This window comes from Neovison vison, chromosome 11 (assembly GCF_020171115.1).
Source record: "Neovison vison isolate M4711 chromosome 11, ASM_NN_V1, whole genome shotgun sequence".
Lineage (NCBI taxonomy): Eukaryota > Metazoa > Chordata > Mammalia > Carnivora > Mustelidae > Neogale > Neogale vison.
In genome coordinates, this window is record NC_058101.1 from 97,458,934 (window position 1) to 97,531,022 (window position 72,089).

The 72,089-nt window shown below is 37.3% G+C and overlaps 1 protein-coding gene across 1 annotated transcript; it reads right to left on the minus strand.

Moving 5' to 3' along the window:
- Window positions 1-21,681: 21,681 nt before the first annotated feature.
- On the minus strand, window positions 21,682-59,895 carry FAM241A (family with sequence similarity 241 member A). Its single transcript, XM_044224234.1, has 2 exons — window positions 59,564-59,895; window positions 21,682-22,755 (listed from the first exon to the last, which is right to left on the minus strand). The coding sequence occupies exons 1-2, from the start codon at window positions 59,741-59,743 to the stop codon at window positions 22,510-22,512; spliced, it is 426 nt and encodes a 141-aa protein (XP_044080169.1). The 5' UTR covers window positions 59,744-59,895; the 3' UTR covers window positions 21,682-22,509.
- Window positions 59,896-72,089: the final 12,194 nt, after the last annotated feature.

Sequence of the window (72,089 nt, forward strand, 5' to 3'; positions counted from 1 at the left end):
CTCTGTATCCATGAGTGTCACTCCCAATTCTCTCCTCCTCCCAGCTCCTGGCAAACACTAATCCACTTTCTACCACTGGACTTGTCATATAAATGTTATCATGCAGTCATATGTGGTCTTCTGTGTTTGACTTCTTTCACTTAAGCATAATATTTTCAAGGTTCATGGATATTGTAGCATTGATTAGTACTTCATTCCTTTTTATGGTAAATAATATTCTATTGTATGGATATACATTTTGTTTAGTCATTCATCAGCCGATGGACATTTGGGTTGTTTCCACTTTTTGTTTATAGTAATACTGCTATGAACATGTGCAATTTTTTTTGTGTGTGTGGAAATGTGTTTTCATTTCTCTGGTGTTTATATGTAGAAGTGGAACTACTGGGTCATATGGAAATTCTAAATTTAACTTTTTGAGGAACTTCTAAACTGTTTTCCAAAGCAGCTGCACGATTTTACATTTCCATCAACAAGGTATGAGGGTTCCAATTTCTCTACATCCTTGCCAACATGTGTTATTATCTGTTACTGATTATCATCATCCTTGTGGATGAAGTAGGGTCTTCATTTTTATTTTCATTTCCTAATAACTAATGATGTTGAGTATCATTTCAGAACCTATTGTCTGTCCATTTGTATATTCTCTTTGGAGAAATGTCATAATGAAAAAATTTAAAACTTTCTCATGTCGCCTATTAATCCAGACATTAATAGGTATAGGTATAAAAGTTTTAAAGACATTTTATATATGAAAGCTTCACTTATAAATTACCCTTTGTTAGCTGCATCTGCTTCTCTAGGACCAGTCTTGAGTAGGTAATACATAGAAATTAGCCGTGTTCAAGCATGTTTGGACTGCTCCTTATCCAATTTTGTACTTCCCAGACACCTAAATATCCAGGGGCAGGGACCACTCAATTCAAGAATCTATAAGAATACCTGATAAGGTCCTTAAGATGTAGAATTAATGAAGAAAACAAAAGAGGTTAGTTAAAAATGAGTACTGTTTAATGAGAACTATATTTTGTTTTCTATATTGTTAAGTGAAATTATATCCAAGAACTAGTAATGCTATACAGTGGGAATATTGAAATTATTAATTTTATTTATTTGGATTCACTATTTTTCCATGTTTTTAGAAAGATTTAAAAATACATATTTTGTGATTATAAATTAAATACACATATATTGTGTATTTGAATGTGTACACATTTATTGTGTATTTGAAAATTTGAATACTATAAAATACAAAAGAGAAAAGAAAAGCAAACAGTATTAGCATACTGGTAAGAATCCTTTTAGATATTATATATATGCAATTAAAAATTGTTTGCTTTTTTTTTTAAACTACTTAATGCATACACATAGAACAAAATAAAAAGGGCACAAAATAGGGCACACAGTGAAATACTCAATCTCTTTCTTCCCTGTGTTCCAGTTTTTCTACCCAGAAGCAACCTCTATTATCAGTGTCTGGTATAATCTTCTAGAGATATTACATACAAATACATAATACATACACACATAAGTGTTTTAAATTCCCCCTCTTTAAGGTATTGGTGAAAGTTATAAATCATGGATGGTTTAAGACAGTGGTTTCTTTTCCAGTCCAATATGCTTTACTTTTGCTCTTTGCTTGTTCCACTTCTATAAATACTACTCTTTGCCTATTATTTTGCAGGATTATCACTTTGTGTACGTTCCAAATTCACTGTAAGCATTGAATTTTTATAAACGATATTCCTAAGAAAGTTTACTTCTACAGTATGCTCTGTAAAAGCACTAGAAATTCCCCTGCCACCATTTTGTTGATGTCACTTTCCCATACAATAGTATTCTAACTTCATCATATTCAACCACAGAATTGGATTTATAATCTATTTCTATCTCTTGCTGTTGCTATTAAAGCTTTTAGAGTTATTTCTGATATCTTCAGTTCGATTATAAACTGTAATAATAAGTACTAGGGTTTATAATTTGAATTTCTTATAGCATTCAATGTCTGTATTGCTTTGCAGACTGTAGGTGTTTAGTAAGTGTTTGTGGATCAAGTGATTCAAAAGAAAAAGCACACCTCCAAAACCTTCGCAAAAAAAGCAAAGCAAAATAAAACAAAAATCTCAGTATGGAAGCAAATGCCCACTAAAGTTACAAACTGATTCCAAAGAGTTCTCTTCTCTATGCAAATGTCTCGATAACATACAGGTAAGAAATTTTCACTTTGACCATTGTTTTGAGAAAACGTTGAAAGAAGTAATAAAACCTTTTAAAAATCTCTATTTAGATTTGATTTCTATGTTTGCAGTGTTTAAATTATACTTCTACATGAAGGGACAGACGAAAGCCGTGGTAGGGCTTGGCAGATGGACAATTGTCCATAGATCAGCAAATCACTTGTGAGCAGGATCAGATTATTTGGTTTCAGGTCTATGCCTAATTCCCAGGCTCTCCAGATTATGGGAAAGTGGGTCTACAAGATACTTTGGGTATCATAGAAGAAATAATTAAGATTTAAGAAATAAGAATTTCAGGCCTGCTGTTTATTTGATCAGTTATATTAAAATAAGCATTATTGCTGACTTGAGGGTAAAAACAGATGTCTCCAGCAGACAATCCATGGGGGCTTCAAAAGGAACATCTTTCGGCCTTGGTTTGGAATTATTCCTTTCCTTCCTGGCATTCTGTTATGGAAGGAGTGAATAAGCAGCAGAAATAGGGAACTTTATGAAACACGTGTTCAGGGTTCTAGAATTTAATTCCAGGCATGCAAACAGTTGAAGAAATAACTGTAGAAATTAGGTTCAAAGTTGGCAGTAACCAGTTCTCAGTTCAAATGGTTTTCAGTGTTACAACTGACCTTTCCATGACATTAAGTTCATTTTCTCAGCAACCAATTATGCCATCACCTTTGGGGCACTTTGGGCCCCCATAGACCAGGTTCAGTGTAAAGAAAACAGCTCAGCATCTGGCCCTTATTATCTCTTTTGTCATCCAGGCATCACCAAGTGTTCCCATCTGTGTTTAGGCCTGACCACTCATGCAATTTTTATAGTAGCAAGTGAAAATAGTTTGGAAATTTCCAACTTGGAGGCCGACACTTCATGGAAAACTTTGAGAAGCATTTTATTTATTAATAGGAACTCAGTATATTAATATTTTAGTGTATATTTTTGTAACTTTTCTATTTTATTAAATAGATTATCCTTTTAAAAACCACTTTTCTGCTAGGCAGAGAACAGGTAGAAAGTAGAGAAGTTTAATGCACTGAATGCACAAATTAGCATATATGAAAAACAATAACCTTTTCTTATTAGTGTACATATTGTGTAGAATATATATTAAACAAAAAATACTAAATAAAAACACGCCCACCACTCAGAAATCACTATTATTAGCTCCTTACTATACTCCTGGAAAATGTTTATTAAAAAAATAACTATAATAAGCATTCATAATAAATATATAAAAATTTGATATATAAGTATAACCAAGTTAATTTAAATTTAATATTTAACCCAACTCAAGATGTTTTTTAAACCTCATCTGATAATGTTTTCCTCTTTGAGAGTTAGATCAAATTGGCATTTACAAATAAGAAAGACAAGACATAGTCTATTCCTAGAGGGCAGGAGTTAAGAATACATAGAAAGTGCAATTCTTTTTCTCTGTCATGTCACCTGTTCAATGTACAGATAGTCTTCATAATCACATTGGATAGTTGGAGTAGCTGACCTTCAAAATATGGTCAAGAGTATACTGGAGATAGTTAGGCAGAAATGTTTTCAAATTCTCCTAAGCCAGAAGTCTCATAATAAGAAGAAAACAGGTGTTGCTGTCAGCAGCAGTTATCAAATCTGGTAAAATCTTACACTTCAGAGAGTACACAGTACTGGCTATTTCCTCCTGGGAGGCCCTCTCAGTGAGATGCAGATATATTGAGGATGCCCTATGGCTAGGCAGGAGTGCAAATGGGGTTGCCAGGCTCATAGGACCTCTCCCTACATGCTTCCTCTTTGGGGTCCTCCAAGGCCACAGATGTATTTTACATTGATACCAACCCTGGGAAACTGACCTAAAAGACTCTTTAAAATATTTTGGGGCCTCCAAATTCTAGTGAGTAGACTGTCTTTGAGACTGAGACTGTTCTTAGAGTGTCGGGGAGGAAGGGGATGGTGTTCCTGTACAGTATCATCCTGAGCAGAGAATAACTCAACAGTGGTGAGGCTCTTCAGGTCCCCTAAGCTAATTGTCACTGTTCCGGCCTACCCACTTCCAGGGTGTTCTGGAGACACACCCATATCTAGTAGGAACCTATAGAAGTCTGGGAGTATATGTCAAACCCAAAGACTCTATTGGGAGCGAGCTAATTGCTTTTGTATTACAACAAGTAGATTCCTATTATTTCTCTCTCCACTTCACCAGGAAAATTATTAAACATTGATCATATGCTCACATGGAAAATTATAGATCAGTGATTTTACAAAGGAGAGTGAGTTAAGTGAATTTTATATTGTTGCTGTAAAATAATCAATAAAAAGGAGAGTGAAAAAGCAGAAGTCATTAGAAACACATGTTGTCTGATAACACAAATTATGTTTATTGTAAAGGGGATAATATGTATTTACTGACATGACTAAGAGTTCAGTTGAAATCTGTTAAATTACTTTTTTAAAAAATAAACTTTCAATTTTATTATTATCTGTTGTTAAAGACTTTATTTGAGAGAAAGAGAAAGCACAGAGGGGCAGAGGGAGAAGAAGAGGCAGACTCCCTGCTGAGCAGGGAGCCTGATGTGGGGCTCGATTCCAGGACCCTGCAATCATGACCTGAGCCGAAGTCAGATGTTTAACGGACTGAGCCACCCAGGTACCCCTAAACTTTTAATTTTAGAATAGTTTTAGATTTATTGAAAAGTTACAAAGATTATACGTAAAGACATTTTATATCCAGCATTCTGTTTCTCCTATTGTTAACATCTTACATTAATATTTATACTTACAGTATATTACATTTCGCACAACTATTGAACCAATATTGATACACTATTATTAATTAAATCCATATTTTATTCAAAATTCCTTAGTTTTCCCTAATGTCTTTTTTCCGTTCCAGAATCCATTCCAGGATACCACATTACATTTAATCATCATGTGTCCTTAGTCTACACTTGTCTGAGACAGTGTTTCAGACTTTCCTTGTTTTTGATGACCTTGACAGTTTTGAGGAGTACTAGTCAGATATTTTGTAGGATGATCCTCAGTTTGGGCTCATCAGATGTTTTTCTCATAAGCAGCTCAACTCTAGAGTTTCTTGAGTGGAAGACCACAGATGTAAAGTGACATTCTCATCATATCCTATCAAGGGCATATGCTGTCAACATGACTTATCACTGATGGCATTAAGCTTGATGACCTGTTTGAGGTAGTGTTTGTCAGGCTTCTTCGATATAAAGTGACTCCCTCTATTCCCTCCCATACTGTACTCTTTAGAAAGTGAAAGCTCACATTTAAGGGAGTTATGCTCCACTTTCTTTTTTTTTTTTTTTAAAGATTTTATTTATTTATTTGAGAGAGAGAGACAGTGAGAGAGAGCATGAGCGAGGAGAAGGTCAGAGAGCGAAGCAGACTCCCCATGGAGCTGGGAGCCCGATGTGGGACTCGATCCCGGGACTCCAGGATCACGCCCTGAGCCGAAGGCAGTCGTCCAACCAACTGAGCCACCCAGGCGTCCCTATGCTCCACTTTCTTGAAGGGGCATTATCCTCATAAATTATTTGGAATTTTTCTTTGACAGGAGATTTGTCTATTTTTTCCCATTAATTTATTGATGTCATCATTTATTTATAACAGGATGAACTCATGGATATGTATTTTATATTTTGGGTTATAATCCAATCTACTTTATGTATGTTCTTGCTCAAACTGTTCCAGCTTTTGTTATTGGGAACCCTTTCAATAGGCTCTTACAGTGTGTGTGTGTGTGTGTGTGTGTGTGTGTGTGTGTGCGCGCGTGCACTTGTGCACCTTCTTTCTGGCACTTTCTGGCACTACAAGATATCCCAAGCTCATCTTATATATTCCCTGTCCAGCCCTAGAATTGGCCATTTTTCCAGGAACCTTAGATTCCTTTTATTGGACAATAGTATTAGACACAAAGGTCTGGGTGCTGGTGTGCTGGTTACTACCAGGGTGTGTTATTTCTAAGTGATCTCAACTTGGATATACAAGATTGTATATTGTAGGGAAAAGACTATCTACCCTTCTAGGTTTGTTTGGCTGGGTCTACGAAATAAACTGACAGTAGGCAGATCAACAAGAGAAATGGTATATAAATTTGTTATTAGGTGCACAGAAGTATCACAGGAAAAAAAAGTGAATACCCCCCACCCCCCAAATCAGTGAGATTTGAGAACTTTTTTTTTTTTTTTTTTTTTAATTTTTTTTTTTTATTTTTTTTTCCCAATTTATTTATTTTCAGAAAAACAGTATTCATTATTTTTTCACCACACCCAGTGCTCCATGCAAGCTGTGCCCTCTATAATACCCACCACCTGGTACCCCAACCTCCCACCCCCCCGCCACTTCAAACCCCTCAGACTGTTTTTCAGAGTCCATAGTCTCTCATGGTTCACCTCCCCTTCCAATTTACCCAAATTCCCTACTACTCTCTAACACCCCTTGTCCTCCATGCTATTGGTTATGCTCCACAAATGAGTGAAACCATATGATAATTGACTCTCTCTGCTTGACTGATTTCACTCAGCATAATCTCTTCCAGTCCCGTCCATGTTGCTACAAAAGTTGGATATTCGTCCTTTCTGATGGAGGCATAATACTCCATAGTGTATATGGACCACATCTTCCTTATCCATTCATCCGTTGAAGGGCATCTTGGTTCTTTCCATAGTTTGGCGACTGTGGCCATTGCTGCTATAAACATTGGGGTACAGATGGCCCTTCTTTTCACTCCATCTGTATCTTTGGGGTAAATACCCAGGAGTGCAATTGCAGGGTCGTAGGGAAGCTCTATTTTTAATTTCTTGAGGAATCTCCACACTGTTCTCCAAAGAGGCTGCACCAACTTGCATTCCCACCAACAGTGGAAGAGGGTTCCCCTTTCTCCACATCCTCTCCAACACCTGTTGTTTCCTGTTTTGTTAATTTTGGCCATTCTAACTGGTGTAAGGTGATATCTCAATGTGGTTTTAATTTGAATCTCCCTGAGGGCTAATGATGATGAGCATTTTTTCATGTGTCTGATAGCCATTTGTATTTCTTGATTGGAGAAGTGTCTGTTCATATCTTCTGCCCATTTTTTGATGTGTTTGTCTGTTTCGTGTGGGTTGAGTTTGAGGAGTTCATTATAGATCCTGGATATCAACCTTTTGTCTGTACTGTCATTTGCAAATATCTTCTCCCATTCCGTGGGTTGCCTCTTTGTTTTTTTGACTGTTTCCTTTGCTGTGCAGAAGCTTTTGATTTTGATGAAGTCCCAGAAGTCTATTTTCGCTTTTGTTTCCTTTGCCTTTGGAGACGTATCTTGAAAGAAGTTGCTGTGGCTGATATCGAAGAGATTACTGCCTATGTTCTCCTCTAAGATTCTGATAGATTCCTGTCTCACGTTGAGGTCTTTTATCCATTTTGAGTTGATCTTTGTGTACGGTGTAAGAGAATGGTCGAGTTTCATTCTTCTACATATAGCTGTCCAGCTTTCCCAGCACCATTTATTGAAGAGACTGTCTTTTTTCCACTGTATATTTTTTCCTGTTTTGTCGAAGATTAATTGACCATAGAGTTGAGGGTCCATATCAGGGCTCTCTACTCTGTTCCACTGGTCTATGTGTCTGTTTTTATGCCAGTACCATGCTGTCTTGGTGATCACAGCTTTGTAATAAAGCTTGAAATCAGGTAAGGTGATGCCGCCAGCTTTATTTTTGTTTTTCAACGTTTCCTTAGCGATTCGGGGTCTCTTCTGATTCCATACAAATTTTTGGATTATTTGCTCCAGCTCTTTGAAGAATGCCGGTGGAATTTTGATCGGAATGGCATTAAAAGTATAGATTGCTCTAGGCAGTATAGACATTTTAACGATGTTTATTCTTCCGATCCAAGAGCATGGAATGGTCTTCCATCTTTTTGTGTCTTCTTCAATTTCTTTCATGAGTGTTCTATAGTTCCTCAAGTATAGATCCTTTACCTCTTTAGTTAGGTTTATTCCCAGGTATCTTATGGTTCTTGGTGCTATAGTAAATGGAATCGATTCTCTAATTTCCCTTTCTGTATTTTCCTTGTTAGTGTATAAGAAAGCCACTGATTTCTGCACATTGACTTTGTATCCTGCCACGCTGCTGAATTGCTGTATGAGTTCTAGTAGTTTGGGGGTGGAGTCTTTTGGGTTTTCCATATAAAGAATCATGTCATCTGCGAAGAGAGAGAGTTTGACTTCTTCATTACCAATTTGGATACCTTTTATTTCTCTCTGTTGTCTGATTGCTGTTGCTAGGACTTCTAATACTATGTTGAACAAGTGTGGTGAAAGTGGGCATCCTTGTCTTGTTCCTGATCTCAACGGGAAGGCTGCAAGCTTTTTCCCATTGAGGATGATATTTGCTGTGGGTCTTTCATAGATAGATTTGATGAGGTTCAGGAATGTTCCCTCTATCCCTATACTTTGAAGCGTTTTAATCAGGAACGGATGTTGGATTTTGTCAAATGCTTTTTCTGCATCAATTGAGAGGACCATGTGGTTCTTCTCTCTTCTCATATTAATTTGTTGTATCACATTGATTGATTTACGAATGTTGAACCATCCTTGTAGCCCAGGGATGAATCCCACCTGATCATGGTGGATAATCTTTTTAATGTGTTGTTGGATCCTGTTGGCTAGGATCTTGTTGAGAATCTTAGCATCCATATTCATCAGTGATATTGGTCTGAAATTCTCCTTTTTGGTATGGTCCTTGCCTGGTTTGGGGATCAGGGTAATGCTGGCTTCATAGAAAGAGTCTGGAAGTTTTCCTTCTGCTTCAATTTTTTGAAACAGCTTCAGGAGAATAGGTGTTATTTCTTCTTGGAAGGTTTGGTAGAATTCCCCAGGGAATCCGTCAGGTCCTGGGCTCTTGTTTTTTGGGAGATTTTTGATCACTGCTTCAATCTCGTTATTAGATATCGGTCTATTCAGGTTGTCGATTTCTTCCTGGTTCAATTTTGGTAGTTTATATTTTTCCAGGAATGCATCCATTTCATCTAGGTTGCTAAGCTTATTGGCATATAACTGTTCGTAGTAACTTCTGATGATTGTTTCTACTTCCTTGGTGTTAGTTGTGATCTCTCCCCTTTCATTCATAATTTTATGAATTTGGGATTTCTCTCTTTTCTTTTGGATTAGTGTAGCCAGTGGCTTATCGATCTTATTGATTCTTTCAAAAAACCAGCTTCTAGTTTCATTGATACGTTCTACTGTATCTCTGGTTTCTCCCTCATTGATCTCAGCTCTAATCTTGATGATTTCCCTTCTTATGTGTGGAGTTGGTTTGATTTGTTGTTGATCCTCCAGTTCTTTAAGGTGTAGAGACAGCTGGTGTGTTCTGGATTTTTCAATTTTTTTGAGCAAGGCTTGGATGGCTATATATTTTCCCCTTAGGACCGCCTTTGCTGTATCCCATAGGTTTTGGACCGAAGTGTCTTCATTCTCATTGGTTTCCATGAATTGTTTCAGTTCTTCTTTGATCTCCTGGTTGATCCAAGCATTCTTAAGCAAGGTGGTCTTTAGCTTCCAGGTGTTTGAGTTCCTTCGGAACTTTTCCTTGTGATTGAGCTCCAGTTTCAAAGCATTGTGATCTGATAATATGCAGGGAATAATCTCAGTCTTTTGGTATCGGCTGAGTCCTGATTTGTGACCCAGTATGTGGTCTATTCTGGAGAAGGTTCCGTGTGCACTTGAGAAGAATGAGTATTCTGCTGTTTTAGGGTGGAATGTTCTGTATATATCTATGAGGTCCATCTGGTCCAATGTGTCGTTCAATGCTCTTGTTTCTTTATTGATTTTCTGCTTCGATGATCTGTCTAATTCTGAAAGAGGCGTGTTAAGATCACCTACGATTAGTGTATTCATATCAATATGACTCTTTATCTTGATTAACAGTTTTCTTAAGTAATTGGCTGCTCCCATATTGGGAGCATAGATATTTACAATTGTTAGATCATCTTGGTGGATAGTCCCTTTAAGGATTATGTAGTGTCCTTCTGTATCTCTGACTACAGTCTTTAGTTTGAAGTCTAATTTATCTGATATGAGAATCGCTACCCCAGCCTTCTTTTGAGTCCCATTGGCATGAAAGATGCTTCTCCACCCCTTCACTTTCAGTCTGCGTGTATCTTTAGGTTCAAAATGGGTCTCTTGTAGACAGCATATGGATGGGTCCTGTCGTTTTATCCAATCTGCAACCCTGTGCCGTTTTATGGGTGCATTTAGGCCATTCACATTTAGAGTGATTATTGATAGATACGTTTTTATTGACATCGAGTTACCTTTGAAGTCTTTCTTTCTGTAGACTGTCTCTATATTTCTGTTCAATGCTATTCTTGGGATTTTTCCTCTTTTATAGAACCCCCCTTAATATTTCCTGCAGTATCGGCTTGGTGGTTGCATAGTCTTTTAAGTCTTGCCGGTCTTGGAAACTCTTTATCTCTCCATCCATTTTGAATGTCAGTCTTGCTGGATAAAGTATTCTTGGCTGCATGTTCTTCTCATTTAGTGCCCTGAATATATCTTGCCAGCCTCTTCTGGCTTGCCAGGTCTCTGTGGACAGGTCTGACGTTATTCTGATGGGCTTCCCTCTGTAAGTAAGGAGCCTCTTTGCCCTGGCAGCTTTCAAGAGATTATACCTACAATTATAATTTCTCAATTTGACTATCAGGTGTCGTGATGTTTTTTTGGAGTGTATAATCTTGGGTGGAGACCGTTCAGCCTCTAGTACATGAACGCTGGTTTCATTCGCGAGATTCGGAAAGTTTTCATGAAGGACTTGTTCCACGACATCTTCTAGACTTCTTTCTTTCTCCTCCCCTTCAGGAATTCCAATAATTCTGACGTTGGAACGCTTCATGGCATCACTTATTTCCCTAATTCTGCTTTCGTGGGATCTAAGCTGTTTGTTCCAGGCTTCCTCCTGATCCTTTCTCTCTATCTGTTTGTCTTCCAGATCACTAATTCTATCTTCTGTCTCAGTTACCCTAGCTTTGAGAGAGTTTAGATTGGATTGGAACTCATTGAGAGCATTGTGGACCTCCTCCCTGGTAGCTTTAAGCTCCGCCCTAACATTGTGAACATCCTGTCTGGTCGCTTTCAGTTCGGCTCTAATCAATTCTGTTTGGTCATCCATGGCTTTCTCCAACCTAGCTATTGCCTGGATAATTGTTAGCCTGAATTCTCTTTCCGACATATTGTCTATGTTGATAGCCATTAGCTCTGTTGCGGAAGGTCCATCCTCTGTATTTTTCTTCTGTTGGGCATTCCTCCTCCTAGTCATTTTGGTGGGAGAAGACTGAACAGATGTAGCTGGATGTATCAACTCTGGTGCAGTCAAGGTGCACCCTGGAACACTTCCTGATCTCCGTCTCAGAGAGAAGCCTCAGTCTGGGTGCAGAAGCTGAATAAATTCCCCCTTGGACGCTGGCAGTGCAGGTTCCAAGTTAAAGACCCTGGGGGTGCAGGATCTTTTGCTCGTCCCCAAAGCCAAGGCAGTGGCGGCTGTCTGGGAGCTCCTGACCGCCAGAGAGGTTCCAAGCAGCGATCGCACACTGAGATTTTGCCGCTGGCCGGGGCTGGGAGTGCCCGGCTTGCGCGCACCTCTTTTCAGAGGCGGCTGTGGGTTGGGCGCGCGTCTGGGGCACTGAGAACGGGGCGCTGGTCCGTAAGCCTCAGGCTGGGCTTTTGCGCGCCTCTGTCCGGGGAAGAGTTTCGTGGGCGCGCGGCTTAGACTTTGAAACAATGGCCCAGGTCAAGAAGCGCCCCAGGGCCTTAGAAACCCAGGAGAGCTGGAGCGACGTGCACGCGCATCTCAAGCTTTGTGGTAGTCCTAGCGCGCGTTCTGCAGACCGGCTCCCATCCCCTCACAGGAGCCGGAACCCCCGCGCTCTGGGGCGCGCTGGCGGCTTAGGGACCAGGAGCCGGTTTCTCCGCCGCACTCTCTCTGCCTCCGCGCCGGGGAGGCCGTCTGGGACCGGGGACTCAAGCCCCTGTCTCTAGCCGCCCCGATTCCCACAATTTGCCCCCGCGATCCTTTGCTCTTTTGGAGTGCTTTCAACCAGTCTCCGAGTTAATGCTGGTCCCCAGACGCAGGGCACTCTCGCTCGTATCGGGGTATTACTTTTGCACCGGTCGCCTCTGGTGGCTCCCTCCCCCTTTTGTTTATCTTCCGATATCAGTCCGCTGTTCCCATTCCGCTTTACCTGCTCACTGGCGTCTTCTACCCCTGTAGAGATCCAGACGTGTATAATTCTGATCTCAGGCTGATTTCATGGGTGATCAGAGTTCTTTGGTAGGTAATCAGCTCACTTTGGGGTACCAGCTGAAAAGACGCCTCTTCCTAGTACCCCGCCATCTTGTCCCCCCCGAGATTTGAGAACTTTTATATTATTTTGAGAGAGGAAGGGAGTGGGAATGGAGGATTTAGGAGGCAATATATGATCTTTAGGGGAGATGAATGGACTCTTTGAAGAATAGATAGGAGGGAGGTATGGTGTTTTATGACAGAATTTGGGTGTGGTGTCGACTTCCATTCTCCTCTCTTGTGATAAGAATTAATGTTCCCTGGTTGGTGAAACTCGCAGGCAGGTTATGACAATGAGCTCCTTTTGGAACATCTTTCTTTAGGCCCATAAGGAGAGCTCAGAAAAAGCCTTTTCCTGCATTTGCTATTTTTCAAGTGCCTTCAGTTCAAAATAATCAATGTACCAAAGTGGCATATTTTGGGATGGCATGTCATGAACTCATTCAATAAAAATGACATATATATATATATATATATATATATATATATATCCTGTACTTATTTCCATATCTTTTATCTGTATCTATATTAAACTGAATATGAGTTCATACTGATGTCCCTTGTTCTGTATTTAAGGGGAAAAGTTGGCAACAGATGGTGTCTCACAGCAAGTTTTATTTCAGTCCTGCTCTGATCGTATGTGCCAAATCTACTCAAAAAATCATTGTCCATTCTCTGGGCCTCCTCTAAAGATCAGATTGCATTGAAAAATCACGCTTCTGCTGGGAAGAAAGCACTGCATCAGACTGGAAGTGAAGTAGACGTTAGGGGAAATACAAGAAGCAGGCAAAGGGTGCAACAATTTTGCTCTTTGACTAGATGCCAATGGAGATATGAAATATCAAATATGGATATACTTTGAGGCATCAGCATTATTGTTTCTCCGGGTATGAACATTTCTGACAGTCACTGATGAAGAGAAGTGACTCACCCGGTCGAGGTAGTTTGTCTTACTTGACTTGGCAGAGATGAAGCAGGAGCACCTAGCACTAGTAAATGGTATCAGTAAGGTGCCTGTAATTTAAAACAAGTATGAAAGCTGAGGTCTTTTTGTGTCTGAATCATTCTGCATTGCAAAAATAATGTCTTCTTTGTTAGTCTAGGGCCTTTGCAAGCCAACTTAGTGGAAAAAAAGCCCATGCCATCAAACTTGGGTGTCAGTGATAGGGGGAGGGAAGGAAAAGCACAGTATATTTCCATTACAGCAGGAGGCGATTGCGATGATAGGGTAGCTGGGCAAGGAGCTCTCAAGATACGTTTCTTACAACTTGAAAAAGGGAGAATACCTGGGGAGAACTGTATTTGGCCAGCATCAGCTCTCTCTGAGCATCTTATTAAAATATCTGAAAGCATAAATTGACAGGTAAGGAAAATGTGGGAGAACCAGTTTTGAAATGCATTAAGAGATGGCACTAAAGATATGCCATGGCTTATTATAAAACATTCATGTCTGTAAACATCTGATTTGAGAAACTTCCACTTTTCAGGTAGGGAGGATTGTTTGAAAGAAAAGGAAATAAGAGGAATGGAGGATAGAACAATGTCAATGAAGACTTGTTAAAACAAAGATTACTTAAGATCATACTATGCTTTTAGCATGTTTTCACAGACTAAAAAGATAACACTATGAACATATTAATATTCTTGTAAGCATTACATGTTAATAGTATTTCTAGCTCATTCTATCTAGCTGTACACAGAATGTATCCAGGATTTTTTGTTAGAGTGTTAATATATAATTATATTTATCTTGGTAAACATTTCTAGTGTGTATTGATAAATACCATAATGTAACAGATCAACAAATTGGTCTCAAATTTACCTTTGAAATCAAAGCAAGATAATATTTGTGATTCTATAAACATAGCTTAATATTCTTGGCCTAATGCAATTGGGGTAAAACAGAAAAGTATTTTTGGAATTGATTTCATTTTGTGAATTGTGTACATGCACAGCAGAATTGCCCATGCATTGGTGAGTGTAATTGTGCACCTAGGTTTATTAAGGCAAAGGAGCAACAGAAAATGCATGGCATTGTAGTATGTAGATGTTTAAAGAAAACACAGTATTTCATTAAAGAAGGTGTGGTTGCATAGAGCACATTTATTTCATTTCTGTTCATCAACTCTTTAGGTTCTTCATTCCTTCTTTTTATGATCATTTTGATTCAGGAAGCACTAATACTTGACAATAATAAGAGAAATCAAAAAGATTTCAGTAATGAGGAATTGGGATCACAGCATAGAATTTGCTTGTATTTATCAGTCTTTTGCCAACAATAAAAAAGATCAGGCCTTTTATGGCTTTCAATGTACAAGCTTTGTGGATAGTGAAAAATGTCCTCTCTTACATGTGGTTATATATATTTAATAATAAGGATCAGTATTTATTGAAAGCTTACTATGTGTAAGGCACAAAAAAGATAGGCAATAATTTAACTAATCATAACAGTTCCCCCATTTTAGAGATGAGGATCTTGGAGTTTAAAGAGATGTGGGTAAGACTTATACAAACTGTACACTTAGTCAATAGCAGAACCAAGTCTTAAATTCAGGTCTGACATAAAGAGATCTTTTAATCTGAAAGCTGATTTGCCTATTGTTCTAATATTTTCATATAACCAAAGGGGGGAATATGCCTAAACACTGCTACAGTTTTAATATGTACTTGGCTTATAGCCACTGTCTTGCTTGATCTTGCTACCTCCTAAGATTCCAGGGATAAAAATAGCAGCTAAAATTATACTTAGCGGCCCCCAAAATATTCTGGACCAAGACTGGAGAAAGCTCTTTTCAAGTGCCTATCAATTACCAATTCCAGTTGCTGAAAACTTTTGTGCTAAAATTAAATAGGAAAGTCATGATTAGGACCAAATCTCCAAGTCATAAATCAGTCGCGATTGTGTGTTGGGGTTGGGGAAGACACAGTTTCTTTACAAGTGAGTTCTGCTCTGCTTTTGAAAATTTTATTTTAAACGTGCTCCAAAAATTTGAGAAGTTAAACTGCTTTGGAACTTGGGAAAGAGGCCAGAAAGCACAAGGCAGACTTACGTATGTCAGGCTTAAACATACCCAACCTCTAAGACACACCCTAATGATGGTTTGTCCTGATGTCTTGCGAGACCCTATCTCAGGGATTTATTAGCTTATAGTTGATCTAAGCAGGTTACATATACAAAAATCTCATGGATTTCCTACTCCTAGTTTTAAGTAATGGGCTTTTTTGTCAATCATTTTTTTCACCTGTTCCTAGTAGCTTCAAGCCTTTGCTGAATCCTGGGTATAATGTTTAGTCAACTAAAATGTTATCAAAGCCGAAGACTTGCATCTCACAGTAGCAGCAGGCAATATAGAAGACTAAAGGCTCTACCACTACTTTTTAAAAAATCCATCTTGACCAAACCAATGAGTTTATGATTTAAATTAGTCATCCTCATATTGTATTCTAAAGAGTGGGAGTTTTTGGAAGTGACTCAGGTATCATGGAGGGCAAGGTGAGAACAAGAGTCCATAGTGGATGCTGTGTTGTACGGCTCAGCTCCTCTCCTCAGAGCCAAAGGATTTACTCTGTTAACTGCCGGGAGTGCTGCCAGATGACAAGCCCCAGCTGTCAGCTCTCTCTGGGAATTGCTTTTGGCTGAAGAGCTCCCCTGTCCCAACACAGGTCAATGCTTAAGGGCTGTCTCTGTTTGAGGGCACCCCAAAGAGTCGCTGAGGCCTTGCTGTGACTGTATTGCATGCCTCCCTTTGTCTAATCCTGTTTCTTTTACTTCCTTCACAGTTGCTGATCCCAGAGCACTCCCTAATAAACTTCCTGCATGCTAATTTCTTCTGTTTCCCAGGGAACTGGACCTACAACAAAATCAATTATAGCAGCTCTGCTTTTATTGCTGAAAAATATTGGCTATTCATGTAAGATTTCACTTAGGGCAAACCAAACTAAAACTCTTTGAAAGCCACGGATCTAATTTTAAACAAATGCTTCACCTTATATGAAAAACCATCCTTATAGTTTTGTGCAAGGCCAATTTATTTAAGTTAATCCTTCCAAACCAACAATAAGCAGTGTGTTTTCCTTTTGGGATTGTTTCTTCTTGGGCTTTATTTGTATGTTGCGTTTACATATATACTCCTATGCCTATTAAAGCTGAAAATACACCAAATAATGGAATCATAAATATTTTTGATATTACATATATAAAACCAAGAAACTATACAACAGAAGCAATTTTAGCAGATCAGAGAAGGGCATTCAGTAAATGGCATATATACTCAAATATTGATAGGATTTTTTACATATCCCATCCCTTCCCCTCAAGGAATAACTCTTAAGATTTTGTCTTAAAACAGCTATGGTATAAATAAGGATATTGTATACAGAATTTTCATTCTTCTGTTAAAAAAACTCACATTAAAAAATATACCATCAACTAGCTTCTTATAATAAAGGAGTAAACCAATTAAAAAGAGGCAGGGCCTTATGATAAAATTCATTGTGTTCTGTGGTGGACTGGAAAGTTATCAAAGAAATTTCCAACTAATTAAGTTGTTGGAAGGCTAAATGATAAAATGTTAACTGCTGAAAAGATAACTCAAATTTAATAAGCATGTGTATGATTAAGTTCTGGATCTTAGCAGGTCCTTGCAGAGCTCATTCAATAATTCTAACTTACACAATAGTCAAGACAACAAAGGAGAAAAACAGTTTGGATGCAGAGGCTGATTTTGAGTTAGGTTTTCCTACTACTCTATCGCCTGGGAAGCCATATACACATCAGGCCTTAGCTTTCTGCTGCAGCATTAGGGATGGTTCACTTTCAGGTATGTTGTTGCTTTGGCAATTTCTAAACTTGGTGTGGCAGCAATTAAGTGATATATGGCACATGATATAGAGAGTCAGAAGAGAAACTAAAGATGCAGGGTTGTAAAAGAGTATTATTTATTGGAAAAAATAACAAAGTACTTTATATACATGTTATTTAACATATATGATCTGGGTGACTCGAACATTCTAGTAGTGGATTTATTCTGTAGCCTGAAATACCCAAGCTTAGATACTTGAGAATTCCTGATCGCAACTTCTGAGTTTTTTTTTTTTAATCAAAATTTAGTAGATAAAAGTCTATTGAAAAATACTGGAAAAATATGAAATTTAGGTAGCATCAATGACCACATGTATTCTAAAATATTCTTTTTGGAGAAACAGTGATTTCATCAAGTACAACACTGAAAATACACACAATCTCCTAAAAATATGCAAGTGTAAGATAGTAATCCTGCATATGCAAATAGTAGCAATATTCTTCCATCAAAAGTGAATAAACTTTATAAATATAACATATACATTAATTCACTTTCTTTATGCATTATAAGCATACTTTTGGAGTGAAAGAACTCTAAAATACAACCAGTGCTCAATCTTTGTTAATGCATTATAGGGAGTACATGAGTAAATGAAGTTGATTTATTAATTTGCTAAATATTTTGAGCATTTATTATGTGCCAGGCACTGTGTTAGACAATGCAATTTGTGAACCAGATAGACATGCTCTCTGCCTGCGAAGTTTATTGTCTAAAGGAAGAAGGTGTGAGGGCTGCCTGCATGGCTTTGGTAGGTTGGGTTGTAGACCCTTGGTTTCCACTAACATAGTGATCTTGGGTTGGAAAGATCCAGCCCTGCCTCTGGCTTGTGCTCAGCATGGAGGATGCTTGGGGTTCTTTCTTTCCCTCTCCCTTTGCCCCTCCCCACTTGAGTGGCTGCATGTGCATATGCGTGCTCTCTCAAATAAATGAATAAATTTTTTTTAAGGAAAGGAAGGAGCTGACAAATAAGCTATTACAATATAGCACGACAAGTACTGATAGGGTAAGTGCAGGGTTCTCTGAAAGCACATGAAATAGCAGAAGTGGACTTAACAGAGAAATTTTCCTGGGGGACCTTATGTCTAAAGGTCTTAAAGCTGCGGATGTGTTGGTCAGTTTGGTGGGGAGGGCCTAAAGAGAGAAGCTAAAGCATGTGTAGAGTTCTGGAAGTGAGTAGGCATGTCTCTCACAAGGAACTGAAAAAAAAATTTGGTAAAGTTGAGTGTTGAAAAGGGACAGGAGTAGTGCAGAGAGATTAAGTACACAAGAACCAGCTCTTGAGGGGCCTTGTAAAACATAGTAAGGAGCAAGCACTTTTTCATAATGGCAACAGGAAGCCACTGAAAAGATTCAGGCGCAGGAGATCAGAGTTATGATTTAGGAAGATTACTCTGATTGTAGAGGGAAGAATGAAAGCAGGGGAGACCAAGTAGGATTCTGTGATAGCTGTCTAGGGAGATGATAGGGTATGAACTAAGTTAGTGATACTGGGAATCAAGAGAAGTATAAAGATTAAAGATTTTTTAGGAAGCAAAATAGGGCACGGTGATTGGTTATAAGTGGGCAGTGTGGGAGACAACTGTCATTTGCTGAGACTGGAAACATAGGAAGAAAAAAAAAAAAACGGTTTGTGAGAAGGATGCTGAGTTCCTTTTGATTTGGATATACCGAACCTGAGGTACTAAGGCATAAGCAAGTACTTATGTTGGGCAAGCAACTGAATGTATGGATTTTATATTCTGTACAGTGCTCTGAACTGGAGATATGGACTGCAGAGTTGTTAGTATGAAATGGTAACTGAAACGTGGAGTGGACACATTGTCTGAGGCAATGTGTAGGGTAGGGAGAGAGTAGGTTGTGTTCTTTTTACATCATCCTTGGTCAAGTCTATTACTAGAAGCATTAACAGGTATGAAAGTCTTATTTTTTTCTCTTCTTTGACCTGTTGAAGCCATATATTGACAAGAAAAACATTTAAAATAATCTGAAGTCAGTAAACATTTGTAAAATAACTGTTAAGTATAATCTACAAACCATACAAACAGCCCTCAATTGCTCAATATCTAGTTTTGACCATCTGAGCCTTCTTACTTTACAACAAGTCTATACTTAGGCTGGAATTTGCCTTCCATCAGTTCTGTAACTGTTTATTTCCTGATCATCTGGATCAATGGATATGCAGCTCAGTGACAGCCCAGGGAGATTTTGTCTGATCGAAACATGAGATTACGTAGGGACGTGTTGGTCAGAGGACAACCATAATTCATTATTCCCACATGGAAAAGATAGTTTTGGGTGGGTTGATGGGGATTTGCTTCAATATGCTTCCTTTTCGATCCACAGAAGTCGAGATGGGGCTGTGACCTGTGGGGTGGGTGGCTAATACGTGGCATGCTGCTACTGTTTTAACAACTGGCTTGCCAGGCGAACTGAGCCCTGATTTGTTGTGTTTGCCAATGTTGATAGTCTGAATATTCCCCTCATAGACACTGAAGGTGGGCTGGGGGGATGCCACTGAAGGTGGGCTGGGGGGAAAAAGGTATACAATTGGTTTTTGCAGATCAGTTCAAGCTGGCCCTGGCACAATACTGGACCAAGTATGATGTGACTGGTGGCCCGGAACGGGAAAATACCTTGCATATCACAGCTTAAGATATGAGAGGACTGAATTTTACAAGACACTGAGTTTCCACTTTAAGGAACATTGACTTATTCATCTCTGGCCAGTTTATTTGTATATTTTAACCTTTTCCATTTGAATTGAGAGCTGTGGTATAAATGATGTATATATTAATAATCTAATAACCTTAGTATTGTAACCTCCATGTCTTTATCCATAATCACTAATGGTGTCTAAAATTGGCTTGTATCTGAGATTGAAATGATTGAGAACCATTTTCCATTTAATTCCTTACACTGTGAACAAAAGAAATGACCAGTTTCTTTTCATTTCAGGGTACAAGTATAATCTACAGTCTCATATATTTCACAAAAGAAAATATATTATTTCCATCAAAGAAGCAAAGATTGTTTTTTCCCTATCAAAGCAAACAATTTGATGGTATGTTGCTCTAACCAATAAAAAATTCAGTAAGAATAGCAGCAAAATATCTCTTTATGTGATTTAATATATGTCCTGCTAACAGCAGTGTGCAGATACATAGTATTGACGTATATTTTAAATAATTACTATTCAAACTTACTTTACAAATTTTTTTCAATATTAGCACTGGTGGAATTAGAGCTATTATTGTGCATACTGTATCTTTTTTATATTCCAAAGGAAAATTAAATTTCTTGGTAGCATTAGAAAAGAATGCCCTTTTTAATATTTAATGCAGACATACAAAAATCTCCTGACTTCTATTAAAAACCTCACAATTCTGCTGTGCACAAATGAAGACAAATTTTCAAATAACTTGCCCTTATGCCAAATTCATAAAGGTTTCTATAAAAATATTTCAAACCCACAATGATATAATACAAAGTCTTTTCTTTGTCAAACTTTAAAAGGTCTCTATTTATATAAATCCACAGTACTTTTTAGTGCCCTCTCATTGGTATTTTTGTTCAGGATTATCTGATTTTCGAAATCAAAGTTGAACACTTTTCATCAGTATTCTGCTTCAGCATGGAAGACATTGATAAATTATAGAATAATTTTTTAAAATAGGATTGGGTAAAAACTTTACAAAGCAGAATATTAAACACTTCATATACTTTAGTTACTGCCCTGCTAAAGATAAAAATACCCCATTGTCCCATTTCCCTCTTATTTAACTTGAATTTCTAGATAATTATCTTTAGTGCCCCTCCTTTGTCTGTACAGAGGGTCTTTGAGATGCGAGTATACAAATTTTAGGTTCTTTAACAAAATCCAAAATATCACTAAGCCATTTTCTGTTTTTAAAGTGTATTTAAAGAAATGTTTGTTCAAATATAAAACCCCAAAGTGCTGAATTAAAACACATTAATAACATGACCAGCCAGTTACTGATGTGGCTTTAGCCTTAGAGGAATATTATTAAAATTGGCTGTTAAATTTCAAATTTAAGCATTTGGTTTTATACTGTAATACTGTATTTCCAATACGGATATCAAAGAGACCAAGCTGATTTTTTTTTTCCTTAAAGACATAGTCAAATATTTTAGCCATAATACAAATCAATTTTGGGGGGGGGGACTTCCATGCCAAGATAGGAAATAGATTTTTTAAAATCTTAGAATAATTATTATAAAAGAACTATAAAATGTAAATTTCTGGAAAAAAATACATGGAAAATGTCTCTCTAGAAAAAAAAATACACAACTTGTTAGATACAAGAAAACAACATTACCACGGGGTGCTGCCAGCAATGGACATGGCTTAAGAGTCTTAAAAAATTCACAAAAGGTAATTAGCACCAAAATTGTCTAAAATTTCAAATGATATACTGAAGTGATTCCAGACCCAAATGTTACACGATAAAAAAGTTACATTTAACTTTCATCAGTCATAATAAATATATCCTTTTCAATCTTTAGAAAATGTGCTATCTTTAACTGATTTTCATCACAATATTAAGGTAGTGTATAGTAATTACGTTTATATTGGTTTGGGCTGAGCAGGAACATAGATATCCAAATTATTTCCCAAATAGTAAGGGGTTATTTGGTGGGTATGGGTGGGGACAATTCTCCCATTAAAACTTCGTTTTAGCTCCTTGCTCCATCCTTTTTCTTCTAAAATGTTTTATTGGAATTCTTTACAAGATCTATATTGCCTGGTTTGAATTCCATATCCTGTTATTTTCCCTGCTCACTTTTTGGTGTGTTAAGATTGAGAGTGGGAATAAGGTGGGGTTTTTAAAAGTGGGCACAGATCACAATAATAAAACAAGACTTTTGAATAAGCTACCAAATGTATATTCAACCCTGTGATAATCAAGAGTTGAGTTTAGTTTTAAACAACGTCCACTTAGAAATTTAATTACAAAACAGCACATAATTTGAAACAAGGCAAACTTTTCAGCTTTCATGTAGTGAAATATGTAACTTCACCAATACATATACGGCTACCAAATGTGAAACAACAGCTTATTTGGCCATATTTTACTGTTGCACATAAATAATGACAAGGCAAACAACAGCAACTAGTCCAAGGGCTTGTAAGCCAAGGAACCACAGCATTATCCAAAAGAACATGACTATTACTGGTTCCACAATTCGTTCTCCAAAATACATCCTTGTGAAGCCCATCTCGAGGAGGCTTTTGTTCAGTTCACCAAAAAGTGTTCCCATCTTTTTGTAGTCATCTCCAACAGGTTCGCCAGTGTGATTTTGTGATTCTTCAATATCCTTGAAAACAAAAAGAAAAACAAAAAACCAGAAAATAAAACATAAACATAAAATGAGAAATAGATGAAGGTCCGTAAGAAAAATGAATATCTCACCATTCTCCCAAAATACTGGGTGTAATTCTGATAATCATTCAGTAAATATTTGGGATTATTCCTTTCAATTAACATATAGAATGACTATATCTGTGCCCACCTTTCAAGAATTTGGAAAGCCCTGATTTATTGATTTCTGTAGAACCAACAATGGACCCTCAATATTGATTTATAAGATTACGGAAGGAGATGATTCATTTCCATTCATTTTCTAGTTTCCTGGGATTATAAAAAACAGCTGCTTAAAATGAGGAGTCATGTTTGTATCATTCTTCCCCTTTACCATGATTTCAAAAAACTTTTCTATCAACCTCCTGTTTTGAGGCAGGGACCCAGATTGCTCTGTCTTGTGAAAGTAAGCTTTTTAGTCCATTCCCTTGACACTGAGACTTCAATGAACCTAGCCTGAGCTGACTTGTCAAGTCTTGTTGCTACTATTGAGCATTTCTCAGCCATCACTGCTGTGATCTTTTAGTTTTAGCCCTGGCTAAGGAGATCTCAGTGTAGGCCCTTGCATAGTTTCTTGTCCAGATTCCAGAAATGTCCAAAGTGTGTCTTATTAATCTCATCAGAAGAGAAAAATAGTTTTCAAATAGGAATAATTTTGTACAGTAAGTCCAAAAGTCCACCTAGAAGTCAGCTCCTAAGAAAATGTCCATGTGTACCCAATATACATACCAAAAAATATTTCCAAAAAAAGTTCACTATTTCTATTACCTCCCAGTCTTATTACAAGTAAGGCTTTTATGCCAGTTACTGAGCTACTACTGTCTCTCAGCTTTAAATCAATCCTTGGAATTCTAGAAACATTTTTGGCTTGTTAGTCTCTGCCAATATAGGGACTAATGAAACATTGCACAGCTGGAGAAGGAAAGCAATTTGCTCTCGTTTGCTTCTGAAGGGTTTGTTGGTGCTGTTGGTTTTACTCTAGCAACACTTCTTCAATCTGATAGTAGTAATTTCTTCTAGTAGCAGCCACTGGTTTCAACTTGGGGATTTCCCAACACTTGCAGAACCAATCTCAATGTGCCTTCTTGAGACCAGATCCAACCTGTGGGTGCCTATTCCTCAGCTATCTTGTTCTTAGTTCTATGGGATCCCCCCTCTGAGTGAAGAGACATCAGTACTAGGAGAGCAATGATGGGTTCTTGAAAGTCTGAGTTTCAGCTCCACAGGGCCTTTCCCCAATCTTCTCAGTTTTAGTAAGTCTACCCCTTTTTTTGGCTGCCCCAGGCCAGGCCTAGGAGTAGGGGCTGCTTCCAGGTATTGTTATCTACATGAGTTTTAAATTTTAGCATACTCTGTAATCCCCTGGAGGGTTTGTTACAGCACAGACTGTTGGGCCTATCACCAAGGTTTCTAATTCATAAACTGGGGCTAGGGCTTGGAGTCAGAATTTGCATTTCTAACAAGTTTTCCAGTTGAAGCTTATGATGCCTGTCTGGTGATCATTGTTTGAGAAATCACTTCCTTAGTGTTCTCTTTCTGCCTTTTCCACTCTTCAATGCCTAATTAACAATTCTTTAAATTAAATCATATTTGTTGAAATCATTGATATAATTTCTCCTCACTAGACCCTAATATAGTCACAAAAGAAAAACTATGTCACATAGGTGACATAGTTATCTGATCATAATTTATTAAACCTAATTCCATTTAGGAGTCATGATTCAAATCAGTAATTATATACTGAATACTTACTAGCTCATTGTAGGTACAAGATGGAGAATTATTCATAGAACAAAAAAATCTTTAGGTAAAGGGTTTGACATAATAAAAAGTAAGTATTATTATTATTTTTAAAGATTTTATTTATTTATTTGACAGAGAGAGATTACAAGTAGGCAGAGAGGCAGGTAGAGAGAGAAGGAGGAGGAAGCAGGCTTCCTGCTGCGCAGAGAGCCCGATGCGGGACTCGATCCCAGGACCCCGGGATCACGACCCGAGCCGAAGGCAGCGGCTTAACCCACTGAGTCACCCAGGCGCCCGAAAGTAAGTATTAGATAAGATTAAGTGTGCTGTCTAACCAGAGGAAAGTAAACTTAGAAAACAAAAATCACCTGTGAAAAAGAGCCAATGAATTTGAGCAAGTTTTGAGGCACTTTTCAAATACATGAATCAAACCTTAGATTCCTTTAGTAGAAACCAAAGCTTGATCATTTCAGCCATCTGAAATGATTTATATAAGTAAAATTTATATAAGTAAAAATATTTTTATTTAAAAATGCCTTATTATCTCATCTCTCTCTATATATATACACAATTTAAAGCATATATTTAAGGGAAGAGAGAGTGAAATCTAATTTTTATTTACAATAGCAGAAAATGATGTTCTTTAGGACTTTAAGGTGATCTTTCCCCATATAACAGCAGTTTATATAGAACACAGAATATCACTGATGAAGTAGTAGGAAAATTAAACTTACTGGTTCATCATTGTTAAGTCTATATTTTAAGTTTAAGCCAGAAGTATTTTTGAATTATTATTTTTAAGCCAGAATTATATTTACATATAATTGTAAAATTAGTTTTGGACTTGCATTTCTATCAAAAAAAGAGTGGAAAAAACAAAATGCTGTAGAGGGATTTGAAATCCAGGCTCCAACACTTAAACTGAGTGACCTTGACCAAATCACTTTCACGAGCTTCAGTTTTCTAATCCACAAAATGGATTTACACGATTCCTTTTGATAATGATAATTTTCTCTTGAATTATAATTTACTTGTTAACCTTTCCTTAATTTTTGTGTTTCATTTCTTTTTTTTTTTAAAATATATTATTTATTTATTTGAAAGAGAGAAAGAGAGAGAATCACAAGCAGGCAGAGAGGCCGGCAGGGGGTGGGGAAACAGGCTCCCTGCTGAGCAGAGAGCCCCATATGGAGCTAGATACCAGGACCCTGAGATCATGACCTGAGCCGAAGGCAGAGGCTCAACACACTGAGCCACCCAGATGCCTTGTGTTTCCTTTCTAAACTAGTTTATTTCTCACTGATGTGCTGTGATTGGGTGAATTTTATGTTTCTCAGCTTCTTATACTTTTATGTGTTCCATGATGATATTCTACATTATAAAAGAAAAAAAAAATCTTGTTCTTGCCTGAGATCAAGCCCTTCTTCTCTTTAGGATAGAACTTGAAGACTACTTGATTTAGTTTGTAATTCTTCTGGTGCCTCACCTCTCTCTATTCCACCAGTGTCTTACATTGTTGATAATCATTTCTAGCCTCCTTTTCCTACTTTTTATTAAAGTTTTTTGTTTTCTTTTTTACTTTTTCCAGTTTCTTTTAATCTATGTACTCATTGTACTTTGGGGTTTTCTGTTGTCACCGAAGATTTTTAAACTTTTTTTTTCAACATGTTTGTGGTTGTAGTACAAAGAAAGTACCCCAATCTGATATGGTTTCTTCTGAAGATTCGCTTAAAATTTTTCTACAGACTGCTTGTGGGTTTTTCAGGGAAGAAGTCAGTGTTGCAAGGAAATCAAAAGAATCAAAACAAGGAATTAGCTAACTCCTAGAGGCCAAGAGAGCAGGCCGCAACGGATCACATCATCTCAAATCCTGAGAATACCTGCTGGGATTGAGACTGTAAGTAGAAGACCCAGTAAGGATCGGTCTTGGCAAGATGTGGGTGCTACAGCCGGTTTTGTTTTTTAATATGAAAAATTTCAAGCAGGGCACCTGGGTGGCTCAGTGGGTTAAAGTCTCTGCCTTCAGCTCAGCTCATGATCCCAGGGTCCTGGGATGGAGCCCCCGCACTGGGCTCTCTGCTCAGTGGGGAGCCTGCTTCTTCCTCTCTCTCTGCCTGCCTCTCTGCCTACTTGTGATCTGTCTGTCAAATAAATAAATAAAAATCTTTGAAAAAAGAAAAAAAGAAGAAAAATTTCAAGCAAACACGAAATTAGAGAAAAATAGTACAGTGGTCCCCTGTACACCTATAATCAACAATTACTAAAAGTTTGCCACTTTACAGCAGCAATTCTTAATCTGGACAACCTAAAGGAGAGGTAAAAGTAAAAATCATTAGAAGAATGCTTAAAAGTGGCATATCTTCACAAATGAAGTCCTGTGGAAACATCCAAAATATCCATCAAAGAATTAGATAGGTTTCAAACAATCCTAAAGGAAAGATATTTAAGAACATGGAAAAAAGCAAATAGGCAGCATTTTAAAATCAGTGAGATTATAGTTAATTTCATTCCAGTATTTTCTATACCCAGAATATCCACCACAAATACATTATCCTAAAAGGTACAAACATTGGTGCACTGCTAAATGTTTAGCAGTAGCCTTTGTCTGGTGTGGGAGTTGGGTGGATCTCTGACTGGAATTGTTTGCCAGTTCCTTAGCTTTTTCCAGTTTCTGTAGCTGGTCCTCCCGCTGTGGTCCATTTCAAGCTACTTACACCTAGCTTGCAAGTTTCCTGAAAATTTAACAATTGGCTCTTGAGGTCTGGTGGGAGCTGCCATCAGTACTCCACTGTAGGTACAGTAGTTGAGATAAAGGCCCACATGGTTATAATTGATTAGTTTGATCGCGCCCTTCTTTCCATTGATTAGTGCATTTAATGCAAATTTGAGTTTACAAAGTTGCTAGGCTAGGATAGATAAATAGAATTACTGCAATACAACATATTGAAATTAGGAAAATTGTATTAAATGTATTATGATTTGAGTAGTAGATAGGGTAGATAAAATGAAATACATGTAATGCTACAAAACTACCGCAATTAACAGAATTTTGCTTTTTCTGGTCTGTGTCATACTGATATCAAGAGTTCATTCAATTCTTTTTATAAATTCTTATTTACAATAAAATTTAAAAAGCCTGGATGGTGTGTGAGGAAGTAGTGCTCCTTCAGTGCTCTCAGACTGCATGAAGGACACCTCCATCCATATGCCAGATCCAAGGGCCTTCTTGACTCCTCCTACTTCCCTCCCCTTTACATCTAGCTCATCAACATATCCTCTTTATTTTACCTTCTAGATATTTCCTTATTGTGTATATTGCTGTTCCCTCTGCTGCTGTAATCTCAAAATAATCGATGAACATCTCTTGTCTTGACTATTCCAGTAGTTTCCTAGCTGCTCTTGCATATATTCCTTGGCTCCCCTATAAGTTATTTACCACACTGTAGCCAAAGTGATCCTTTTAAATGCAGATCCAATCACTCCCCCCTGCTTTTAGCCCACATTTTTAATGTGATCTATGAGGCCCTGCTTAGTCTGGTTTCTGTCTGGGTCTCTGGCCTCATCCTGTCATCAGCTTCCCTTTGTCTTTTCCTGTTTCAGCCACTTTAACTTTAACTTCTTTAACTTCTTGAACAGGCCATGCTTTTGCCTGCCACAGATTTACACCTGCTATTTTCTCTGCCTATCACGCTCTCCTCCCTCCCTTGCTCAGTTAATGCCCGCTCCTCATTTAGCCTCGGCCTAAGACTCGACTCAGTCTCAGAGCACCTTATAATTCTCCTTCAGTGTATTCTAAATCAGTGTAGATGTATGTGTGATTATTTGGTGAATGCTTCTATCACTGTACATGAGGATATGGGACAATATTTATTTTTGCTGACCATTTATCCTCTAGTATCAGTGTATAGCAGGAGCTGTGTTGGGAATAGCAGCACATAGAAGGAGCTCAATAAATATTTGTTGAATAAATAGAGAAAATTTATCATGTGTCTGGCAAGCATTGGAGCAATAGCTTGATAGATTTTCCATTGCTCACTTCTTGCCAAACAAAAGATGATTTTTTTTTTCCAAAGCAAATATTTCTGTTTGGAAAATTATTAAGCATCCATTCCCTCTTTCTTCTCAGAACCTATTCCAGCCCACATTCCTCAGGTGAGGCAGACCCTACCTACAGGTCCAGAGAGGACAAGTCTTAAGAGTAATAAACTTCTCTTTACCAGAAGTTGACTTTGGAAAGTGCATGTGATCCACTTTGGAACAATGACTTTTGTGGGTCTTCTTGGAAAAAAGTCTTCCTAACCCTTCTGACACAACTTTGGAAAGTGATCCTTATCTTCTTCTATTTCTCCACATATAATCCTTTAAGTAAAGACAACTTATTGTATTTTTTATCAGTTTTCTATTCCTGCTGTAATAAATTACTATAAATGAAGTGGCTAAAAACAACAAGAGTTATCACCTTATTGTTCTGTAAGTTAGAAGTCATGTCAGCAGGATTGCAGAGAATCTGCCTACCTTTACTAGTTCCTACTGGCTGTCTATATTCCTTGGCTCCTGGCCCCCTTCCTCCATCTTCAAAGCCAGCAATGTTGCAGCTCTTCTGACCATTCTTCTGTTGTTAACTTTTCTCTCTGACTATAGCAGGCAAAGGTTCTCTGCTGTTAAGGACCCACATCATTAGGTCTAGCCTAATGGGCTAATTCAGGATAATCCCCCATCTCAAAGTCCTTAAATTTAATCCCATCTGCAAAATCTCTTTTGCCATGTAAGGTATCACATTCACAAATTCTAAGGATTAAAATATGGATATCTCTGGGGAGGCATTGTTCTGCTTACTGCAATATTTTATTATAAAAATTATTTCTTTATATATCTATTTCCTGTCACTAGCTTTGATAGGAAGGGTAAGCCATTAAGGGCAAGAAATATGTCTGATAAATTTCACTTAGTACTTAGTATGTTGCACTGTGCCTGGCCTATTGTAGGCTCATAATAAGTATTTGTTGAATGAGCAATAGTACTTTACAATAACAACATGTTAGGCAACGAAACAAAACAAAAAACCCACAAAAAATAAACAAAAGTTAAATATAACATCAAATATTTTATTCCTCTATGAGTACAGATATGAATTTGTTCAAATATTTATAAATAAATTCTATTAGATTACAAGTTATGGTAGATGCTAGCTAAAATTTACATGCTTGGGGGCACCTGGGTGGCTCAGTTTATTAAGTGTCTGACTCATGGTTTTGGCTCAGGTCAAGATCTCAGGGTTGTGAGATCAAGCCTGCCCCCCACATCCATGCTGGGCATCGAGCCTCCTTGGATTATCTCTTCCTTTCCTTTTGCCCCTTCCCCCACCATTCACCCACAAGCTCTCTCTCTAAACAAAACAAATTAAAAAAGATTTATATGCTCAGCTCAATTTTTAAACCATTGTATTTGAACAGTGGAGGGTAATATAAACAGAAGAGTTCATGAATCCTTGACTCCCTCACATGTTTGTAATTTTCAGAGTAATATAAATAAGTGGTGGTATTATTGATGATATAGTAGAAAAGCTAACACTGAGTGCCTACTATGTGCCAGGCACCGGCTTTACACGCTTTATCTTGTTTGCTCTTTCCACAAGCTGTTGAGAAATTATTATTTTCCCTCATTTGCAGATAAGGAAACTAAATTTCACAGGTATTAAATGTCTGGCCATTGGCTTATTCTTAGTAAATGGAGGAGCTCTTACTCCAGAGACCACTCCTTTAAACTCTATACTATACTCCCTCCAGTTATTATTACATTAGTAATTAGCCTCTGTCTAATGCTGTTTAGTTTTCAGAGTAAATTTTACGTATTTGAACTCTGCAAAAAGAAAAGCTATATAAACACATTTCCATTTGTCACAGAATGAATACATTTAACAAAGCAAAAAGAACATCAGCATCTTTTTTTTGTTCTACATCTTTCTCACAGTTTACAGCATATCGAAAGTAAGTTTATCAAGCCAAAAATTACTCAAATTTTTATTCTTATATAAAAATGTAGACAAGGCAAAGCTATTTGCAACAGTTTAGTGGATTTTTCATAGCCCTTTCAGTATTGACTAGAATTCAGATTCAAGTATGGAAAAAAAGATTGCAAACAAAAATGCAGAGATATACTTGGCAGAATTGCAGTAAGGCAACAACAATGAAAACCAAAAAACCAACCATACAAAACATTTCATACACAAAGTGGCACAGCAGTGCAGAAATTCAGATGGTGCTTTTTGCTCTGTTCTAACATTAATCACTTTGTGTATTTGCCAAATTTTATTTGTATTTATCTGTATTTGAGGTCCTGGTGAAAGAACATTTGTCAAAAGCAGAGTTTCCTTCATGATCATACAATAATGGTATGACATGCGAGCTGAAGTGTTCTTACCGAGATAGTGATATTATTATCTTTTCATCCATGATTAAAGACATACATAAAAACAAAGAGGTGTTAGATTGATTCAAAATCTTCTTTAAAAATACACAAAATTAGTGATGAGAAACTGAAGGTGAACCGTTACATAATCGTAGGATTTTTTTTAAGAGTGAAGTATCCTTAAAGATAATTAAAACAAAATCTCCTATTTTAAGAAACAAGGAATGAGAGGTTAAGTCACTCAGCCTATTAATGACAGCACAGGTTTTAGAAGCAATTAGGACAGATTCAAATGTTGCTCTGCACACCTACAAGGCAAATTACTTAACCACTGACCCTCCATTTCCCCATTTGTTAAAGGAACATAATAATACCTAACTCATAGAGTTGTGATACTAAAATGAAGACATGGATAAAAAGCTTTTAGAATACATATACTAATCGTTCAATATATGGTAACTATTACTATTACTATATTTTTGGTAGATTTATATCTTGTGATTTTTACTTCTCTTTCTATTGTGCCATGTTGCTTGAGATAATTAATACCTTAGGGATCATCTTTCTCATAATAATCAAATTCAGTTGTATTTTTCTTCAAGTGTTATGACAATTTAATTATACAGAAGTTGAGATGGGATGTTTTCTATGGAGCAGGTAAGGATAACCCCCATTAATTATTGTAGCTATATACTGGATATTGCGTTAACTATTGTGTTTTCTGTGGAATTAGGTATGGACCTATGGCACAATCTGTGCACATTAGTATGGCAAGGGGTCTGTTTATTGACTTTATGAAGAGTGTAGGCTACATTCTATAAACAGGTTTTTGCTGAGTGGGTGAGAATTTAAAATGTGCTTTCAACTCTTTTCCTGTTTGTGTTACTACATTTGTATTACTGCACAGCATTACATGTGCAGTATTGGAAATCTGCTGTTTTTGTCTATCTGATATTTATCCCACCTTTTTCTGCTAGAAGCATGCACCCTGATTTAACTTTGGAGAAACCATCCACTCCACTCTTACTCCCCATGTTTTGGTTGAGGATGTTCCCATCCCCCAGTTTGGAGCCTAACCAATCAGAACATTCCATTTCCTTGGACATATGATTAGTTAAGGAATGAGCATGTAACCCAAGATAGGCCAACGAAACACCTCTACCTAAGACTTTTGCTACAATTATTAAAAAAGAGACATTCTTCTTTCACTGCTATTGGTTAGCTGGTAAGATGCAGGTCATCTTATTACTATGGGGTGAAAGACTGATCTAAATGAAGCCAATATAAAGTAAAGCCAAGAAATGATATAGCTGATATAGTTTCAATACCTAAAACCAGCTAGTGCATCAAACTCTGGGCTTTTTAATTACATGATCCAATAAATTCCTATTTTGCAAAATCTAGGGGGAGTTGAATTTTTGTCACTTGGAGCCAAGAGTTCTGACTATAGATGATGACGATGACAACGATTATAAAAAGAATAGCTGTTATTAACCGAATATGTACTATATACTGGATATTGTGTTATGTACTTTACATTCTTTAATGGCACTTAATCTCCATTTTTTACAGTAAGTATTGTTAATTCCAAACCCTGTGTTTTTCACTATAGTGCTCAACTACTTCTTTATTAATTGGGATTTATTGTTACTAGCAATAACTAATATGATAAATGTATTCATAATATTAAAAACAGCAATTAATGGCATTTCCAATAATAATAATCCAAGTGGACATTTTTAGATATAACTTCCTAAAAGTTGCTTTAAAAAACTATGTAAGAACATGTAGATAAATTATTTTTTTTTAGATAAATTATTTTTGTACATATTCAGACAACAAAAGAAAATATAGGATAAAAACTAAAATGCTGATTTCTCCTTGCTACTTTCGGTTGTCCTTCCCTAGCTATTAAGGAGAGCCAGCCACAATAAAGCAAACCCAAGGAAATCATAACTGGGTAGGTAAATTTATACATCTCAACTATACATCTCAAGATGCATACCAAGCAAGAGCAAAAGAGTCTTTTTTTTTTTTAAAGATTTTATTTATTTATTTGACAGACAGAGATCACAAGTAGACAGAGAGGCAGGCAGAGAGAGAAGGAAGCAGGCTCCCTGCTGAGCAGAGAGCCCGATGTGGGAAAGAGTCTTTAAATAGAACATATTAGTCTGTGAATTGAGGTTTTTATTGAATGAATGATAGAACTAACGAATGAATGAACTCCTAAATCTTCTCACTGCGACCATTTCTCCTTTTATCTTGTCTATTCAACTACTCCCACTGACTGTTTTTCATCCTCATTGGGCTTGTAGTCCACTGATCTCTAACTTCTCTCAATCCACTAGCTCAGTCCATTCCTTTCTTCTCTATCCTTGTTCTGCTTGAGTTCTATGGCCCAGAATTTCAATAAAGTTTTAAACTCCATTGTCTTCTTGGGCAAAACCTTAATTTTAGAGGAACTTAACTATTTTTTCTGCCCACACCTGAGTGGTACTCAAGACAGTCATAACATTGGGTGTTTTTGACCATTATCCCCACCAGATCTTCAAATATTCTGCATTCCTCCTTCATTTCTCTGCTCAGCTCATTTTTTCCTGCTCTCTCCAGTCTATTTCAAATCTCTTTTCTCAAACCTCTGCTTCTCTCTTTCTCTATCCCTCATCCTCCAGCAAATTACCTGAGCTTCTACTTCTCAGGGAAAAGCGAAGTCAGAAAAGAGCTTCCTTAACTTTGTGATACTAAAAGTAACAACTACTTCATTTTATATTCCTCTTCCCTACCTTCTTTTTTGTTACACATAAAGAAATGAGGAAGTGTTCCCCTTCTTTGTCCCAATTCCTCTTACTTGTATGTAGGATCTTTTCCTACCTTAGATTATCCCTCTACCATTATCTTCTGTCTCATGTGTATTGAATCTCTCCCTCTCAACTGGCCCCTCGTCAGTATTTCTACATGCTTACATCTTTACTCTTAAATATAGGCTCCCTCCTTACCACATCCTCTATTAGTACTGCCTTGCCTTTTCTTCTCTTTCATAGCCCAACTGTTTGAAACATTTCGCTTGGTTTGTTTCCATTTTTTTTTTTTTTAAATTTCATGGTTACCAAGAACTGTAAGAGATTGACATTTTATCCTACCTGCAAGTGAACAAATTAGCCTATCACAGTTTCATGGATGCTGGCAGAAGACATAAGATTTTTGGGTTAGAGGTAAAAGACTATTACTTGGGCCACATGAAGCAGCACGAGTTTCATGTTGACGTTGGTTCTCCTTTTCACCTAAGTCCCACCAGATGACACAGAGTGGCACAGGTAGATGCTGCAGGCAATGGGTTTACATCACAGCTGAGGAACTCTGAACTTCGAGAACTCTAATCTTTTATTATGGGCTACATGCAAACTTTTCTGACCTTTGTCCCAGAGGGAGACATTATCTTTATTATACTGGACAACAAATAAATTTCCTCTCTGTTCCAGGAGACAGTGTCTCTATCTACCAAGTCTGTTCACTTAACAACAAATACCCTTGAAAAAACAGTCTTGAGAAAATAAATAAATTGGAAAAAAAAAAGATAAAAGCAGCAACCATCAAAAAAAAAAAAAAAAGAAAAAACAGTCTTGAACAAAAGCTCTTAGTACAAGAGATCCATGCAGAATTACTCCATCCAATCATATCTCATCCTGTTCCAGTCTGGCTCTGTCCCCATCACACCACCAAAAAACTCTTGAAAAGGTTGCCAGTACACTGTTATATCAATAAATTAAATAGACATTTTTTTAGTTCTCATTTATTCTACTCCTAAGTACATTCATGATGACCATTTTTTTAAACTTCTTTCGCATTTTATTATATCACTTTCTCCTGGTTCTACTTTAACCCATCTGGTTATGACTTCTCAGTCTCCTTTGTGGGTTTATCATCCTCAACCGCCATTAAATACTGGCCCCCAACCTCTGGTCCTCAGCCCTCATCTTTCACTCCACATTTTTTTCCCCTTAAAAATTAGGTATATTTACTACCAATGAATCAATTATTTAAATATTATGTCCAGCTCAGACCTCTCTTTTGCACATTAGACCCACACATTCAACCGCTTTCTTGACATTTACACTTGCATATCTTGAATATACTTCAATATTCAACACATCCAAGGCCAAAACCATGATTTCCTTCCTCAAAACTAGCCTTCATTCAATGAACAGATTATCAGAAATGAAATCCATCTTTAATTTCTACAGAACCCTGGCTTGTAGATTGTTCATTGATAGGTTTTTACTTCCAGCACTTTGAATGTGTTGCCCTATTGCCTCTGCTCCCCAATATTTCTGATGAGAAGTCAACTATTAATCCTACTGGGGTTCCTTTGTATTTATAAGTTGTTTTCCTGTACTGCTTTCAAGATTTTCTTCTTCCCTGCCTTTCAAAAATTTGACTATGATGTGTCTGGTAGTGGACTGCTTTTTGTTTAATCTATTTGGACTTCACTGAATTTCTTAGATGTGTGACTTAATGCTTTCATTAAATTAGAAAAAAAATTCAGCCATTAGATTCACAGACCTGTACCCCTGGGGATAAAAATATATTATATGTTTATAAAAAATAAAAAAAAATTAAAAAACTAAAAAAAAAAAATTCAGCCATTAGATCTTAGAATACTGTTTCTCCTCTCATTGTTATTCCCATTATTTGTACATTGGTGTGCTTAATCATGTCCCACAATTCTCTGAAGTTTTATTCATCTTTTTCCATTTTTCCCTCTGTTCTTTGGATTGTATAATCTCTATTAATCTATCTTCAAGTTTACTGATTTTTTAAGAAGATTTTATTATTTACTTATTTATTTGACACACAGAGAGAGTGCACAAGCAGGCAGAGCAGCAGGCAAAGAGAAAGGGGGAAGCAGGCTCCCCGCTGAGCAGAGAGCCTGATGTAGGGTTTGATCCCAGGACCCTGAGATCATGACCTGAGCTGAAGGCAGAGGCTTAACCAACTGAGCCACCCAGGCACCCCAAATTTACTAATTTTTCTCTTTTGTTAGCTCAAATAATTTTTACTTGGTTTATTATAGTTTTCAACTCCACAATTTCCATTTAATTAAAAAAGTTTTCCTAACATTGATTATTTGATGAGACTCCATCATTATACTTTCTTTCATTCTTTAAGCCTGGTTTCCTTTAGTTCTTTGAATGTATTTATATTAGTGTTTTAAAGCCTTTGTCCATGAAGTACATCATCTGGGACCCATCAAAGGCATTTTCTCCCCCTGTTCCAGGGCCATACTTTTCTATTTCTTTCCATGTCTCATAATTCTGTGTTGATAATTGGGCATTGTAGAAAATATATTTTAGCAATGCTAGATACTGATCCCCTACCCCTATCCTGGAGGTGGATGCTGTTTCCTTGATTATTTATTTGCTTAGTGACTTGCTTGAACCAATTCTGCAAAGTCTTTTGCCCTGTAGCGTGCAGCCTCTGATGTTTCTACTCATATATTCCGCCACTATTTTGATCTTTTAGGCTCATTATTTAGGGGTTGCTTCTCAGTTAGCACAAGTCATTGGTTAAAGATTGTGCTTAAGCCTCTTTTGCCAGTCAGTCAATTTTGCTCTCCATTATTGGCTGTATCTGTAGGTTAGACACTGCTTTCCTAGTTCGGGGATTTTACTTGTTTATCCCACATTCAGCAGGGACTAGCAGTTTGGAGGTTCCCACTCTGACTGTTCCTGAGAGGGCACAGCCTTGGACATGTGCACAGTTTTTCAGACTGCCAGGAGTGATCATATTATTTGTGGGAGTTACCCGTGGGTCAGAGTAACTTACTATACATAGCTCCCTAAGTGTTTGATCACAGGTTGTGTTGAAGCCCCTTGTTCCTGTGAGGCTTCTGCCCTGTGTTGATGGGTCTGTGTGCAGCTTGGGGAATGCTTTCAAGTCTGCCCCACATCCTGCTCTGATTGCTCCTGAGTGGGTGCAGCCTTGCACATGCATATTACCTTCCTGATGATCACAGTTGATTATGATGCCAGGAGGGCTATTCTTGGCTAACTTTTTCCCTGGTCCTTTAAAACTTTTGGCTGCTCTGTTGGTTTGATGCATTTTGGAGTTACCAGTCTCCTCTTAATGGCTCTTCATCAAGAGCCATTTTGTTTTGTTTTGTATACTCCTAGGCACGGAATTCTACCCTCCTTACAAATAAAGTCAGTCCTCTCAGTCAGATTTGTAGAGATCTTTACCCATATAAGCTGCCTTTACCCCTGGGTGGATCATCTGCACCAGTGCACTGGAGGTTGGGGACAGAGACCCTTTTATTCCAATGACAACCCTGCTCTACAAGTATACACTGAAAGTGGGGGAGCAGCTCTGATCTTGGCTTGCCTCTCTTCACATGGAACCTCTACCCGATGGCGAGTTAGGGCCGGATAATTGGGCCACAGTGTTCTCAGCTTGCTCTGCTGAGAGTAGGGGCTGGTTGAAGAGAGAGTTTGTCCTCTCAATCATGCCTAAGTGGAACAGAATTTCTGTAACATGGAGTTGATTTGGGGTGCAGGAGGATGAGAAACACTAGATGCCCACTCCTCTATGGTCAACCTGCAGCTCTAGATGGCTGGGGTTAGGGAGAGAGGAAAGCCCATCTTCTTGGCCTCTTGGCTTCTTGGCTAATATGCTGGGATTGAAACACTGTGAAGGGGACTTTATGAGGGAGAAGTAATGGGTTGTGGCCCAAATGCCATAAAAACTCACTGTTCTGACATACAGTAGATTTTCTTTAAGGAATGTTTCTTGTGGAGCCTGGGTGGCTCAGTTGGTTGAGCAGCTGCCTTCAACTTAGGCCATGATCCCAGGGTGCTGGGATTGAGCCCTGCATCGGGCTTCCTGCACAGCAGAGAGCCTGCTTCTCCCTCTCCCTCTGCCTACCGCTCTGTCTACTTGTGATTTCTCTCTCTCTCTCTCTGTGTCAAATAAATAAATAAAATCTTAAAAAAAAGAATGTTTCTTGATTTTCTGTATGCCCTTAGAATAATTCCCAAAGACTGAATAATTGTTGTTTTTGAATAATTTTCACCAGTTAACTTGTTATTTTGCTGGGGGGGGGGAGCCCACTGAGTTTCTTACTTCATTGTTCTGGAAGTACTACCTTGGTTGTTTCTGGACATTAATTGTTTTGGATGTTGAACTGATGAATTGAGGTACAGTTCCTGTAAAAGTGAATTGGATAATACTGGATGGTGAATGGCTGGTTTTTTTGTTTGTTTGTTTGTTTTTATAAAGAGAGAGTGAGACAGCAGGGTGGAGGAGGTGAAGGGGAGGTGGGGGAGAGAGAGAGAACTAGCAGTCTCCATGCCCAGTGTAAAGCCTGACATAGGGCTTTATTTCATAATCCTGAGATAATGACCTGACAGCCAGTTTTTTTTTTTTTTTTTTTATCAGTCCTGGGATCTTAAGCCTTTGAAGAGTGTTTTTTATTTTTCATATGTCCTGTAATGGTCAAATTCTGAGTATAAAAGCTCAACTTCTGAGGATCCATTTAATCAAATGGTTCTTCTACTAACACTTAAAAAAAGTCTTTATTTACTTATATTTAAAGTTTAAACAAATAAAAATCAATGAGTTTCTTTTCTTCCTTTCTCAGTTCCTCTCACAACCAACATTAAAGAAGCAATTTTCCTTCTTTGCTTGGCAGAGTCTAGCAAATACTTTAGCTGATTTAGTTCATTTTCTAAAGTAAGCCTAAGGTAAATTAACCAGAAATTAAAAGCTCAGAATAATCCTGTTTTTTCCTTAGTTTCTATCAATACATTAAATTTCACACCCAAATCTGTTTTTAAAAACAATTTTAGCATAATTAAAATACTTTTTTTTCTTCAAAGATTTTATTCATTTATTTGACAGAGATCACGAGTAGGCAGAGAGAGATGGGGAAGCAGGCTCCCCGCTGAGCAGAGAGCCTGATGCGGGGCTTGATCCCAGGACCCTGAGATCATGACCTGAGCTGAAGGCAGAGGCTTAACCAACTGAGCCAGCCACGTGCCCCTATAATACTTTTTTATTAGTATTTATAACACCCAGAGGAATTTTTAAAAGATGCAGAAATGTCAGGAGTAAATCAAGAATTCTCTGAGCATTGGGGTACTTGGGTGGCTCAGTCAAGTTAAATGTCTGACTCTTGACTTTGGCTAAGGTCATGATCTCACGGTTGTAAGATTAGGCCCATGTCCCCACATCAGGTTCCCTGCTAAGCATGGAGACTGCTTAAGATACTCTCTTTCCTTCTGCCTCTCCCATCGCCTCTCTCCCTAAGGAAAAAAAAAATGCTCTGAGCATTAAAATCACTGCTTTCTTCCTACTCTCCACATTAAATCCCTGGCAGTCCAGAAAGAAAAATAATGAGCAAAGAAGAAAATATCCCCAGTACATATAAGAATAAAACTACCTTAAGTTATGCATATATCCAATATAACATTTATAATCATTTTGCTGTAAAAACACTTTTATTTGTATAACCAATTCAATTCAAGAAACATTTTTCTGGGGACGTCTGGGTGGCTCAGTTGGTTGAGCATCTGACTCTTGGTTTTGGCTCAGGTCACGATCTTAGGGATTGAGTCCTGAATCAGTTTCTGCCCTCAGCAAGGAGTTCGCTTGATATTCTCTCCCTCTCCTTCTCTCCTTTCCTTCCACTTGCATGCATATGCTTTCTCTCTCAAATAAAGAAATAAATCTTTTTTAAAAATCCAAAAAACAAAAAACAAACATTTTTCTGGTGCCTATAATATTTTAGATAAATAAGACTACATTCTTAACTTTAAGAAACTAAGACATATTTATGTAAAAATAAGTACATTTTAAGGCTAAATATGTGTTTAAGCATTGTAAAATGCTTGGCCTTTAGCTCAAAAAAGGTCAGTTTGGTCAAAAAGTTAAATCAGGAGAGTTGGCCAAAAACTACCATTGCCAAAAACACTCACTAACATAATGCTTTCAAATATTTAGTTAAATGATGTTTTTAAAAAATGATATGGTGTGTTTAAATGCTTTTGTCTTGTTATATAACAGAACAGTTGTTATAGCTAATGTACTATAAACTGACTCTGTAGTTATCAAAAATATCTTCACTTTAGCATTTAATCACCTGCAAAGACTCATTTTTGCTTTTTATTCTTCTTAATTTTTAAAGGCTGGTCCTATGTAGAGATGCCCTATGTAGAAGTATATAAGCCTTATAAACAACTAAATAATGTTTAAGTGAAGTTTTTAATGAATTTTGCAACATATTTATTAATTAAAAAAACTTAATATTTACTGAATATTATATGCTGGGCAGTGTTTTAAGTACTTTGATCTTCAGAACCTAACGGAGGGCGCCTGGATGCCTCAGTGGGTTAAGCCTCTGCCTTCAGCTCAGGTCATGATCTCAGGGTCCTGGGATCGAGGCCTGCATCGGACTCTCTGCTCAGCAGGAAGACTGCTTCCCCCTTTTTCTCTGCCTGCCTCTCTGCCTACTTGTGATCAATCTCTCTGTCAAATAAATAAATAAATAAAATCTTAAAACAAACAAACAAACAAAAAAACACCTAATGGAAACCGAGGAAGAGAGACTGTGTAATTTTGTCAAGGTCACCTAGTAACTGGTGGAGTGAAGACATACATTCAGGCATTCTGCTCTAAAGACCATGTTCTAAAGCCCTACACTATCTGCTTTCTTATAAATTAAAAAAAATCTGGTAATTATTCACATTCTATTTGTTTATATCAGTTTTTTAACAGCAGTTCAAACAGTTACACTTGTCTGGATTCATTTATATTTAGCAAAAATGTTAAATTATTTATAAATGGTTTTGTGGCGTTTACCTTTGGTTCACTCTACAGTATAGCCTGTGGTCTTGAATGTGATACTATTTGACCAGGATTTAAAATTTGTCTTTGTAAAAAATAAACGCCAAACCAATCTCTAATTCTTAATAACACCACTGCCTCCGCCCCCAAAAGAAAAGCAACATCAATTGTTATAAAGACTAAGCATATAGAATACTTCAGAGGCTGATTTTTTGGGTTTCATTTTTCTAGCTATATTCAGTTAAAAAAGAAAAATGTATCTTATTTGGACAGAAAATAACTACCTTTTATTTCCTCCTGAAACTGTCTTGCCTTAGTAGTATGAACAATAGTACTAACATAGTAGAATGTGATCCAATTATCATAGGAAGTCTGCCTTTATAAATAACATAACTTTGAATGAATATAATTATGGGGATATAAAAATGAAGGAAGAACAATGATAGAAATAAGTTGGGAATCAGTTTCACAGGCATTTTAGACTGAAAAGTCTTCCCTCACTTCCAAACACTGGAATTCTTTTTCACTCAATCCACTCCACTATCCCACTCAGCCTCTCAAATGAAAGACTTTTTTTTTTTTTTCTTTAAAGATCTTGTTATTTTCTTTCAAAAGGACAGGAGTCTCACATTTCCAAAACACCAACAAGAGATAGTATCATATGGTGACAAACAAATACATGAAAACAAATATTAAAAAAGTAGTAATTAGAAATTGTTAAAAAAAAAAAATGTCCTCTCAAGCCAGAAAAACTTCTGGATTAGTTTCAGATTTAGCCCTTTTGGCTTTTACTTTCTCCTTGCAGTTTAGAACCCACTGCCTACTATTTTAACTATGAATTCATAGTCCTATGTTCTCTCCCACTCCCGGACTTTCAGTAGACTCCAATTTCCCGGCTCCTTTTTCTAAGTTGCTAAGTCCAAGGTAAAAATTGTACTCAGATGCCTTGTTATAAAACCATGTTTGTTCAGTGTCCTAGTACTCTTCCATACTCTCAAGTCCTTTCAGTTATTCCTTGCTAACTGTTAATCCAATTTTTCATATTTATTGATCCAAATCTTTCCCATTCTTCTATCTTCTCCTTCCTTAGAGGTATTGCTTTTCTTTTTAAGGTTGACCTATATTCATAATTCCAAATGCTTTCACTCATCTAAGTACAGAAATGAATTTTTATACTGTAACACTTATTTTTACTCCTAAAACAAAAGAAAAAAATAGAGATCCTGATTGGAATTGTAGCACTTATGTATTAGGCAAGCCACACTTTAAAAACAAAACCAAGAAAGGCAAAGATATTACAAAATTAGGGCGCTGGTCAGTATCTAAAAACCAACTAGATAAAAATGGATTCTTAAAAGTACCAGGTCTATTACTGAAGGTCACTGTTCTAGTTGTTTGATTCTGTTGAGAGAACCATCAACATTTCTGACTTTGTGAATACCTCTTTTAAATTAGATTTGGAAAGAATGAGATCTTGCTATTTGCTACAATGTGGATGGAGCTAGAGGGTATTATGCTAAACAAATTAAGTCAGTCAAGGCAGGATAAATTCCACATGATTTCACTCATATGTGGAATTTAAGGAAGAAAACAGATGAATACCGGAAAAGAAAAAAAAAAGGAGAGAAGGAGGCAAACCATAAAAGATTTTTTAAAAAAATATTTATTTGAGAGAGAGAGAGAGAAAGCATGTGCACATGGTAGGGGAGGGGCAGAGGGAGAGAGAATCTCCAGCCAACTCAGCCCTGAGCACAGAGCCCCATACGGGGCAATCCCACAACCCTGAGATCATGACCTGAGCAGAAATCAGTAATGGAAGGCACTTGTGATGAGCACTGGGTGTTACATGTAAGTGATGAATCAATAATATTATTCCTGAAACTAATTTTACACTATATGCTAACTAACTAGAATTTAAATAACTTCAAACGTTAGGGAAAAAATCAGAGTTTAGGACAGGAGTTTAAGTTTGTACTTAGGCCACAAAAGTACAGCTTTATGAAAATCTGAAAATTCTACTTGTTTATGCTGTATCTTCTCCATATTATATTTGAAGATTTAAAGGTAAACATGACTGTTATGTCTAACAGAACTATGGAAATATATGAACCATCCCTGTTGGAATTAAGTTGCTTTAAAGTTAACTATCATTACTTTCTGAGGTCTATAATGAGATTTTGTCTCATAGCAAAGTTAACAGTACTTACGAATATGACAATTTTTCAAAAAGCTATGAAAATGCCACATATAACAATGCTTGGGAGTTGTTTATTGTGTTTTGTACAATAATAGTTCCTTGTTTTATATAGTGCACTTTTTGTCAAACCCAGTGACTTGGGTGATACTTTTCTTTGCAGTTCTGATTTAACCATCATGGTGCAATTCTTTTGAAATGAAATGCCTACTAAATCATTAATCAACCATTCAGATGAAGTGGGGGTAAAGTTTGCTTTTTATTATTTATGGCACTAAAGAATCTGTAGGAATCTGGCTTTATAAATAAGGAAAAGTATGTGGGCTTATTACATTTCTTCTGGAAAAAATACTTCAATAACAGTATATGTACATAAAGCCACCTTATCTTACAATGAAGTATAACAGTTGTTTTAATGTTATGTAAATGGTGACATAGTGAAAATGACTACAAGTTTGATGCCCACTGTAACAAGGTCTGTGTTTACTCTAAAAAGTTATGTTCCTCTCCTCTCAGCATGTTTTGCACCTGCATTTTATGCAAGATGTGTTGTGCCCTACTTGTGGCAAATCTGCACAGACCTGACTGATTTGCCAGACCAACAGCTGCTTACTTTCAGGAAACCACACTCCAGTTCTTGGTGTGTGTCATGTCCTCTCTGAGTATCACTAACCTCTGATTACTTAACTCCAACTCCCATAATTCACAATCCTTGACTTACAGAACAGCCTGGCCTTGCAAAATAATTGCTTTAGTCAATTTGGTTAAATTCAGTAAATAATAATCGAATGTCTACTATGAGCAAGTGCTATGGGGTACACAAAAGAAATTATCCATGTTCTGTCTCATTAAGCTGTTTAATATACAAGGAAGGATATTTACTCAAATCACCATATTAAAATGCTGCTGTACTCTCTCTTACTAATTAAAATAATCTGCACTTTTATAAAATGTTCATAGTTGTTTTTTATTTTTCTGAGCATTACTTCTCAGCTCAGGTAACTCTTCACATTTCTAGACTTGCATGCTCAACTCCAATTTCAACATTTCCATGGGGATTTCTTACAGGAACCTCAAACTCAACATGCTCTGTACCAAATTCATAATCGTCTGTCCTAAAATTGGTTTTCCTCCAGGGTCTCCTACCTCAGAGAATGTCACAACCCAGAAGTGTAATCAAGAAGCCTGTTAGTCATTGTAGATGTCTTCACCTCCTTTGTCCTTTCTTGTTTACTTTTATTGGCTCATTTCCCTCTGAGTTTATGTTAGAACTCCTCAGAAACTTATCTGTAGGCCGCCTTCTCTTCTTACTCTATAGTCTTTCCTGTTGAAGATTTCATGCTCTCTAATGATTTTACTACTGCTAACCTGGCTTATATACTAAAGACTCTCACTTTAATTACACCCTGGACAAGAGAAAACAATTTAGCAAAGCATTTTTAATCTTTTCAGGAAAAAAAAATCCCTGTAGTTTTAATTTTATTTTCCCCAATTTTTAAATGTAATCATCTCCCATTTTTATTTGCTTATTAGCCATTTGTTCAATAAACTTACTAAACACACACATTCCAAGCCTTTGGTCCTGCAAAAACATCATTAAGTGTGTTGTTAAACTTTAGAGGTCAAGTGACTTCCCCAGAATCAGACAACTAGCCAGGACTGAAAGGTAGACTTCTGAATATAAATCTGAGTGCTTTCTAATAAATTGTGATGCAAACCTTTATGCAAAAGATCTGAACCAGACATAGAAAAAAAAATTTAAACAAATTCATTATAAGGTGCGATTATATGATACTCCTTAAGAAATGTATTTTATAAGAAATGAAATTTGTAAGTCCATAATTAATTTACTTTTCCCTCTCTTCTTCCACAAAGAGTTTGAGTTTACTTACAGTAGGAACAAGTGAAAAAACAAAACAAAACAGAGAACTGGAAGGTGGGATGGGTGGGAAAGAATTGAGAATTTAGATTGGGGAAAGATAAATTACCACAATTACTAAAACCAAACCTCAAACTTGGTTCTACCCTCCTAGGAAGTCAAAGCAAAAGAAGGGGCACAGCCAAGTAATTCTCACTTCCTTTAGTCCTCTGCTCAAATGTTACCTTAGTGAGGCCTTCCGTGATCACCTCATTTAAAACAGCAACCTTATGCCATGCCCACACTCCCTACCAACTCCCCGCCTTTTATTTTTTTTCCCTGGTAGCACTTATAACCCAGTTACTTGTTAATTTATTCATTGTCTCTCCCCCTACTACAATGCAAGTTTAATGAGGAAAACAATTTGGGCTTGTTTCTTTGTATCCTAGATACAAAGATACCTAGAATTGTGCCTGGAAAATAGGAGCTCAATAAAGTTTTTGAGTGAATGAATGAATAAAAAGCTATTGAGAAAGTATATACTAAACAGAAAAATAACAAATAGACAAATAATACCAAAAACTGTCAATAATATAATAACTATAATCAGTTGTTAAAACAATTGATGTTTAATATTAAACAAATGGATAAAGAAAACATCTTCAGTATATGGTCAGACTGTTAAAGCAACTGAAGTCTTAAAACAGTAGCTAAGTATAAAGTGTCCAAAGACAGATTTCTAAATAGCTAATCATTTAAACTCCAAAGGGAGAATATTATCCAGAAGTAGCAGAATCATTATATCCCTTCAATTATGTAACTGTTAAATAGACTATGCATACATATTGAATAATGAAGTTTGGTATTTAATTTTGTCTTCATATATTTATTCTCCAGTGTTTTATACTAGATAATTTTAGTGATACCATGGATGGTCATACTAAGTGGTTAACTCTCTGTAAGAAATCACTCTGTTCTTACCCTTCTTTAAATTTAAAAATGCAAACTAATGTACTTCTACACTGTGAAACTCTTGAGTTGAATTGTCTTTGAAACCAATAACCATTCAACACATGCTAGGATATGAACAAGCAGTTGGAATTTATTTGCTGAATAAAAACTCATCATAGATATGAAAGCAGCAATGTTGTTCTCATCAAAATTTTTCAGTAGTTATCTTAGTATCAGCTGAAGTCTAGCTATATAACTCAACAGAAAGAACTTCAAATATGAATCAATCCTTGCTTTTCACATACATATAAGTCATGTATTTTCTTTTTCTTTTTTTTTTTTTTTAAAAGATTTTATTTATTCATTTGACAGTGTTCACAAGTAGGCAGAGAGGCAGGCAGAGAGAGAGGAAGGTAAGCAGGCTCCCCGCTGAGCAGAGAGCCAGATGCGGGGCTCGATCCCAGGACCCTGAGATCATGACCTGAGCCGAAGGCAGAGGCCTTAATCCACTGAGCTACCCAGGCAACCCAGTCACGTATTTTCATATGCACATTGAAAGTGTGTGTGTATGTGTGTGTGTATAAAATATTGTCATGGGAAAAGATGAGAATAGAATTAATATTTTCTAGCAGCACCCGGCATTCAAAGAGGAGGGATCAAGTACCCTCACTATCCAACAACTAATCTATCCATGTAGCAAATTTTAGAAATTACTTTGTTTCTTTATTACTATAAGGAAATTAAGAATAAGTAAAAAAATTGTGGAAATTCTGCATTGTTTAGAATATTGTTTAGCTTTTGAGGTATTTTACATCTATAATTAGATAACCAGTAGCACTGAAAAATAATTCTTATCTATAGACACACAAATAAATTCTGTTTTAGTGGAGTTCAATTGTCTTCCCTCCCCTGCCTATGGGAAAAAGCCAATTTTGAATCCACTTGTAAGTTTATTTCAACAAATCTTTTCCCCTTATACATTTTTGACTTTTTTATTTCACCTGTGAATCAGCTATAACATTTGCTTGGTTCCCTCATTAATGATGAGTTAAGTAAAATCCTTAATGTGTGATCATTTTATATTTAATGAGCACTATTTTACCTCTTCTTGAAAATTATCCTTTAACAGTGCTATTATTAAAATGACTGATCTGAATTTTAATTTATGTTAGTTCTGGGTTTTATCTACTATCTTTCCTATGTTGAGCTCAAGAAAAATTAAAAATAAATCCGCAAATTTAGACCAATTATGTAAGTTAATATCAGTTAGTATTTCAAGATCCTATGCTCATTAGCCTTTGACCTTCTCAGTAATGGGTGGTTTTAAAATACAGCGTATCAGGGAAGATAATCCTTGCCTAAATTCTTACAAGTATCTTACCTGGATCCTTAGCTCAATGCACAACTAACACTACTGGTTTCTTTTCTGTTGATTTTTGACAATAGAGAATGTTCCTGTTATATACAAAGTCCTCTCTCTCTCTCTTTTTTGGTGAAGATTTTATTTATTTGACAAAAATAGACACAGAGAGAGGAAACACAAGCAGGGAGAGTGGGAGAGGGAGAAGCAGGTTTCCCATTGAGTAGGGAGCCCGATGTGGGCCTTTATCCTAGGACTCTGGTCATGACCTGAGCCAAAGGCAGCCGCCTAATGACTGAGCCACCCTGGCCCAAAGTCCTCTCTCTTTTGAAACTAATTTTTGTCATAATTGCCCTTAGGAAGTCACATTACTTCAGGCATATCATCAATTGAGTTTTTACCAGCAGTGTTGTTTTGGACAGAAGGTTTTATGGACTATGCTACACCCCAGAGATGCTAAAATAATTGAACCATTTGCCACAGAATGTGATCTCTGCTCTCATGTTCTTCTGAGCGTGCAAAGGGGGAGTGGAGAGAGGCAGAGAATAAATATTTTAACAAAAAAATTATTAAGATAATTTCAAATAGTGAGAAAAGCTATGAAGAAAATATAACATAATAGGGGAACAGAAGAAGTTGGGTGGGTTGGAGATTCCATGTGGTAAGCAGAGCTGGGATTTGAGAAGTAACAGCTAGGTTGATGATATAAGCTCTGTTAAGGGAAGGGCTGGGGAAAAGAGTCCAGGCAAAAACCTTGAGACAGAAAGGAGCTAGCTATGATCTTGATCTTGACTTGGGATCTTGACTATGATCTACATTAAAAATATGTTTTATATTTTGAACTGGTACATATAAACTAAAGATCTAAAAAATGACACTCATACCATGTGTGATAGATTCTAAAAATTTTATCTATCCTATCCTGTTCACAATCCACTAAATTGCCTTCATGGCCCAACACTAGCTTGGTGGTTAAAAACTCAGGCTTTAAGCATGGGTTTGAATCTAAACTCCACAACTGACTAGCTGTGACACTTTTAATAAATTACTTAAGCTCCCTGTGTACATTTTTTTTTACATCTTTAAAGTAGGGGCAATAATAGTATATACTCATGAGGTTTGATACCAGATTTCTGAAACACTGAACCAGTTTATATTTTTAACTGTAGTGTATTCTTATGTCATATAATTTATTTAAATACACACCACTTATTTTTTAATCTTTAACAACTGGATGGGTGAAAAATAATTCCTAATAGCTTTAATTTGCATTTCTTTTATTTCTAGTGAGGTTGTACACTTTTCCTGCTCCTTGGATATTAAATATAATCACAATTTTCATTTCTTACAAAATGTACATAATAATATGTTAAACATAAAAATTTACCAACCATATAAAGCTTTACCTAACTGCAGCATCATATATTATAACTTATAGTACGTTTATTATTAGATTTATACTTGTTTGCCATTTCTTCATTTTTTAAAAAAGATTTATTTATTTATTTTACAGGTGAAGGAGTGGCAGAGGGAGAGGGAGAGAGCCAGACTCTCCACTGAGTGCACAGCCCAATGTGGGGCTCAATCTCATGACCCTGAGATTATGACCTTAGCTGAAATCAAGAGCAGAAATTAAGAGCCACCCAGGTGCTCTTAGTTTGCCATTTCTAACTAAATGCAATGTTATGGCATTTATTATTTATTTCCACTTATCTCCTGAAATTACATAGATCCAGTAAAGGAGAAAAAACTTTTTGAGGAGAAAATTAATGAGAATATCAGATAGTTCTTTTTTTGTTTGTTTTATTTTAAATTGGTTTGGTTTATTAAGGTAAATTTAAATACAGTTCAAGTAGCCTTTTCTAATAGGGCTGTAAGTTGTTTTTTAAAAAATATTATTCAAGTATAATTGACACACACATTAGTTTCAGGTGTACCATGGGCTAGTTATTGAATTGGTCTGTTAAATCATTATAAACTGAAAAATACTAAAATTTGTATGCATTTCCATTTTAACCAACAGGATCCAATATTAATTTATTAAGTTTTAAAACTTTAAGTCCAGTGTAGTTAACATACAGTGTTATATTAGTTTCAGGTATACAATACAGTGATTTAACATTTTTATTTTTTTTAAGGATTTTATTTATTTATTTGAAAGACCGAGATCACAAGTAGGCAGAGAGGCAAGCAGAGGGAGAGGAAGGGAAGCAGGCTCCCTGCTAAGTAAAGAGCCGGATGCGTGGCTGGATCCCAGGACCCTGGGATCATGACCTGACCTGAAGGCAAAGGCTTTAACCCACTGAGCCACCCAGGTGCCCCACTGATTTAACATTTCTATACATTACTCACCTGTCATCATGAAAAGTGTACTCTTTAATTCCCATCACCTACCTATTCTACCCATCTCTCCTCCTACATCCCCTCTGGTAACCATCAGTTTGTTCTCTGTAGTTAAGAGTTAGGATCCAATGTGTTATATCACATTTGCAAACATACCCTATTGAAATCATCAAGTATCAAAAAGGTAACACACAATTTCAGCCAAAGTTATTAAACATATTTAGAAAGTTGCCTGTGGGGTACCTGGCTGATCAGTCAGTAGAGCATGTGACTCTTGATCTCAGGATTATGAATTAAAACCCTTCCTTGAGGGTAGAGATCACTTTTAAAAAAGTTGCCTATTGTAGAGGAAGAGAATTGCTACTTAATGAAAAAATAATTAAATAAGAAAAAAAGGGCTATGCATGAACTAATGAGAGATAGTATTAGACCATGAAATGAAGAATATGATTAATTCAAGCTATAGGTTAAAAATTTCCACAATTTGTACTTTTTCCTAAAATCTACATATTTTTAAAGACATGAATATCTTATATGTGCACTGGATGTTACTACAAGATGGAATAGCTTGTCTAGATGTTACTATAAGATGAAATAGCTTGTCTATTGAAAGTAGTCAAAATCAAACATGTTTCCCTTAAAATTGATTCCTCCCCCCTTTTTAAAGATTCATTTATTTATTTAAGAGAAAGAGAGAGAGAGTGTGTGTGTGGTGTGTGTGCATGTACACACATGAGCTGTAAGGAGGGGCAGAGGGAGAGAATCTCCTGCTAAGCACGGAGCCTGATGAAGGACTTGACGCCACAACCCATGAGATCATGCCCTGAGCTAAAACCAAGAGTCGGATGCTTAACCAACTGAGCCACCCAGGTGCCCTGACATTCCTTTTTAACTCTCAACTTAGGGAAGTAACAATAGCTTCTGTTATATGTCACTAGAAGACTTCTGAGCACCATAAATAAGGTATTCTGAATTCAATTAGATTGATGGAATTTGCCAGTTACGGGAAATCAAATGTATGTTCCCTGACTCTGTAGATGGTCTACATATGTTCAAGTAAGATTTTGATCAGGAAGATTAAAAAAATCATTTTTTTCAATTAATTGAAAAAGAGAATTAAAAACTTTCAGAGATGTTAGAAAATACGATATCAAAGAGAGTACAGTAAAAACCATAAATAGAAATTTAATTTTCATAACAGTATATTTCATAACAGTAGATATTAAGTATTAATAATAATTTTATCCTATATTTTCCATAAAGTTCAAAACATTAGCATTTTGCTTTTTCTTTGATCAGAACACCAATAAGCTATAGTTGATGCTGTAAGAAAACAGTAACAACAAATAAAGCCAATCATTTCCTCCTTCTTTGCCAAGAAAAGGTGTAGCAGCCAAGGAGGTTAAATGGAAAAAAAACAACAACAACACTGCATATGAGGGAAAAATAGATCAGAAAACAGAAAATATCTTTTGCATCACGTTAACTAGAAATTCAGTTTCTCTGCTGAAATGAAACTACTCTTTTGCTTGTCTTAATACTTTCCCTTAAATATACACACACATACACACACACACACACACACACCTCACACAAACATCCAACACACTTAATGAACCAAAACATGACTAGTAAGGACTCCTAATGTTTTTGAATCTGCTACAGCAAGATAAGATTGCAACTCCAGAGAAGAAGGCAGAAAATGAAGACAGTGTCCTAAGGCTTAAAGAAGGTGGGAATAAAGATAAAGAGTTTTTTACTTAGGCCTCTCAGGACAAGCTAAGGTCATGGTGCTTTTCTTTTTTCCCTTTAAACTTCCTTTACTTCTTCTGTTGAATAGGAAATTGAGAATAACTTGTACAGAGGAAGGTGGATATTCTTTTTCCTAGGAAGGTTAAGTGATGCACAATTGAAAAAAAAAACTTACTGAAGATCTCCACAAAATGCAACATATTTTAGGTTGGTGAGTTAACTTTTTTTAGAGAAATATTAAATAGTTAATTTTTAGATTAGTAAATCTTAATACTTTATTCAATACATAACTAATATTTATGCTATAAACTTAAGTATTGCATATACTAAAAATACAGTTTTACGATGTGGTTAGTTGAGAGGGGAAAAAAAAGAGAAGGGAATCAGAAGGAAAAATGAGAGGAAAGGTGAGGATAAAATAAGGAGCTAATATTCATTGAAGGTCAATTATATGCTAGGTATTCTGTATACATAATGTCACCAAAGCCTCATAAGAACTTTAAGAAGTGGGTAGCAAAATACCAGTTACAATGAGGAAATTGAGTATCTGAGGGATTAAGTGATTAGTAAAACAGTAACACCAGAATTCAAACTTAGAATTATCATACTCCAAAACCCTTTTCATCGTTCCATAAGGCTTAGCTTCTACAGAGGAGAGGAGGTAGTAGGGAGAAAAAGAGAAAGTAGCTGAGAGGTCAGGGAAGAATAAAAGACAGTGGGAGAACGAGACCCTCAATAGGAAGAGTGAGGAAGGAGGTGGGTAGTAGGAAAGCGGGGTGGAAAAAGGATGTTAGAGAGAAAACAAAATAGAGAATGTTACTTTAAAGACTGGACAATGCCCTTGGGAACAAGATGAGGTTTAGGGGTGAACTCACCAAGCTCATAACACTCGTTAAAGTTATTGAACACTACTTTTAAAAGTATGATAGGAAAAAAAAAAGTATGAAAGAGAGCAGATCTTGCTACTCAAAGTGCAGCCCTTTCACCAGTGGCGTCGGCATTATCTGAGGGCTTGTGAGGAATGAAACACCTGATCTACTGAATCAGAACTTGTATTTTTGAAATAAGTCAAGCCGAGGGAGTCAATTATCATATGTTTTCACTTATTTGTGGAGCATAATAAAAAGCATGGAGGACATGGGGAGTTAGATAGAAGGGGGTTGGGGTAAATTGGAAGGGGAGGTGAATCATGAGAGACTATGGACTCTGAAAAACAATCTGAGGGGTTTAAAGTGGCGGGGGGGTGGGAGGTTGGGGTACCAGGTGGTGGGTATTATAGAGGGCACGGATTGCATGGAGCACTGGGTGTGGTGAAAAAATAATGATACTGTTATGCTGAAAATAAACAAATGAAAAAAAAAAAGAGAATTTGTATTTTAACAAGAGGCAGAATCATGCCCTTGGTTTTTTTTTTTTTAAATGACAATTCCTGACTCATGGCCCTGGAAATCTTGGGAAAACATCATCCAGTTTCTTCAATCCAGACCTTGGGGCTTCTACCATTATGTGGGAGGCCTCTTTGCATATATGAAAAAACACTGGCTTTAGAATTTGGATACCTGCGGTCTGGTCTTTTCCAGGACTAGTTAGTTGTAGGACCTAGAACAAATCACTGGTTTGAGGAATTACTGTTGGTTTCTTGTACCTCACCAAGAGTTCAAATATATCTTTCTAGGGAAGAGTTAAATGACTTCCTTACCTGTATTTACTATGTTGAAGGGCAAGTATGGTGAATATTATGGACCGACTTGCTTATCCTCTCTATTCCCTTGCCACTCAAAATGCGGTACATGGACATAGCATCAGTATTGTAAGGGCCTATTTAGCCAGAGCCGCCCCACCTCAGTTGAACAGCCATTTTGTTGCTTACGCAGTAAAACTTAAACTGCCCCTTCCCCGCCAGGGGAACTTACTTAAAAGCAAGTCTGGAAAACCAGTCCCAGGAACAAAGCCCAAATACAAGGGTGGGTCAGGTCAGGTGAAGATAACAGACCGAATGCAGGGATGAGTCGGGTCAGGGTGGAGACATCCAATCAGTAAAGCGGGCATACTGTCTCCCTAGCTACCAAGGAGTGTTGGCCCTGTCTTTTGAGCACCAATTCTGACCAAGGTGATAGGCTAGTTCAAATAGCTACTATGGGGTGAATTGTAATTCAACTGGCCACCCGTGTGTGACCTAGCGTGACTGTGCAGCTTTCTTTGTGTGTTACAATCTCATTCACCACCTGCGTGTGGCCAGGCCCAACCACATGGCCTTTGCTCTGTAAAAGTTAGTCTGTGAGGCAGGGAGGGGTCGTCGCCCTCTCTGTAAGGTGCGACCCCGACTGGTCAGTTTGAGGGTTGGTTTGATTCTCGATGCTTGGCACGAAATAAAGCTTTGCTTGACCTTCACTTTGTATCAGTCTTGCTCCTTTGACCGTAGACCCATTATTGGGGGACTCAAGCATCATTTGGGTGCTTATTAGAGATGCAAAATCTTGGGCCTCACCCTGGACTAAGGAAATCACAATCTGCACCTAATAAGAGATGATTCATATGCACCCTAAAACACAGGAGCACCTTCCTCCTATGGTGACTTTCTAAATGCAGAGGCTAGGAAACTTGAAAACTATATTTCTTAGATTTCTTTTCAGTGTGGATTCTGTTTGAAAATTAGGCCCCAAAGCTAAAATTTATATAATTATTATGTGCTGCGGATTGCTATAAGCACTTTATACACATTAACTCATGGAATCCTCCCAACATCCTATAAGGTTGATACAATTATTATTCCCTTTATATAGGTGAAGAAACTGATGTCTGGAGAGGTTAATTAACTTGCCCAAAGTTATAGTTAGTAAGTCACAGAGTTAGGACTCAAACCCAGGTATTCTGGATCTAGAATTTATACTATTGATCATATTTTTAATAGATCAAAGAGGAAGCTTAAGCCTTCCTTCTGCTGCAGTTTTTTTTTTTTTTAAACAGATAATCCTGTGGAACATATACTCTGGCAAGTGCTTTTATTTTATTTATTTTTAATTAATTTATTTATTTTAGAGGAGAGAGTGCACACATATGCATGAGGAGGAGGAGACGAGGGAGAGGGAGACAGAAAGAATTTCTCCAGCTGACTCCCCGCTGAGTGCGGAGCCAAATGGTGATTGGATCACAGGACCATGAGATCAAGACCTGAGCTGAAACCAAGAGTCAGAAGCTCTACAGAGTGAACCACTCAAGCGCCCCAGGCAATGGGTTTTATAAAGCTTTCTTCATTTATTCATCTACCTATCTATGAATGAGCATTGATCTGAAAGTTCTAGGTATCACAAAGGCAAGAAGTAGAAATGAAGCATTAGCATTTGAAAGGAAGCAAAATCAATCTATAGATTGGATGATTATATATCTAGAAGATGCAAAGGAATCAAGTCTAAGAGATACTGTTATTTATTAGCATTAGAATTAATAAAAGAATTCAGAAAGGTAACTAGTTAAAAACTAAATATATAAAAGCCAGTAGCTAGAAACCAGCAGCAAAAGGATGATTTGTGGGGAAAAAAATCCCGCTCACAATAGCAACAAAAATGTAAAAGCTTAATATAGATTTTACTATTTATAACTATTATGAAGGATTGTATAAGCCAGGGAGAAAGTGGATTATCCATTCATTGGCAGAGAAAAAAACGGATTAGCTCCATAACTCCACCCAATACATAAAGATATTCTAAAGAGACAAAACATACAGAATTTTAAAAATAATAATAAAACCATAAATACACACACACACAAGAAAATACTGGATATTTAACTGATTGTAGGGTTAGAAAGAATGCTCTGAACAGATATAGATATGTATATACATTATGCATACGTATATGTGTGGTATGTGCGAATGAAACTACTAAAATAAATTCCTTTAGTAAATAAAAATGTAAAGCATTTTTAAATAGAAAATATCATTAACAAAATTATAAAGTCAATAGCAAGCAGAGAAAATATTTATAATCAATGTGAAGTAAGAGATTAACATTTTAGTGTCAAAAAAGTTCAAAGAACATGATTAAAAAGAAATGCAAATGCTCAATAAATATATGAAAGGTTTAGTAAACCTCTCCAGCAATATCTTATAACATAAGATAATTTTGACCCACTAAATTGGCAAAGATTAATCTATAAATTATACCATTCATTAGAGGCATGGATGGTTTCCAATCAGCACTCTTACACTCCAATGCTGGGAGTGTACATTGGTGTGATCTTTCTTGAAAGCAATCCTTTAGAATGTTCCAAGAGGTTTCAACGAGTTTGACACATTGACCTAGTTCTTTTGTTTCTAGGAATCTAGTGCAAGGTAGAACTGTGAGGATTTACAAGGAAATATTTTCCTTATAGCATTATTTAAAAAGAAAGTTTGTACCTTAATGTACAGTAGTAGGAAAATGGACTATTAGGCAGCCTTAAAATAATTTTTACAAATAATTTTTCATAACACGGGAAAATGAAATAACATGCTAAGTAGCTAAAACAAGAAAGCAAATTCAGTATTACATTAAAACATGTTAAAATATATGTGTGTGTAAATACAAGTATAGTAATATATGAGAGAGAGAGATGAATGTAGAAATACCATTGTATGAGATATTTTTTTTTAAATGTTTGGTATTTTTTAACAAAATGTTACTTGGAGTAGGATTTCAAATGCTTCCATTTTCTTCCCTAGAGTTTTCTTTATTCCTACAGTTTCCAAAGTATATTAGTTCAATAACCATAATGACCTTAGAGCTAAAGATAATGATTCTAAAGTCAGTCTGAGGATAATAGGATCTCTGTGCTCTGGGAGGTATGAAGGGCCATCTTAGGTTATTTAAGTTGTGAACTGCCACATCTAAGCAGATGCTAGTCACATTGTAGGCATATAATAAAAGGACTAGAGACGTTTAGTCCTTTACTTATGCAGTAGATCAGAGACTCTCTTATATAAAGCCACCTGATGGTCATAGTTATGAATATCATTGAATCACCTCTCATACAAACAATGAACAACACACCCGTGGGATAGTTATACTGTCTCCCTTCAATCCTTTGAGCATTTTGTCTCTTTCCCTTGGTTATCTCTCTGAGATGTCTGATGCCTACTTCAAACTTGACACAGTTCCTTCATCTAAAGGACCTGTTCTATTCTTTCAAGTCTTCCTTTCAGGTCCTCAAGGATACTTGAATTTAACTAGGCTTCCTTTGTCCATCATCCTACCAGGAGAGACAAAGGAACCTTCGTTTTCTCTCAGATGGAGTGGCATTTAAGAACAAATAGTAAGAAAAAAAAGCAATGCTGACAATCTTAGTTATTAAGAAAAAACCTATATTACTATTTCAGTATTACATGAAATAAATACCAAGTTATAGAATATTCTGAGCTGGTATCGTACCAATGAGATAAAGGTAGGTTCTGTATAGCCAAAAGCTGATACAAGAGACTTCCTGGCTGAAGGAAGGGCGTGAGAATTTCAGACAGGAATGGAAAGAAAAATCAGTGAAGGAAAGGATGCATGTGGAGGGACCCTTAGCCTGGGGAATAGCTAATGGAAGAAACCTCCTTCATCAAGTTATCAGGTAAGGGCAAAACTCAGTGAAGGAAATAGAAATAGAAAGGTATTTAACACAAAAAATTAGGGGCTGAAAAAAATCACTGAAAGCTGCAGGAGCAAAAGTCCGGTGTCTTCTGGAGCTACTGCATTCAAGAGCACCACCATAGCCTTGATCCAGAAAAATAGGAGAGTCTGTGCTGTCTCTTGCTGCTGCCCCCATGGATGCTGCCAGTTATTTCTCAACAACTGTGAGGCTAAGACTGTGGAACACCAAGTGAGTGTGCTAAGCAGAAAGGACATCAGGAAGAGGGACTCTGCCTCATTTCCAGCTAATTAGTGTTGATTTTGTTTCTGTGTCTATCATTGTTTCTGTGGAAAAAGTCACTTCAAATTCTAAAAACCAGTCTGCAAAACAAGTTTTCAAAAATATTCTCTTGTAATTTGGAGTCTGTGTGCTCTTAAAATAACAAACAAACACATACCATCCCCTAAGGAAAAACTAAATCAAACAACTCCTCAGGATATATTTTATAGTCACTGAATTCATTTACTTCTTCCTCAAACATTTTTATATCTACAGTTACCATCATTGCAAGGGAGTGCATAAAAATTTTAAGTTTCATATGTAGGACTTGAGAAAAAAAGAAAGCAAGCCTTAGTGATAATATTATCAATGAATGATTTATCACAAAAGCTTGCTTCTTATACAAAGGGTTGCATTGCCCCAATTTTTTGTTCATTTTTGGTTTCTTTCCAATTTTAGTATATGCACTGTGGAAGCAAGCACTCATTTTTGGTTTCTTGCTAAGTTCTTTGGTGCTCATTTGTGGTAAATGCATATCTCAGGTATAATTCACAATTATTGTGTATGTGGGCTTACAGTACAAAAAATACATCATTAATAAAAAATAACATTTTCTGGGGCACCTGGGTGGCTCAGTTGTTAGTCTCAGTTGTCTGCCTTTGGCTTGGGCCGTGGTCCCAGCGTCCTGGGATCAAGCTCCTCATCAGGCTCCCTGTTCAGCGGGAAGCTGGCTTTTCCCTCTCCCTACTCCCTCTCCTTGTGTTCCCTTTCTCTCTGTCAAATGTGTAAATAAAATCTTAAAATATATATATATTAAAAAAATTTCAAACATTTTAAAGGAGTACAGGAAAAAAAATTTCCATGACAGGGAATGATAGAAGTAGGTATGCAAAGTGCTGGGATGTATGTTTTCTAGTATATATATTTCATTTTTATGTGTCATCCTTTTTCTTTGTACCATAAACAATTTTGGTAAAACCAGAGATATTGATGATGTAAAATCCACAGAAGTGTACATGAAATAATATTTTACATGCTCCCTTACAACATTTGAAAATTTACTTTGAGAACCTAAGTTCAAATGTATTCCCCTCACCACCACCACCATTCAGGGAGTTCCTGTTGCTGTTTTCTTCACTTTTCCAGTTGAACTAAAGCAAGAGGAAACTAAGCCCTTTAGCTACTACTGAGTCATGGTATAGTTGGTATAGTTGGGGAGCAGGGTAGCATTAGGAAGGGAATCAGGAAGATCTCCTGGCAACCAATTATTTGCTTCAGTCACCATGCCATTTCTTATATTGTCTTAAGGATGAAAAATTACACTTGTACACGGTGAGCGAGACTAATGCTAAGGCATATTTTGTGAGTCCCATGCAATGGTATTTCTGTTTTCTGAATGAAATATTGAAATCCTAGAAGTTATACTTTACCTATCAATACATTTAGTGATGATATTGGAGTCTGTGAGATGTTACAAAAAGGACATATGGAGAGTAATTAAAGGAGACAGGTATCAATTCCTTGTCTCAACACTACAGGCTTTAGCAAAGGCAGATCATCATTTGAATTCCTGCTCTTTAATGTGATTCTCAAGAATGGCTGATCTCAGGTATTTTCGAGAGTCTAATTACTGTTTTTGCTGGGGAAGATCCATCCTACATATATCTCGGTTTCTTTTATTAAATTTCTTGCCTACTCTTGAAGACAATTGATATGTTGTAATGCTTATTATACTTCATGTAGTGAGAACAAATTCAGAGGGTTTCAAAAATTACCCAACTTCTCCTTTCCCTTACTAATACTTCTTTCCGTTTGGTACTAACAGAAAGCAATTTTCCTGCTTTTTCACTTTTAAAATGAAGTTTAGATCTCTTTTGTGTTCATGTGACGAACCTACTCTTGGAGAGTCCCTGTCAGGATATCTATTGTAATACTCGCTCCTACACATGCCTTCAGACATTGATTGCATATCTAGAGAAATACACCCACACCTTTTCAGAGGCGCTAGGTGTGTGTTCAGAAATGCCAAGATGGAGGGGAGGAAGGGAGCAACTATCCCCTAAAACACAGCACAGGGGTATCGACTTGAAGTTGGGGAAAAAAAAAATGTTTACATGTAAGGCTTTTAGACCAGTGACCGTTATGGAGGTACTTCCACGGAGCCCCGGGTGCTGGCCTGAGCCTCCTCTGCCCCACAACAGGAGAAGGGCTGTGCTGACCCCGCTAGACACGCGATCCCAGGGCACTTGCCACCGCGCACGCATGGCCCTGCAGCCCGGCCCACAGCGCGCCGTCTAACCGCTGCTCCCGGCAGCTTCCCCGAACGCCGCAGCGACCAGCGCCCCACGCCGAGCAGAGCACAGGCGCAGCCCGCCCGCCTACTTCCCTCCGCCGCCGGGTGGGGCTCGGGAAACCGGCCGGGCCGCGCCGCCCCTCCCCTCCCCGCTCACCTGCTCGCGCTCCTCCAGCGGACGCTGCCCGCGTCGGCGCGGGCTCGCTCCGGGCTCCGGCTCTGTCCCCGCCACCAGCCGCTCCGCCAGCGCGTCTCCGTCCTCGTCGCGCTCCCCACCGCTGCTGCCGCCGCCGCCGCCACCTCCGCCGCCACCAAGCAGCTCCCCGGCCGAACACATCCCGTCGCCAACTCCCGCCGCCGGGACGGCCGCCGGAGGAGGCCGAGCGTGAAACGCGAGGCAGCGGTCGCCACCCGAGGGCCGTCCGGAGATCCGCCGCGCTGCCACAAACTGGAGCCTCCGGAGCGCGCCCCGCTGGCCAGGGTGCCAGAAGTACCAGCCCTGCCCGGCCTCTCCTGTCACTGGCTCGCCCCGCCCCGGCCCCCGGGGCGGAGCACACCCGGGGGGAGGGGCCACGGCGGGGGCGGAGCCAACGGGGGCGTGTGTGAGAGAACTGAGAGCGACTGTGTGTGTTCGCGCGTGTTTGTGAGACTGTGTGAGAATGTACATGAAGAGACTGTATGTACGTGTGTGTGTGAGATTGTGTGTGAAGAAAGAGTCTCTGTACGAGATAGTGTATGTGTGTGTGTGTGTGTGTGAGACTGCTGGAGTGTGAGAATGACTAGGTACATAACAGACTGAGAGAGATTTTGAGATTGTATGTGTGAGTGTGTGTGAGTAACACACACTTTTCTAACTCTTTTCTAACACACACAGTGTTAGAAAAGCAGTGTGTGCGAGAAATAAGGTGTGTATGTAAGAAAGTGTGTTTGTGAGGGAGGGAGTGGAGCATGTGTGTTGGGGTTGTGTGTAATACACAGTTACACCCCTGCAGGGTACCTCTGTTCTTCCCTGGAACAGGGGCTGGGCCTGGGTGTGCTGCTGGATGCCTGTCCTGAGTAGCTGTCCATCCTTTGCAAGTAATAACACATTTCTCTCTTTTGTTCCTTTTGTCTTCTGTCTAGTATCTCTCTGAAGGTCTGTGTCTGTGTCTGTTAGTTGTGTGTTGGTTGTTGGAGCCTTGGGAATATTTGGTAGTGTATCTGCTTTTGTGTATATTTCTGTAAATGGGCAGGGATATGTCTTTCTCTCTCAGTGGATGGTAAGGGGGATACAACTAATTCGTTAGTCGTTTCCTTACTACCTGTGATACTGTGATTTATAAGAAATATACAGTTGACCCTTGAAGGTTGAGGGGTTAGGGACACTGACCTGCACAATCAAAACCCCATGTATAACTTTGGACTCTTCAAAGAATTACTGTTAGCTTAGTGTTGACTGGAAAGAAGTCTTACCAATACATATATATAGTTGATTAATATATTTTGTGTGTTATAGGTATCATATACTGTATTCTTACAATAAACTACACTAGAGAAAAGAATATGATACTAAAAAAGAAGTCACAGGAAAGAGAAAATACTTAATAGTACTAAGAAAAATCCAAGCATTAGTGGACTGTGTTGTTCAAGGGTCAACCGTATATTTGGTCTTCATCCTGTTGGAACAGAGCTCCTAAAACCTTGGAATTTCCTACTGGAGGAGAATGATAAACGTCTTTTCTTATGCTAATGAGGGAATGTTTGGAAAGCCTCTAGTTAACTAAGGATGGGGGCTAACTGCTGGGAGAATAATCCTGGTGACTAACGGGTTAGAATTTTTAGTACCACCCCCTGAACTCCGGGAGGGTAGAGAGGTTTTGGAAGTTGAATCAATCAAGGATGGTCAATGATTTAATCAATCATGTCTATGTAATGAAGCCCCACTGGAAGCTCAAAAGGACAGAGGTTCCTAGAATTTCTGGGTTAGTGAACTCATGAACATGTAAGCCGAGTGGTTCGCACAGAACATGGAAACTCAGTGCCCCTTCCAACACATCTTGTCCTATGTACCTTTACATCTGGCTGTTCATCTGTGTCCTTTATATTATCCTTTATAATATAGAAACTAGTAAAAGTTTCTGTGAGCTGTTCCAGCAAGTTCACGGAACCCAGGATGGGGTCATGGAAACCTCCAATTTAGAGCCAGTTGGTCAGAAACACAGGTAACAACCTGGACCTGCAATTGGCATCAAAAGGAGATTAGTCTGTGGTAGTGAGCTCTTAATGTGTGAGATCTGTGATCTTAGCTCTAGGTAGATAGTGTCAGAACTGAGTTAACTGCTTGATGGTGTTGGAAAACACATATTAAACCACCCTACCCATTTTGTTGAAGGGAAGTTGGAGGGTATTTAAAAAACAAAACAAAACAAAAAAACTTTGTATATCTTTTCCCTGTTCTTTGAGAAAATTATAGACTATTGTATAGATAAAATATCAAGCTATTTGTCAAAGGAAAATTAATATGCCTATGTATGGAGAAGAATGGGGTATTTGGAATCTCCTATTAAAATGTCTTCAGGCCCGGGGAGGGAATTAAAATAGAAACTTAGAGAATTATTCTATTTATTTATTTTTTAAAGAGATTTTTATTTTTTTAATTGACAAAGAAAGAGAGCAAGCAGGGGGAGTGGCAGGCAGAGGGACAGGGAAAAGCAGGCTCCCTGCTCTGGGCCCTGGGATCATGATCTGAGCCAAAGGCAGAGGCGTAACTGACTGAGCCACCCAGACATCATTTAAAGACTTATTTTAAGATGTTTCCTGTTTTTTGGTAATCAGGACTATAGAAACTAGAAAATATGCCTTTGGATATCACAAATTAGAAAGAAAATTAATCTGGTTTATTTCCTTTCTTAAAAACCTTTTAAGACCCAGAGGAAAGTATTTAATATTATATGTATAATGAGAAACAAATGTCTCCATGGGAAGCCAAAAATAGTACCCGATGGGCCTCTTTGCTTTGCTCTAATGACAACATTTTCATTCTTGAAATTTTGCTTTGGCTCTCAGTAGTATTTCTTATAAATAATGGCCTATAAATTTTTTACAAAAAGCTTTATGATTATATATAGTGGCACAGAGAACATCAGCCTTTTACTGCCAACTCTGTGGAGCTTAACATACATTTTAAAGCTCCCCCTCTTTTGGCCTGTGTCTGACAACTTGATAAGTCAAGCAGCTATGCACTCTTCAGTCAGGTTACAGAGTGAACAGAAATTCCTTTTATATATGAGGATTCAGAAGGCATAGAATAGATATAGTAGGGCAGGTAAAAAGAGTTGTAGAGCTTAGTTTTGTTCATCTTGGGGGTCAAGTCTTACAGAAGTCCTTTGGTTCTAGAATATACTCTCTGGACTTTCAGAGATTTAGGCTTTTTCTTCAAGAATTGTATTCAGTCATTTAATACGTATTTATTGAACACCACTAGGCATTAGGCCCAGGTCTAGCTCCCTACTCTTAATTTCCATTTTATTCTCTTTCAAATTCTGGCCTGTTTATCTGGCAAAATCTAAGAACTTCCACAAAAGAGTGGCCAAAATCTTCTGATCCTCGCCTAGGACTGATGTCACAACTCCTTTTGTCTTAGTGTTGTCTACCTTTCATTTAGCGAATGAGTTTTTTCTTTGAACTGTGATTCTTTTGTTCATAAAGACTTTGGTCTTTCCTGGAGACTTAGGAAATCACTTCTTTAAAAAAAAATTCTAATAGTAGCATTTTGTGAAAAAAAACAAACAAAACCAAAACCAAAAAACATTATTCAGGTTACATCCCAGACAGCACACTTTCAACCACATCTTATGGGAGGGGAAGACTGTTTTCACTGGACTGTACAATATGGATATTATACGTAAAAAGCTATTACTGCAGTTATCTGTGGCAAAAATATTTGCTATTACCTAGGCAACTATGACATGTTGGTCTCAAATTGTGTGTAGTTTAGTTGTGATTTTATTACTGTATTTACCTTGAGTTTTCACAGGAATTAGTAAGTGGCAAGAAACAGATGCCTGTCTAAAGTGGCCTATGTAGTGCTAATGTGTCTTGTGCAGTTGCTTTGGGAATAAGAACTTTTAATCTCTCACTTTCACACCTTTAATAACTTATTTTTAATGTTCTTCCACTCTTACTTAGACATTTTTCCAGAAGAAAATGAACAAATCAGAGCAATCTGTCCTCATTTAGTATAATAATCTTAGAAATAACAAGTGCAGTTATTTGTGGAAACTTCATTTTCTATTTGATTTTTTTTCATATTACTATGATGTTAATTTATTATGTTTCCTGTGTTTTAATTTTTGCTTCATATATGATTTTTTATCTGCTTCTTTTCTGTTTAGTAGATCCTTCGGTATGAGGAATTATTTTTGAGACATTTGGAATCTGAACCAAAAATCTCAGGAAAAGGTATGGTTTCTAGATTTGTATATATGAATTTAAAGGAAAAGTAACTTATTGGAGACCATGCACTTTCTTTAGCCTTCCTTTAGTTTCAGGAAGCTATATCAGAGAGATGTTGAACCAGTGCTTGCTCAATGTTCTCTAGCCTTCCCAGAGAGACCACTCTGATTCAGAGGAGCAGACATTTGCCCTTCTTGGAATTAATTTTTAGACTTGCTGTTGCTAAAGAACAAAATTCAACTGAGGCGATTTTAAGGATCGTATTGGCTTATTCAGTGATTTATGGATTGAGCAATATCCAGTATAGCAGACAGAAAGGAGCTCCAAAGAATTGTTAGTTCAAGAGGGTTTTATAGACCAAAGTGAGGAGGAGCAGGGAAGTTATACTAGGCATTTGCTGACTGGAGCAAAGGGAAGTTTGGAGCTGGGTTAGGTAACTTGTCTTGTGTAGGCAAGTGCTGACTGGTTGAGCTAGGCCTTCATTTCCTGGGAGAGCCTAACAGAGAAAATTAAGTTTTGGTTTGCTAACATGGGGCTTAACATGAGTGGACTCCAACTAAGGCCTAATTTGGTTACTTTAACACTGTTTATTCTCTTCTTTGATGTGACTTTATATCTGCATGTGCTGCTGAGTTCTTTCCCTACAGTCGGAATGCAAACTAGGAGTTGTGTTTGGCTTAAAAAAAAATGTTGAGGTTGCTATTCCAATTCACTAGTAGAGGGAAAAAAAAGTAATTATAAAGTACCACTTAATATATGTTACCAATTTTTTAAATGTTGTATTGGACCTAGTATGGACAATGCCTTAAGGAAATGTTAAACTCAGTTATTGCCAGTAGGGCTAACATTCTTTTGGTAGTACATATTCAGAACCATAAAAATATCCATACCCTTTGGCCCAGTAACCCCAGATGTAGGAAATAACTCAAAAGGGGAAAAGCCTGTTTGTATAAAGATGTTTATGGTAGAATACAGTGAAGACTTCAAGGAAGCCTGAATGCCAACAGGGAAATGGCTGAGTAAATCTGATACACCAATACAACTGAATGTGTAAGGTGTTAAAATGTTAGCAATGGAGATTTTTGTCTCAATGTAGTAAATATATTTACTATAATGCTGAATGAAAAAGTGCAGGTTGGTGGTAGCAGTGCCACCCAGCTATCCTATATCCCAGGAGTTGGGAAGATTTTTAAAAGAGTAATACAAAAGTTAGCTTTGTTCCATTAGGGAATAAGTCTGATAGAAGTGAAATTATGTAAACATTGATCAAATCTCAAAGAGAAAATTTTTAAATTGGGGTAAGGGCAGTATGCTCCCTTATAAAATTAATTTTACTGTTGTAACTTAAAAATAAACATTTGTAAAGATTTGTATCTGTTTTCCTTATAAAATGGGATAGCTGGCACCCAAAGTCTGGCAGATTCAACTCCATAGCTGAAAGTTCTATCACCTTTTGTTGAATAATTTAGTTCTTGAATGGGTTTGGATCTTTTATTCATGCTGTTCTCAATAATTTAGAATCTTAGAGTTGGAAGGAATCTAACAGTCAGTTTAGAGCAACCTCCCACCCGATATAAAGATCCCTTCTATAACATTCATGACAGATGGTCACCCTCCTTCTGCTTGAAGGCTTCCAACTATGGGGAAACTCATTACTTCATTGTGCCACCTGTTCAGTTACTGGATATCTTTAATTGTTAGAAAGTTCTTCACATCTACTGAATTGAATCTGTAGCCTTTTCTCCTTTGCCTATTGGTCTTTATTCTTTCCTGAAGTATAAGAAAACAGATTGGTCTTTCTTTTCCCCTTAAGATAGTTTTTTTGGACGTTTTATAAAAGACAATTTTTATCTTCTCTTAACCTTTATTTTTTCAACTTTTGCTTATGGATAGATGTTGTAGAATTTTTGGATTTTGCCATTTGTTATCTGTACCTACTTCTTGTGTTAACAGTATCCCAGCTTTTTTTTTTTTTTTTAATTGATCCAACTCTCTCCCACTCTTAGTCTGTGATTTCAGTGAATATGACTTTTCCTAAGTCCAGGACTGGGAAATATGACCATTGTTAAGTAAATCAAATGCATTTGACCTTGTTTTCCTCCCATGGCCACAGAGATTGGTTAAAGGATGGACACAACATGACCAAGTTAGGCTGATCAGGGTCAATAAAATTTAGTTCTGGGACTTATATTATAAGAAAAGCAAAATCTGATATACAGGATTGGTGTGTGATGATATGAACTCGGAAATATAGGAGACCCACCTTATAGCCTAATGATGAAGCTGACCTAGTGGAATACATGACTGAGAGATGAACGTTTTTAGCCAGTTCCTCTAAAAGTTAAGTGACCCCTATATGCCTTTTTCAGTCATGTTGGCCAATGAATCTATCACTATAATATTCACTGCTCTCCCACCCCTTTTCTCATAGGCCATCTTGGGATGGCTTCATCACTTAATAAAGGAATTAGAATGACACAGGTTCTAAATGAGAAACAGAAGAAAGGAGTAGTTTGCAACTATTAGACTGCAGAAATTTGGACAGTTCATTTAAAGCCTGGTATTGAATTCCATCATCAGTTAAATGAGCAGATTGAAGTAGACAATTTTAAAAACCTCTGTTTTAAAATTCTATGATTACCATATGACTTTGCCTCCAGATCTAGCCTGTGTGTCCTAGCTGCTATCTTTTGCATTTATTCCAGTCAGTCAGGCTGTTCTTATTAGGAGATTAATTCTCAAAAGCAAAAGGATAGAAACAATTTTCTTATGCTGCATATTCCTTTATCACTCAAATTGCCTAAGGTTATTTTCTGCACCCTCCTCAAATTTTTAAAAATGTTTTTGTGAACATATAAATTGTCCTATTAATATTCTAAGGCATCTATAATTTTAAGACCCTTTACTCAGCAAATATTAGGTCTCTAACCCTTTTGTCTCCAACTTGTTATTTTGAAAGATTTCTTTTTTTTTTTTTAAAGATTTTATTTATTTATTTGACAGAGAGAGATCACAGTAGGCAGAGAGGCAGAGGGAAGCAGGCCCCCTGCTGAGCAGAGAGCCCGACGTGGGACTCGATCCCAGGACCCTGAGATCATGACCTGAGCCGAAGGCAGCGGCTTAACCCACTGAGCCATTTCAAACCTTCAGAAAAGTTGCGGGAATAGTATAATGAATACCAAGAGAGCTTTCTCCTTGATTGATGAGATGTTAATGTTTTGTCATAACATTTGCTTTCCTGTCTGTTTTCCTGTATATGTTTATATGTTTAAAATGTATATGTTTATATTCTCAGTATATATTTAAAATAGTGTATAAAGGAAACTAAGGACTTTTTAAAAAACTAAGGACGGGGCATCTGGGTGGCAGTTGGTTAAGTGACTGCCTTCAGCCTTCAGCTCAGGTCATGATCCTGGTGATCTTGGGGTGCCAGGATCAAGTCCTGCATCAAGGCTCCCTGCTCAGTGGGGAATCTCCTTCTCCCTCTGACATTCCCCCACTGCTCCTGCTCTTTCCTTCACACATTCTCTCTCTCTCAGGTAAATAAATAAAAGCTTTAAAAAAATAAAACTAAATAAGGACTTTTCAGAGGAGCGCTACCCTTGTCTGGGAACATTTAGAAGGATCGGGAGAAGAGAATGAGTGGAGCTGGTAGAAGGTACAAGTTAGTAATTCAAGAGTCTTGACTTTGTCTGAATTCTAATCCTGACTCTCTCTAATTCTCAGTTTTTGTATTTGCAATATACAGGTATTATTGGCACTCAAGTTCATACTCAAAACATACTAATTAGTATTAATGTTATGTGAGTAGAACTAATAATGAGGTATGTGTGATTTTTCATTGCACATGGGAAACATATAGTTATTTTTTCTCTATAGATGAGCTTGGACCTTGAGTTTCCTCACATATGAAATAAATTAGTATATTCCCAAAAGGGAATACAAAAAACTTTAACAGAAATTAAAGTGTATGTGTTTTTGGCTGGGCAAGCAACCCCATGCTGAGAGTTTCAAACAGCATCTGCAAATATGGTGCTAGTGGAAGTAAATCCAGATTGAAGGAAGAAGATGGGTTTCATCTCATGTGCCAGTTAATCTTAATGACTGCCTGGTATACTGTGTAAGATGGCTTTTGAGAACTTTTTGGCAAAGAATGACTACCATGGTAAGGGAAATATGAGCGATGGTGCAAGTGCCCTGTCTTTATCATCTTTGATCTAGGTATGAAAGACAAAGAAGGCAAGTTTCATCAATAGGGCATGACCTTGACAACAGGCAAGTAAATACTATTAAGGGGGCACCTGGGTGATTCAGAGGGTTAAGCCTCTGCCTTTGGCTCAGGTCATGGTCTCAGGGTTCTGGGATTGAGCTCCATGTCGGGCTCTCTGCTCAGCTCCACCACCCCCCTTCCTGTCTCTCTGCCTGTTTGTGATCTCTCTCTGTGTCAAATAAATAAAATCCTAAAAAAAAATACTATTAAGACTGAGGGGAGAGTAAAAATCAATAGATTTAAAAGAAATATTCCATCAAGCCTGTTAGTAAACCAATAATATGTGATTATGGCTATTCTAGCATTTGTCACATTATAGTAATTCTTTTTGTTTATGTATTCCTCTCTCTCTTTGAACTATTTGTTTCTAGAGGGAAGATCCACTGTTAATCTTTGTGCTTTGCCAAGTGCCGGGTATGTAGTAGGTACATAATCAATGGTTGAGCTGATTCAGCCATATCTAAATTTTTATTAGGTTTGGGATAAAAGGCTTACTCTTTAAAACTCGTCCCATATCTATGCTCATTTTGAGGCCTCTTGTTTTGCTTTATTTCCAATTAAAAATATCTGTGGAAAATTCCCATCTTGTATCAAGTAAGGTAAGACCAAAAAATATGTTTGCCAAACTTTAATCATTATAGAGAAGAAGCAGAAGCCCCTGCTAGCTAAATTCATTTTTAGAGTTTATGTAGGACAGAATATAAGTTGGGAGTAGACTTGGGGGACTTTAGACAAGCAAATTTTAGGCTTTCTGTGGATACTAACTAGCTCCTTTCTGCTTCTGCAGCAGATTAGACATGGTATCTATTTAAAAACTAGAAAACTAAAATTCTGTGATTCTTTATCTTCTTAAATATTCAAATTATGGGCAGTCCTTAACTCACAATTTCTGAGACTTTTTCCAGCTTGCACTTTCCACATCGTTAATTGACACTTATAAATAAAATGTGTATTGTTGTGTTCAGCAGCTGGAGAATGATTCCTTTAAGCCATTAGAGGAAGAGGGCCAATAGATTAGTTTGGCCCCATTGCGGTGCTTTTTGGAACACATGACAATTAACTATTCAATTGAATTTTGACATAACATTTTTATAAATAAAAGTGACAGTGTGCTACATAAATAAATAAAATAAATATATAATAACATATAAAATAATACATAATAAATAAATACATAATAACAAAAAACAAATAAATAAATAAAAGTCCTGTTGAGACATATATAAGGGTATGTATAGGTCTCATAAAGTTAACTGCCGTTGAGCAAAGGTCAAAATTATCAGGCTTATCCCTAGGGGCACAGTTTTGGCATCAGCAATATATGATTTAATTTTATTTTGCTTAGTTTATCTGTGAGGTTCAATTATCAGGGAAGTTAAGAGTAAAAAGTTGATACAAATTGCTAGACCTGTATTTTCAAATTGCACCAATGAAATGTTTGTACCTAATGGATTTTCGTAACTAAAATAAGCACATTTAAAGCTCATGTAAATTTTGTATATAAAATCAGGGGCTTCCTCTATTTATTTGATAGTTGCTTTTCTTACATTGTACTTGAGTTTCTTCAGTTTTTCCTGTGCTAATGATGTTTTGCTGTTTGGTATCTCTGACTCTTTTTTTTTTTTTTTTAAAGATTTTATTTATTTGACAGAGAGAGACACCGCAAGAGAAGGAACACAAGCAAGGGGAGTGGGAGAGGGAAAAGCAGGCTTCCATCAAGCCAGGAGCATGATGTGGGCCTCGATCCCAGGACCCTGGGATCATGACCTATGCTAAAGGCAGCCGCTTAGTGACTGAGCCACCGAGGTGCCCTGTATCTGATTCTTAATAATGTTATCTATCTAGAATACAGGAATAAGGAACTGAGCAAAAGGCCTTCTGAAAAACTGTTAAATCTTTTGAACATTATAGTGCCTCTACTCAGGAAAAAAAAAATTCTGCTTGGGTCTTCAGTCTGTTTATTCATAATCTATTCACGATTTTAACAATCTTGATGCAAAAATACTATATTATTTAAGTTTTGTTTGCAGTGTGATTGTGCAAGGAGTCACTTATGGAAAAAGGGCACAAAGAATGTTGAGTCCTTTTTTATTCTCAGTTGCTTAAACCTTTACAAGGCATTATTCTATACAAAGCAGTGTAGAATGAAGAAATGTCATAGGGTGTTACAAATGAAGTGCTATGTAATTTAGAAGAGAGGGAGATTAGCTACCTAACTTCCATACTTATAGTATACATATGAAATAGAAAACTTAGAGGAAGGAAGAACTGTTGTAGGCAGGCATGTTGTCAGAAGCTACTATTACAGCTGATAAGCTAACACCTAGAGAAAACTTAACATTATTCTAGAAAACAGGCATTTGAACTTAAAATGTCCAGGAGTGGGACACCAAGGTGGCTAGTTGGTTAAGTGTCTGCCTTTGGCTCAGGTCATGATCCCAGTGTCTTGGGACTGAGTCCAGCACTGGGTCTCTTGTTGGGCCGTGAGCCTGCTTCTCCCGCTGCCTGCTGCTCCCTCTCCATTGTGCTCTCTCCCTTTCCCACTTTCTGACAAATTAAAAAAAAAAAATCTTAAAAAAAGTCCAGGAGTCACTTAGTGTAAGGTCAACATTAAGAGGTTTTGAGGACATCACTGAATAATACAATAATCTGTATTATAATGATTCATAGACTTTCGGGATAGAAGTTCTCTTAGAGGTCATCTAGACTCCATATTTTTATTTTGTATTTTTTAAAGAATTATTTATTTATTTGAGAGGGAGCGAGAACAAGCAGGGGGAGGGGCAAGAGGAGAAGAAGATAGAGTCTCAAGTAGCCTCCCAGCTCAGAGGGGAGCCCAGCGTGGAGCTTGATCCCAGTACCCTGAGATCATGACCTGAGCTTAAACCAAGCGCCAGCTGCCTAATCAACTGAGCCACCCAGGTACCCCTAGGCTCTACATTTAATTAATGATATTTAGAAAGGATTAGTTCCTTGCCTTATAGTCTTACTGGTGTGTGGAGTTATTCTTAACTTCGTTTTTCTCTTTTCCAACCTCCCCACCTGCCATCATCATCAAATCAATCACCTTGTCTTCTTGTCTGTATTTTCCTCAAACTTGTATTCTTTTTTCCGTGTTAGTTTTCACTGCCTTATATCAGACCTTCGATATCTTGTGCCTGGAATTCTTTCACCAATTACCTAAATCCTCTTTGTCCTTCCATTTCTTATCCTTCTTAAATTTATATACCACGTATCCAGCCAGAGACATCTGATGGAAATGCAAGTGTGATGGGGACACTCTTGACTTTATGGTGCAACAGCTTTCCACTGTTTGCAAGATGAACATTGAACTCTTACCCACTCCTTCCCTTCTTTCTACCATCAATTCCTTATACTATATGTGTAATTAGGGGCTGATTTGGTACCTTGCCCCCTTCTCCCTTCTCATTCTCACTCCAAATTCACTTGGCTAATATCTCAACCTTTAGGATTCGTCTCAGATGCCATCTCCTCCAGGAAGCCCTGGCTAAGCTAAAAGGTCTTTCACTATCCAGTGATTGATTTTCATGGCATCCTGTTATTGGATTGACCCATGGTACCATAATTATGTATTTGGCTCCCCTACTTGAATATGAACTCTTTGACAGATCATGTTTTATTCATCTTTATATACCAAAGTCCACTTTAGGTGCTCAATATTAGGACATATTAGATGCCCAGTCAGTGTGCACTGAGTACATGAACAACTATTAGAAATAAAGCTACCTGAATACTAATAGGTAAGTGTTCTTTTACACTCTGTTCATGAAACTGGCTATGAATTAGAATCACCTGAGAAGGTTTTTTTTTAAAAGGCACATATTTCCGGGCTTTACTCCTGTCCTAGAAAATCAGAATCTTCTCTCTCTCTCTATATATATATATATATTTACAGATTTTATTCACTTATTTGACAGACAGAGATCACAATAGCAGAGAGGCAGGCAGAGAGAGAGGA

Excerpts from the sequence above, each read along its gene's own strand:
- FAM241A (XM_044224234.1), bottom strand. The coding sequence starts at position 59,743 with ATGTGTTCGGCCGGGGAGCTGCTTGGTGGCGGCGGAGGTGGCGGCGGC. Across the intron at positions 22,756-59,563 it reads CGCTGGAGGAGCGCGAGCAG|GATATTGAAGAATCACAAAA; the intron begins GTGAGCGGGGAG and ends TTTGTTTTCAAG.